The 66,578-nt window shown below is 45.9% G+C and overlaps 3 protein-coding genes across 5 annotated transcripts; 1 reads left to right on the top strand and 2 right to left on the bottom strand.

Annotated features, from left to right (window-relative positions):
- Positions 1–703: 703 nt before the first annotated feature.
- NSDHL (NAD(P) dependent steroid dehydrogenase-like) lies at positions 704–22,398 on the bottom strand. Of its 2 annotated transcripts, none has more exons than XM_033119955.1 (8): positions 22,257–22,398; positions 15,553–15,666; positions 13,530–13,688; positions 10,045–10,191; positions 6,179–6,307; positions 3,618–3,760; positions 2,258–2,360; positions 704–1,117 (listed from the first exon to the last, which is right to left on the bottom strand). In XM_033119955.1, the coding sequence occupies exons 2-8, from the start codon at positions 15,622–15,624 to the stop codon at positions 785–787; spliced, it is 1,086 nt and encodes a 361-aa protein (XP_032975846.1). In that variant the 5' UTR covers positions 15,625–15,666; positions 22,257–22,398; the 3' UTR covers positions 704–784. The 2 variants fall into 2 exon arrangements, with proteins under 2 accessions (XP_032975846.1, XP_032975856.1); XM_033119965.1 differs by having other exon boundaries at positions 15,553–15,663; positions 22,257–22,392.
- Positions 22,399–22,505: 107 nt separating this feature from the next.
- CETN2 (centrin 2) lies at positions 22,506–26,312 on the top strand. Of its 2 annotated transcripts, none has more exons than XM_033106717.1 (5): positions 22,506–22,645; positions 23,583–23,741; positions 24,065–24,193; positions 25,531–25,668; positions 26,124–26,312. In XM_033106717.1, the coding sequence occupies exons 1-5, from the start codon at positions 22,643–22,645 to the stop codon at positions 26,211–26,213; spliced, it is 519 nt and encodes a 172-aa protein (XP_032962608.1). In that variant the 5' UTR covers positions 22,506–22,642; the 3' UTR covers positions 26,214–26,312. The 2 variants fall into 2 exon arrangements, with proteins under 2 accessions (XP_032962608.1, XP_032962667.1); XM_033106776.1 differs by lacking the exon at positions 22,506–22,645 and adding an exon at positions 23,376–23,473.
- A 30,347-nt stretch (positions 26,313–56,659) lies between these two features.
- LOC117025485 (melanoma-associated antigen 10-like) lies at positions 56,660–57,625 on the bottom strand. Its single transcript, XM_033111396.1, has one exon. The coding sequence runs from the start codon at positions 57,623–57,625 to the stop codon at positions 56,660–56,662; it is 966 nt and encodes a 321-aa protein (XP_032967287.1).
- Between the last annotated feature and the right edge of the window lie 8,953 nt (positions 57,626–66,578).

The following is a 66,578-nucleotide window of genomic DNA, read 5'->3' on the forward strand; positions in this document are numbered from 1 at the left end:
CCCACCTTTCCGATGGCTCACTGTCAAGGTGCCAGATGTCCTATGTTAGGTGAGGAGCTAAAGAGCAGAAATCGCATGCCTCTGGCACAGACCGCCACTGTGCCACTGAGAACAATGGCTGTGTTGATAAAGAGAAATGTATCCAAGACAGAATGTTTTATGAAAACACAGTGTAGGCAGGTACTGCAGGGGGGTCTGAGGGAGAACTTGGAAGCATGTAAGGACGGAAAGAACCAGGGACTGGGGTGTGGGGGGCACTGTTGTTTAAGCTTTTTAAAAGTGTTTGCTCTAAACTGTCTAAAACTGTCTATTTGAAACGTACACTTGAAGTCTCACCATGTGTTTTTAACTCCTGTTTTTCTTCTAGGATTTTTTTAATACGTGGCTCCTTGAACAGTCTGTGGCTTCTACTCTAGTACTGGTTTGCATGGAAATAAATCTAATTCCCCATCGTCAACTAGCAAAGGGGTTGTTTCTCCCCTCGATTATGTACAAGGATGACACTGGGATGACAAGGAACCCAGGGGAGAGGGGGGATGGTAGAAAGAGAACACAAAACATGTGTTTGAAGCTGCCTGGTATAAGAAGTCCAAATCCGATCCTACAAAGAGAAATGTCTGCTGTTTTCTCCCCCCTTGCGGTCACAGAAGGGCTGCTTGTGCTCCCATCTAACTGGCCGTAAGGACCCAAGCTCAGAAGAAACTCACTTGAAGGAGGATAGTTTATTGGTCCACAGAGAGCTCTAGGTGGGGAGACACGGCGAGAGGGCCCAGTCTCCGGGGTCTCACTTGACTCTCCGCAGGTGGTGGAAGCTCTGCACCGTTCTTTCCACGGCATCGTCCATGGTGACCAATGGCTGGTAACCCATGAGCTTTTTGGCTTTCTCGCAGCTGTAGTAGTGAAACGTGCCAGCGAGCGCGACCCGCATCGGTGTGAACGTGGGGTGGAGCTGGATGACAGGAGTGATCACCATGACCAGGAAGGACAGCAGGAGGGCCAGGTAGTAGGCCACCCAGTAGGGGATGTGGTACTTGGGGGCCTCGTAATTGAGGCCTGTCAGGATGCGGGACAGGAACATCCAGAAAGGGATGGGTTCGTCGTTGGTGATGTGGAATGCCTGGAGAGAGAACGAGAAGTTAGAGACCGTTCCCCAGCTGGAGGGACGAGCAGGCCACGCTCGGAACTCGGAGCTTGGCCACGGCTGCTGGCTCAGCCCAGGACCAGTGTTTTGGGAAACCAGTGGTTACTCCCTGCCTGTGTGCCCCAACCCCTTTGCAGGGCACCTCAAATGTAAGGCAGATATTAAGCCCACGCAGATCGCAGCATTTCTAATCCACAAGTGTCAGCCACTGTAGAGACCATCTTTCGATTTGCAGCAATGGGCAGGTTTAGGGGTAGAGAGGGAGGGTAATGAAAGTTTTATCTATATGTCAGGGTTTTAAGTGAAGCTTAGATTGCACTCGGGAAGGTACATTTGTTAACTTAATTTAGTAATTGTGTTAATCGTGGTCAAACTCATCTTCAGATGCAATGAAGGGGTCATATTACATTTCTCAAATGTGCTGTGTTTGGTCTAAACCAAAAGCCATACCCACCCTAAATTATATGAGTGGGACCATGGCAGAGGTCCAGGAGGAAAACATGAGGCACAAATAGGGAGGGATTCCAAAGGCAGGAGTGAAAAACAAGGAAGACGGGGGCCCTTGGAGTGGGAGGAAAGGACGAGGGGCCCATACATTTTCTCCCGTCTCTGCCTGAGCGCTCACCTCCCCCACATGCCCACCCGGCCTACTGGCTGCCAAAGGCCAGGAGACTCAGATATATCTGCTCCTCCGGAGGGGTCAGAGGCGTGAGCACGGCAGGGCAATGGGGGAAAAAAGAGACTTCTGGAGAAAGGGTGAGTAGCAAGCACCCGCCCAACGTATGAAGGACCCTCCCTGGAGTAGCCAGGTCCATGGCGGGCAGCCAGGTCACATTCACAGAGAACCAGGTCCTGAATCTGTTCAGTCCCAGCTCATTCCTCCAGATGTGGGCTGCCCTGTGTGATGTGGCATTGCCATGACACCACACTCCCCACCAGAGGGACTCAACTTTGGTCCAATGGGATCCTAAAGCAGGTCCGCCAGGATCCAGGACTGCGGTGGCAATATGCCAGTGAATCCAATCCCAGGAAGAAGAAATGTGAAGACAGGCAAATGTGCAGGGGCAGGATGTGGCGAGCCAGCCGCTGCCCAGCCCGGAGAGGCAGGCGCCTTACCTTCCCACCCAAGGCCGTGTCTTGGGAGAGTTGCTCAGCAGCCAGAATGTGTCCGTGCACCACGTTCTCCACGAAGGTGAAGTCCACCAAGTTCTCCCCATTTCTGCAGGTATACAGGAGTGGTTGCATTGGGCTGGCAGCACTCAGCTGCATGCCCAGTGGAGCCCCTGCACGTGGACCCAGGGCTGCTCCCGAGTGTTAGTGTTAGCATTTGAAAGACTGCCACCCACACAACGACTGCTACCTGCTTTGGCAATGCCAGCCCCGGCACACCTGGACATCGTAACAGCCAAGGATGTACAGGGGGCCAGGGCTTCTGGGGTCCTCAGGGGCAACCAATGAATCTGAAAGCCCGGTGCCCTGCCTGCCCCATCCCAGCGTGGCCAACACTGGTGTTATTTGTTCTGAGCTCCAATTTGGCCAGCAGCTCTGAACTCCTTACAGGACATTCTGAGCTAAAGCCTTGCTCTGGCCTCACACGTTTCTGTATAATCCCTGAAAGCAGTAAGACAGGGCAGCCGAGTGGGAGGCAGGGAGGCAAGGCAGTAAGACACAGGGAGAAAAGGGAAGGAAGGAAGGAAAAGCAAATGTACTGGGGAGACAGCCACACTGTCGCCACCTGCAGAGGCCCTTCCACCTGCACTTTCCTCCAGGATGAATGCTAATGCCTCCACCTGCCTTCATAGATTCAAGGAAAGACGAGGGCCTGGCCCTTGACCATGGACCACTCTTCCCCTCTAAGCCTGCTTCCTCAATTTTCAAACAGGGGCACAAATATTTTCCCAGCATGCCCGAGAGGGTGTACTGGGTTGAGGAGTGTCCTCCCCAAATTCACGGCCCCCTGGCATTTGTGGATGTGACCTTAATTGGAAATAGGGTCTCTGCAGATGTAATCAAGATTAGATGAGGTCATGTTGGCGTGGAGTGGGCCCTACGTCCAATGGCTGCTGTCCTTACAAGACGAGGGACATGTTGGACACAGACACACAGAGAATAGGTCAGGTGAGGGTGAGGACGGAGGCAGGGACTGCAGTGATGCATCCACAAGCCAAGGGACACCAAGGGCTGCCGGCCACCATCATAAACTGGAAGAGAGGCCTGGAAGAGACTGGCCCTCAGTCTCCTGAAGGAACCAACCCTGTCTACAACTGGACGTTGGACTTCTGGCCTCCAGAAGTGGAAGAACTCATTTCTGTTGTTTTAAGCCCCCCCCCAGTGTGTGGTCATTTGCTGTGGCAGCCCTAGGAAATGAACACAGACAGCAGTAGAGAAGGCCACAGAAGAAGAGAGCTGAAAGTGTCTGATTCCTGTTACAGCGGGGTCAGAGGGTCACAGAGAAGAGCAACCTTGGCCGACTTACCCAATTATAAACTTCATCTTGCCTTTCCTGGCTGCTTCGATGAGGATGGGGACCAGCTGGGGGTCCCTTGGGCCGAAAATGCCATGGGGGCGGATGGCGATGGTTAAGAAATTCCTCTCAGGATCGTTGGCGATCAGAACTTCCTGTAGGAGAGCAGAAAGAGCGTGTCCATGGTGGCACACCAAGTAAGCAGCACCTCCCACAGGCGACACAGATGGCACCCACTGCCTTGGGCTGAAGACCTGCATCAGCAACTGGTATAATTCTGGCTACTTACCTGTCCCATCCACCCTCACCACCCAAATCGGAAAACACAGGAGAGAAAGCTGGGTCAAAAGCAGTAAGATCAAACAGAAAGCCTGGGTTTGGGTTCCAGACTAAAATGCACAAATGCAGCCAGGGGAAGACGAGCCTTGGCAGCAATTTATGGAAAAGATCTGAGGGTTCCAGTGAGCGACTTAGCTGTGAGCCCAGCCTCCCACGAGGCTGCCACCACCAAAGGGGCTCTTGCCTTAAGCTCCATGTGCCAACTGCACGTTTCCACTAGTCTTGGGCTGTTCTGGTCAGTTCTGAATACCACGTCACTGGAAGGGACTCTGGTGAACCCAAGAGGGCCAGGAAGAAGAGACTGAGAAGGTGAAGGGGCTGGGAGAAACAGGGCAGCCAACACAGGTGAAGTCCTCAGAGCAGTGCCTGGTACCTAGTAAGTGTTCAAGAAGTAGCAGCTGCTATTCGGTCATCCACCGTCAGGAAGAGAAAAAAGCTGTGCTCTGTGCGGCTCAGTGGACAAACCAGAACTTAAGGGCTTAAAGTACAGAGGAACAGGTTTTGCCTCAAAAGTAACAAAACTTCCTCCATGATTTGTTCCGTTAATGGTAAAAATGGGGAGCATGACAGGGCCTCGCTTGATGGGGCTGTGTGCTGATTCAACAAGATGGCCCACGCCAACTGCTGCAGTAAGTGTACGCTTCATGAGTAGAGATGTCATAGCACCTCACCTAGGATTTCTACTCTACGGTGGCAAAATGTTTGTGCATGTCTGGGTCCCAGCGAGTTTAAGTTCCTTCTTGACTGAGTGGATAACCTTTGGAGCTACCCAACAGTGGAGAAGCGGTCTAGCAACAGATTCCCACAGCTGCTCCTCTTCCTGCCAGGCCCCTGGTCCCGTATGGCACTGGGGGAAATGACTAAATAAGCCTTCAAATACCCTCCACCGAGGCTCATCTCTGTTACTAAAAAGAGGAGAGGTGAAGAGGTCTTAGATCAACACCACATTCCGTTTTTGATATCAGGAGGTCTGAAAGCCAACAGAGAGTTGTGTGCCAACAATGGCTGACAGGAGGCTCCAGGGGGAGGTTGCTGCAGGAGGCCTTGACAGGCTTTGCTTATTTTTAGTTGAGTACCCAAAGCCCATGCAAGTGGGACACCAAAGGTCTGAGCCACGGCTGGGAGGCCCAGGCACCTTGGAGAGGCTTCAGTGCTTTGTGGGTTGCGTCCAAGCAGGGGCAGAACTATGAGGCTCTCTGTGCTCCAAGGAGGAGGGTGGCAGAGACAGGACTCCAGCTTGCAAAAGGCCGGGCCTCCACCCCCTGGATTGGGGAGGATCTCGTGTCTCCCTGCAGACGAGTTCTTCTGGAACTTTCTGAGCTGGAGTAATAGCAAACAGGCAGCTGGCTCTCAGGCAGTGCTGGGAGGGGACTCATGCCGATTCGGTGCTAAGCTCTGGTATGAGACGCACTGGCTGTGAAAGAACCCTCAGTGGGAGAGGTAAGCCTACAGCTACCCAGCTAAGGCGAGCCATCTGTGGCCAGTGAGCACGCACAGCCTTGAGTGGCGGCTGTCCTCAGGGTCATGTCCTCCCTGGACATTAATCCCGGAGCTGGCTGCTGTCAGGGTCCCTGGAGCCCAGGAGTCGGAAGGCTTCATGCCCGTTACTCAACCCAGGCTTCTGCTAAAACCAGGTGCTCCCAAGCGAAGCTGGTTTACCAAGCGGAAAAGTACTTTTCCTTAAAATCAAGCAAGACCCTTCCTTTGTTTAATCAAAAAAGGGAGGGGGGCCATGAGTGCCACTAGGAAGGTGTTTCAAATGAAAACACACTCCTTGTGTGTTAAGGCCGAGTTCTGCCTGCACGCTTTGGATCCTCATAAATTCCCTGATTTCTGAGTTCTATAGCAACCGAGTAACCTTGCACGGTGCGAGTTCAAGGGCTCTGGGGCTAAACTGCCTTGATTCAGCCACCTACTAGCTGCATGGTCTCAGGATGGTTCTGAATCCGGACATCCACTGTCCTCATCCATAATCTGGTGACGATAATAGTACCCACTTTATGGGGTCATTGTGAAGTTTAAATGAGGCAGTTCCTGTAAAAGAGTCAGAGCAGTGTCTGGCTACATCAAGCTATTCTGTTATGATATTTAAAACAGAACCTCACCCACAAGTTTTCCTTCCCAAGTTAGGTACTTGGGCCTCAGGGAACTAACTTCATATGTTCACAAACATTTTTCTTAAGAATCTAAGCCCTTTAGATGTTCACTCACTCAACCAGTTCACAGGTACGTACTCTCTCCTGTAAGATCTTCGTCTCCGTGTAGTAATCAATGGGTTTCATGGCGTAAGGGAGGTCCTCGGTTCCATTCTTGATGTCAACGCCCTCAAAGACGACACTAGCGCTGCTGGTTAAAATGAGTTTCTGGCAGAGGAGAAAGGAAGATCGGGAAAAAAAAAAAACAAGTCGGGAATGAGCACTGTTTAAACACTCCAACAGTCATGTATGAAAGAATCAAATGGCACCTGTTCACGACGCTCACGTGCAAGGCACTGTGCAAATGATTTATGGCAATGCCTTCGCTTTTCAGGCCTTAAAATAATCCAAAGGTTACCATCTTTTCCAACAATGTGGATTCAAGACACATTATGGTCGAACAAACAAAACAGAAACAGACTCATAGATACAGAGATCAAACTGATGGTTGGCAGAGGGGAGGAGTATGGCGGGGGATCGGTGAACAAGGGGAAGGGATAAAGAAGCACAAATTGGTACTTACAAAACAGTCAGGGGGATGTAAAGTACAGCATAGGGAATATAGTCAGTAATGTTGCAACAACGACGTGTAGTGCCAGGTGGGTACCTGAGTAATTGCGGGCATCACTTCTTTGTGAATTATATAAGTGTCTAACCACTATGCTGTACACCTGAGACTAATATAAATAATATTGAATGTCAACTGTAACCGAAAAAAGAAAATGTAAAGACACATTATGGTATTGCATTCTAAAACACTGATTTCACATTTCTTTCCTCTCCTATCACCACTGAGGGATAGAACAGACTTCCATTATTCACGGTATCTAACTATGGGAGTGATTGTCCATGGGGGAAGGATAGCCCACAAACTTCGAGGGAGAGATCTATCTGAAAAAGGCCCCGGTGATTCTGACACCAGACTTGGCCTGTCAGCACACGCACACACACGCACGCACACGCATGCACACGCCCACTTGAGAAATACTATTCAAAAGGGAGATGCTCTCTTACAAGGGTCCCCAGCTCCCAGCCCTCTGGTTAAGAGCAGCTCATCCCACACCGAACATCATTACCTCAAATCATATCTTTATCACTTTTATTCAACACTGCCCTGGAGTATTAGCCAGCTCGGTAGGATAGGACAAACGAGGTATAGTGAATTGAAAAGAAACAAAACTCTCACCATTCACAGATATTGGAAATGTGTACACAGAAAACACTATGAATATCCAGAAAATATTAGAGTTCAGCAAAGCTGCTGAGTACAACATCAATACCCAAAAACTAACTGTGTTCCTATGTGTTACAACTTGAAAATATGATATAAAAGATATTTCAATCACCAGAAATGAGGTACATAGGAATAAATTTGACTAAAGATGTGCAAAACCATTATGAAGCAAAGTGTAAAACCCTACTGAAAGGCGTCAGAGAGCTAAACAGAGAGCTTTTGTGTTTATGGATAGGAAGACTCAATACTGGAAAGATGTCAGTTCTTTCCCGAATGACCTTTAAGTCTGATGCAATTACAATAACAATTCCAACAGGCTTTCTCAGTGAACTCGACGAGCTGATCCTAAAATGTATATGGACGAGCAAAGGGCTAAGGACAGCCAAGCGAATTCTAAAGAACATGGTTGGGGGTGACTTGTCCCATCGGACACTGAGATTCATTCTGAGGCTTGCTGAATTATGGCAGAGCGCAGTGCCCTGGGCACAGACAGAGGCCAACGGAGCGGAATAGAGAGATGGGCACGGACCCATGCTGGGCACCAACACGTGAGGTGTGCTAGATGGGCCGATGGCAGTGGGGACAGAATGGATCACACAAGAAATGGTGCTGAACAACAAAACACGCAGTTTCTACCTCAAACCGTAAACAAACATAAATTCCTGATGGATGAAAGCTTTAAATGTAGGAAGTAACACTTTAAACCTTTGACGAAAAAAGCCACCACATTACACAATCTTTCGATCTCAGTGCTGTGAAACGTTCCCTAAATACAACACAAAAAATCCTTTCCTACCCTGTTACCTACTATGCAATTCTGCCCCTTCAGTGAATACCGGAGCTACATCTATCAACATGGATAAATCTCAAGAACGTAACGTTGAGGGAAAAAAGAACAAGTTACAAGAAGATCTTCTCAATAAGGTATCTTTTAATAAAGTCTTATAACATGCAAACCAATACCGTATATTGATTGCACCTGGAGCAAATAAATGGTAAACCCAAATTCACAACAGTGGTTCCCCATGGGTGGGCAAGGACAGGAATGGCATCGAGGGTGGGTACGCACAGGCTTCACCTCTACCAGTAACAGTGTTTGGCAAATGCTGTGAAGAGTGCATGGCTGCTATATGACTCTCAAATCTTTTTTGGATGCCTGGGATATTCCGTTTAAAACCAGCAGCAGCAGCACGCTTCGCAGCGCTCCGTTAGACAAGCAGGGAGACTAAGGAGTCTGGCTTTGGCACTGGAGGGTCTAATTTGAATCCCACCTCTTTCACTTCCTAGCAAAGAGACAGCACTCAGCCCTCCAAAGCTGTTTCCTCCCGTTAAGTCACATTAGTAGCTCCTGGTTACCTAATGAGGAGCAAATGAGGTTGACACTTGCAGGGTGAAGTTTCTTGGCATTTTCCAAGTGTAAGGGGTCACTATGGGTATAACTGATTCCTCCCAAGGCGCGAGCTCAGAAGAGTTCCTGGTCTTGCCGGGCCGGCTGGTGGTGTAGGGGGCCGACGGCACCAGGATGCCTGGGAGAGAACCCCTACTCACTGCAGTCTTTTCTGTCGTTTACACAGCTTCTGAGGCATATGTCATCTCTGTGAGTGTGGGGAGCTTGGCCGACAGGGAGCTGTTCTGTCCATTGGGTGGTGCCCCTTAAAGGTGATCCAGAGAACCAGGATTGACAGCATTGCAACAAGCTACGACATGGTGGATATCCATATCCCCTTGGGTCTGTGTTATAACAGGTTTGTATTGGGTAAAAGTAAATAGATTTTCTTTGAAAAGAGAAGCAAATAGTATGGTAGTTCCTTAAAGGCTAAACATAGAATTACTGTATGGTCCAGGAATTCCACTTCTGGGTATTTACGCCAAAGAAATGAAAGCAGAGACAGGAGCAGTTATTTGCACAGCATGTTCACAACAGCATGATTCACAGTAGCCAAAAGGTGGAAACGATCCAAGTGTGCATTGACGGATTAATGGAGAAACAAAATGTGGTCCATCCATACAATGGAATGTTACTCAGCCTGAAAGAGGAAGGAAATCCTGACACGTGCCACAACATGGATGGACCTTGAGGACACGATGCTAAGTGAAGTAAGCCAGCCACAGAGGGACAAATACGGTGTGATTCCATTTATATGAAGTCCCTGGAGGAGTCAGATTCATAGAGACAGAGTAAAAGAGTAGGTGCCAGGGTGGAGGGAGGCAGAAGAGAGAGCTGTTGTTTGATGGGGACAGATTTCAGTTTGGGAAGATGAAAAAGTTCAGGAGACGGATGGAGGGGACGGCTGTACAGCAGTGTGAATGTCCTTAATGCCGCCAAACTGCATACTTAAAAATGGTTCAGATGGTAACTTTTATTTTACCTACACACACACACACACGTGCACGTACGTATGTATATTATAATCACAATAAAAGCTATAAGCAATACCTACATTTTGTAGCTCTTTAACCAAAGACATAAGCTTTAAGGTCCTCAGAAGGTCTATTCCGATGCAGTTCAAACATTACAACACCTATCGGCCCAGCCACTCCAGGGCTTGATTTCTAGGATCTTCCCAACACTTTCGGAAGCAAGCCTGGCTAGGCCCAGGAGGAGAGCAAGAACCCTGGCCCACACACGTTTAGAAATGCGCGACAGCCCTCACTCGGGCCTTTCCCTTACCTGAACCCCAGCCTCTTTGCAAGTCTTAATGACGTTCTTGGCGCCAATGTAGTTGACTCTGTAAAAGAGTTCCTTGTTGTTGCTGGACGGAGGGGGTGATGCACAGTGGAACACTGTGCTTACGCCTTTCAGCGCGGGGTACAGGTCCTGGGAAAGCAAACAAAGACACAACGAGTCACTCCCGCCTTACACCAGCCGACGGCCTCCTCACACTCCCCCTCTGCCATCTGCGGCGCACACGTGTCCTTCCTTCCCTTTTCCAATTCTACAGTGAACACGGAAATACATTCTCACTGTGAAAGATTCAAATAGTACAGAAGCACATGTGCCTGTAATCGCCCCCTCCTCATTAACGAGGCCCCAATAAAAACTAGTTGGGGGTATGAGAAGCCTGGGGGATCCAGCCAGTGGGGACATCTGTGCCACTGTGCCCCATGGGGTGGGGCACGATTCAGGGAACCTGTGGGTAAGACTCCTGGGGAAGATGAGCTCATAGACACAAATTATGAATCATATGAAAAAGTCCTAAACCATGAAAGACCGTGTAAACAGCCAATACACAGGAGTGTTCCTTTCTGTGAAACGAGACATAAAACAGCAACCTGAACGGGATTGAAAACAGGTGTATTTAATTTACTGCTAAGAGGAACCAGAGCTCCCCCAGAGCAATGGCTGATTGCAGATCTGGGGCAGGAAATAGACGAGATGAGCCAGGAACACCTTGTCATACCAGAAAGTAAGGAAGCTAGCCAAGGCTCCTGGGGTCCTGCTACAAGGACGTAAGAGCCAACTTACAGAGGCTCCCACTGGCCAAAGGGAGAATTTGATCACCAGTGAGAATAAGAATTCTTTCTGCAAACTGGTAACTAAAGGGAAAGAGTCACGCGTTTAATCTGCATAAGGTACAAAGATTTGAGGTAAGAAACAAAGAGAGGATGACAGCATGTTTCCATTTGGCAAAACGTTAATTAAGTAATGAGATCTAGGAATGATCATCAATAGATGCTAACATCACCAAAAGAAAGACACCCATGAATAACATGCCTAATAATCACTGATTATTAACATTTTGTGACAATTCTCTCTATGTAGATACACAGACATATGATTTTTTTTTTCTGAAACCATTAGAGAGTCAAGTCAACACATCATGCCACTTTGCCTCTGAACTCTTCACCGGGTAACTCCTAAGAACTAAGCCATCCTCCTAAATAAGCACAAAACAATCATAGGCAGAAATGGAACAGATCAGACACAGACACTCTTATCCAATCAGTCTATATCCACATTTCCCCAATGTCTCAGTAATGTCCTTTGTAGCTGTTTTGATATTTGGATCCAGGATCCAATCATGGATCATCTCTCTTCCATCTCTTTGATGGAATAATCTCCCCATCTTTTCTTTTTTGTCTTTTGTTGTAACACTGCCACTTTTCAAGTCAGTTATTTTAGAGTGTCCCTCAATTTGGATTCGTCTGTTTCCTTATAATTAGATACAGGCTTAACACTTTTGGCATGTTGATTTCGATCACTTGGTTAAGGTGATGGTTGCCAGATTCTGGCCATCAAAAAGGCCCCTTTCCCTCTCTGTAATTCAAAAGTAATTTTTGGGGTAACCATTTGAGACTGAATATCTTCCTCCCCAGCAACCTTCTACCAATTGATTTGAGCATACAGTGATGATCTCATTCTCTCTCCCTCCCTCCTTCCCTCTCTCTCTAGACACACACACACGTCTCTCTGGAGAACCCTGACTGATACATACAACAAGAAGAAAGGGGCCAGAGGGGTGAGGATTATGCAAGAGAACAAGTCAGCCGTGGAATCAAAGGCAGTGAGGACACGAATGGGATGAGGAAGTGGCAAACAGCCGAATGTCTGGTGGGGTCCAATCATTGGTCCAGTGGAGGTCAGACGGAGGTGGCGCTCAGTGTAGAGTGCCTGTGAGTGAGATCACAGAGAAGACACATTTACTGGTGATGACAAGGCCAGGGGCTCGGGAATGACGACAGGCGTGGAGGCCAGGATGGGTGGGTGAGAGGAGCCCAAGGAGATGCGAGGCGAGACTACTGGCAGGGTCATCTGTGTGAATACTCAACACACCGACAGTGAGAGGAGCCTGCCTTGGCCAGGAGCGGAAATCACTCCGGAGTGAGATGCGGTCACCTGGGAAAGGGAGTGGGGGCTGTGGATGAGTGCCACAAGAAAGGAGGCTGGGCTGGGGACAGTCTGCTGGTGTCATCTGCAAAGTTGGACAGAGCTGAGGGCAGAGTGACGGAAGCAGCAATGACCAACAAGAAAGACCTCTACCCCATCTCAGGCCCCGAGGTGTGCGTGGTGTGGGAAACAAGACAGCCCGGACGTGGACAGGGCTGCAGGAAAAGCCATGCCCTTAAAAATCAAATGAAACTGGTAAATGAGGCCAAACCCAAGAAGAGCCCAGTGACTAAGGGAAGCCACCCGCGATATATACAACACGCCAAGGACAGGCATCCCAAAGAGAAAGGAATTACAGACCCATGAGGAAAACACAGACAGCCCAAAGACAGACGGGCGAAGGTCGCTGAAGGCATTTCACACAGAAGCTTGGCCCCCCGAACAGGGAGGACAGGTGACTCTAAGCATCGCCAGACGGCAACACCAAGAAGTCTAACTGTACCAAGTGTTGGCAAGGACATGGAGCCATGGGGATCGAATCCCACGCTGCCAGTGGGAATGGAAAAAATCGACACAGCAGTTCTCTGGAGCCATTTGGCAACATCTAATAAAATTCAAAATATTGATACTCTTATGACACGGGTAAAGATTGAAGACATTATGTTCAGTGAAAGGAGCTAGTCAGAAAAGGACCGACGCTGTATGATTACACTTCTATGAAATGTTCAGAATAGGCACACCCACAGAGACAGGGGATGGGTACGTGCCAGGGACTGGGAGGGTAGGAGAAGAAATGGGGAGCAACTGCTAACGGGCCCGGGGTTTTCTTTCGAAGTGGTGGAAATGTTCTGGAATTAGATAGTGGTGACAGTTGCACAACTTTGTGGATGTACTAACAACCACTGAATTATGCACTTTTAAAACGTGAAGCTTATAGAATGTGAATTATGTCTCAATAAAAAAAAATAAGAGAAACCCAGCAAGTGCACTTTTGGGTATATGTTCTGGAGTAGCAGACGGCACTCTGCAGCCCATAGACAACTTCGTTTGTAAATAAAGTTTTATTAGCACACAGCCACACCCATTTGACCAGGCTGCTTTTGCACTGCCACGGCAGAGTGGAGTAGTAGTGACAGAAATGATAGTTATTCATTCTGAGTGGTAAGAATGTGGGCGTGTGTTAAATTCTTTTCTCTATCTTTAATTTTTTTCAAAATAAAAAGCAATGTTTTTTGAAACAACAATTTGGCTGGCCTCTGAGCAGGGGAAGTCCACTGGTTTCCCTTTGGTGGCCTGTGGGAAATCGGTAAGGCTGGGTGATCCGTTACCTGTTGGCTGCAGAGGTCGCCCAGAAAGAACTGCACCCGGGGATTGTTGAATCCCTGGCGTATATCGAATACATTGACGGTATAGCCTTTTGCCAGCAACTGCTCCACCATGTGCTGTCCCAGGAACCCAGAGCCTCCAATCACTGTGCACTTCTTGGCCTGTGGAGAGAGGGATGGCAGGGGGCACAGGTGTGGTGAGAGCTGGAACCTAAAAGGAGTCTGGACTCACATGTCATGAGCCACTGCGATGGCATGTCCATGTCTGTTTGTTTAACATTTCTTGAGCCAGCTGGAAGTTTTAGACAATTCTGGTGTTCTCTCACCAGTGGCAACCTTCTCTTCTGGGCTCAGTCAGGACGGAAGAGAGAGCAAATGAGACTGAGAAAGTCTGGCTACAGGGGATGACCTGATACCCGCTGCATGTTCAGTGAAAGGAAAAGGAGGCATCGCTGAAAGAAACTAAACCACCTATGATCAAAATTGGACAATCTAAAAAACAAGCAAACAAACCAGCAACAACAACAACAAAAAACCCCCAAAGTGACATCTTCTTGCTTCTGATAGCTGACCCCTGGGCATTTATAAGACAACACAAACAAACACCAAAAACAAAACACCACCCACGCAACTGACAGCGTGCACTTCAAACATCAGAAAGAAGAAAGCACAGCGTCCATACTTGCAGGAGAGTCAGGCCCTTTTTCTCCCGACTCTAGGGGGCTGGGCTGGGTGACTTTGGGCTCGTCGCCTAACCCCTGCGGCCTCAGCTTATCCAAGACTGTTGCAGTCTGATGGGATGTCCTGGCGGGACTGCAATGGGGATGGGTGCTTTCCCTTCTCCGAGCTCTGAGGAGGCTGACGAATCTGGGAGAGCTCTGGTCTTTACATCTTAGCTTCTGCACCACTTTCTTGACCAAATGCCAACTGTGGTCACTGGGGATAATGGAAAACCAGAGCGCCACGGGCAGGCACTTAAATATTCTCACTCCAGGGAGTCAATGCAAAATTGCGACTGCTGCGTGCTGAATAAGCTGGCTACAAGTGTCCCCAAGCGAGGACCTCCTCCCTGGGGTCTTTCTAAAACCACATCTGGACTTCCTTAAGATGACAAACCCCCCTTTTTCCTAAGCTCAAGTATAGTGAATCAAAAGTGGGGTGTGGAAGCTAAAGATCTTAAAAGAATTCTGTTCCCGATGAAAACCAAACAAACGAACAACTCCCCTACTTATTCCTTAAATGCCTACACAATTGAGATATGCAGGAGACTGAAGGGGTACCAAAGCCTTCTACAGGTCCACCCCTGCCACCCTGCTGTCCCACCTGGGATGACATTTTTACTGGAGTCCACTGGACATCTGGAGATGGCTCTGTGCCTTTAGCATCATTTCCCTTGGTATGATTACATTTCTGAAGTGTTAGCATTCATTAAAAGTGGATCGAAAAATCTCTAGGAGGCCTGACAATCCCTTAAAGTCCCTTTAAATATTCCAGACGCTAGACCTTAGGAGGCCTTGGTACTGCCCTTGTGGCCCCTGAGGAAGGCTTCTACCATTCCACCCAGAAGCCCAATCTAGCCTGTCTAGGCCATATGAAGGCAAACTGAGGCACCCAGCTGACAGCGGCAGTTACTGCCGGGTGTGTGAGGCCACCTGGAACATACACATGCGGGGGTCCCCATGACTGCAGCTGTGAGAGTGAGCCCAGGGGAGACCAGCCACGGACCTCCCAGCTGGGCCCAGCTGAACAAAGAAATGGGTGTTGTTTTAAACCACTGTGTTCTGACATTGTTACACAGCAATAAGTAGAGACATAAATTTTATATAAAAAAACAATACTCAACATTAATTGATTTAATAAATGTACCGAGTATAATAAAAGAACATCTTTAGCATCGTAGCTTTTCCCATGGCACTCACCGCATATAGTTTTAACCCACAGCTAACTATCAGTGGCTTCCTGGTATGTATGTGCTCAATTTGCCCCTTACCTGGTTTTGGCTAACCTTTTTTGTGTCGGTACTTACTTTTGGAATGTCTTCTGTCAAATGTGTCGCTGTGACCTGGCCTCTCATTGGCTTGCCAACTGCTTGTTCCATTTCAGCTCCAAATATGGTCCTGTAGCGATCGAGCCTTCTCTTCTTAAAGACATATTTAGAGATAGATATTCATGTTGTAAAAAGCAAAACATGCTTTAGCTGTTAGTGTTTGCTGTGAATGCCAACCCCCTGTCGAGTTTTCACAGAGCTGAACTTTAGCTGTGGCCCTTGGATGGAGCCCTCAGCTACCATTTGTGTGACGCAGGCTGCTGTCTTAGAAAAGGCCAAAATTGGGCCCATATCTCACCGTGTACTTGGACTGGAGGCACAATGGGAGGCCAGTTAAATAACCTCAGTCATTAGTTACAACAAAAAGAACATCTTGGCATCGTAGCTTTCCCCATGGCACTCGCGTGCTTCAGTTGCTCTCGCTTTCTCTTGTGTTGATCAGTAGACTGCGGCAGTGCAGTGGGAAAATGCACAGACCTAGGGAGCCCTGGGGTCCAGTCCTGGCCGGATGACAAACTGTGTAAATCCGCTCAAGTTATGTCTCTTTGCTGCAGCTCAGTTTTCCCACCAATAAAATGAACTAGGTGCTCAATACCAAGATACCAGGGCCTGGGATACTGGGAGGGACAGAGTGTAACAGAAGATGGAGCTCTCCTTCTTGGTGAAATTAAAGCCATCCTGACCACGCATGGAAGAGCCCGGAGTGTCTGGGGCCATCGTAAACCTCGGGAGACATTCGTGAAGCCCACCAACTGACAAAGCCCCACAATGACACCCAACAGGAGAACAGTTTATCATGGATCCCCTAACATCTGGAGACAGCGAAATCCTTGACAAGGCAAACAGTCAAACTGCTCACAAAACACTAGATTCACAGAACACTCTTCGGTGAGGAGGGGGCAGGCAGGCAGCCAGCACTGGGGTCTCCAACACTCTGACTAATCCCGTCCGATTCCACACCTTGAGTGACACACACACGGTCATGGTCATGTGTCCCTGTAGGAACTGATTTTGTGGGTGGCTAAAATGACCTTGAAACAGATGTTAGGATCCTCAGTCTCTGATGGGGCCATTTTGGGAAAATATATTTCTGAAATCATAACGAAAATTACGTGGAAAATAGATTTCAAACACTTCACTTTTTATAGGCCTTTCCAGAATGTATAAGTTAACCAGCCGTTCTATGCCTATCCTATCCCTCTTTTTATCCCATAATCCTCTTTGTGTGGGCTGGGGGCCCTGTTACCCGTGCACCGTAAACAGATGTGGCTGGGGAGCTTTGACTCATTTGTCTCAACGTGTATCAGCTGGGGAACCAGCGTTTGGGCCCTTGCACCAAGGCCTAGCAGCGTGTTAGTTCCATCTTATTCACCATGGTATCTCAGCATGAAATGTCTGTTGTTTTAAGCCCGCAGTGTGTAGTCATTTGTTGCAGCAGCCCCAGGAGATCAACACAAGTATTCTCCATAGTCCCGAAATCCAAATAGCACAGCTACCAATTCCATAGCCCACCCAAAGCCTGTGCTCCCTCCATCTCTAGGGGCGGATCTGGGAGGTGAAAGAAGAAATCCGTCCTGCCCCCATGGATCCATACCATTCAAACAAGGCTCATGCAATTCTCAGCAAACCAGCCTCTTGTGAAAACCCAAACAAAAGCACATCTCTGTTGTCTCAAATTATATACAAATTAAAGTTTGTAAATACTATGAGCCAGGTAAGGATTTTGGTGATACTTTAGCTGTTTCTAGGAGCTGGGGTACCCAGGACTAGCCTGAGGAATGAGTCAGATCCTACTTGCAACCCCCCCCACACCTAAATTCCCATGTAATATACACTCAGGTTAAAATAAACACCAAGAATAGCTCTGAATGAATAGATGGACTTTTCTCCAGAAAAGATGGACTTTACAGATGGCCAGTGAGCACATGAAAAGATGCTCACGATCACTAATCATTAGAGAAATGAAAATCAAAACCACAGTGAGATACCACCTCACACCCACTGGGGTGGCTATTATCAGAAACCAGAAAATAACAAGTGTTGATGAGGATGTGGAGAAACTGGAACCTTTGTATACTGCCGGTGGGAATGTGAAATGGTGCAGCCGCTATGGGAAACAGTGTGGAGGTTCCTCAAAAAATTAAAAATTGAACTACCATATGATCCAGCAATTCCACTTCTGGGAATATACCCAACAGCATTGAAACCAGTTTCGTGAAGACGTCTGAGGACTCCTAAGCTCACTGCAGATTGTTCACGATGGCTAAGATGGAAACAACCTCAATATCATGGACAGATGATTGGATGGAGAAAACGTAGTGTATACATGCAGTGGCATCCTATTCAGCCATAAACAAGAAGGAAATTCTACAGTATGTGACAACATGGGTGAACTTTGAGGACATTGTGCTAAGTGAAAAAAGCCAGTCACAGAAAGATATTTACTGTATGATTTTACTTATATGAAGTACTATATATATACATATATGTATCTGTAACTTATATATTAGGTTGGTGTAAAAGTAATTGTGATTTTTGCAATTATTTTTAACCTTTTAAACCGCAATTACTTTTGCACCTACCTAATATTAAAAGAGTTAAAGTCATAGAGTCAAAGAATGCTGGTTACCAGGGCTTGGGCAAAGGGGAAATGGGGAGTTACTAATCAATAGGTGGAAAGTTTCAGTTATGCAAGATGAATAAGCTCTAGAGGTCTGCCGCACAACATTGTACCTGCAGACAGAAGGACTGTCTTGTACACTGATACATTTGTTAAAAGGGTAGGTCTCATGTTCATTGTTCTCACCACAACAAAATGCAATACAATGCAATACAATAAAAAGTTCAAAAAAGGACAAATTCTGATGCACGCCACAACACGGATGAACCTTAAGGACATGACGCTATGGGACACGAGAACCTTGGGAAGATTATGCTAAGTGGACAAGCCAGACACAAAAGAACAAATACTGTACAATGAGTACTCAAATTCACAGACAGAAAGCAGCATGGTGGGTGCCAGTGGCGGGGGGAATCGGGGAGTGACTGCTTAGTAGCTATAGAGTTTCAGTTCTACAAGATGAAAAGAGTTCCGGAGATGGACAGTGGTGATGGTCGCACAACACTGTGAATCAACTTAATGCCACTGAACTATACACTTGAAAATGGCTAAAATGGCCAATTTTCAGTTCTGTCTATTTTACCACGCATACACTTAGAAGAACAGCTCTGGATGGAAAAATAAGACCCCAAAGAGCAATGTTCTAAGGACTGGGCTTGTTAAGGTTCACAAATCAGAAGCCTGAAGTCTTTCTCCTTTAAGACGGTAGGTCTTGGAATCCATTAAAAACCAGTAATGCATGCCCTCTTACACACACTGGGACAAAGTCTTAGGCGGAAAGGAATCTAGGAAAAGAGAACCACCTTCCACTGGTGAAATCCGAATGCCTCGCTCAACTTCTGGGCAAAAAGAGGAGGGCCGCTAACAGAATTCGATGAAGAGAGGAGCGAGTGAACCCAATCTCCTCCTTCCTGCTGGGAAAAGTTCCACATTACTGAGTCCCGGAGACAAAAGGAAGGGATAGTCTGTCCATTTCAAACCAGAGAGAGAAAGACGAGTGTTCCCTCCTTGTCTTTCACAGACCTGAGGTATGTGCAGGTTTCTGTCTATCATTTGTCTCTCTGCTTGTCTATTCGCTTGTATGACAAGTGACTTTGAATTTGTGGTGGCCACGGAGAAACCCATCAGCATGACTGTGAGCTTTAGCGTATACTGTTCCCTCCCCTCTCTGTGGTAAGACCTTTCTCATCCTTCAAGGCCTAGCTCCACTGTCACCTCCGTAAAACCTCCCCCCTCCAGGAAAGCTTAGCTACTTCCTTAGCACCTGTGTCTGCTCCCATTCTAGCACATCGCACAGGATTATACTTTTTTCCCCCCATATCTGTCTTGGCCCACTAGGCTGTGAGCGTCTGGAGTGCCAGCAAAGAATCGGGAATGGAATCTGGGTTGAACTGTGCTGCTGCGGCTGGTCTAAGAGGCTTCATCTGTAGAGCAGTAATCTCTCCTGCCGTCCTCAGAGCTGCTGTGGGGCCCAAACAAGCCCCACGGGTTAGAGCGGAGATGCAGCTTGTGAAAGAGCCTCAGGGTATCAGCTCGCTCATTCCTACATTCCATCATTCACAGGGCACCACAAGCCGGACACCGCCAAGCAGAACCTGCGTTAACACAGGGAGCTCGCCACCTAGCGTGGGAGACACACCTAGCAGAGCACTGTAGAAGTGCCCCTGAGCTCTGCTGAGGATAAACCCAGGTCAGGGAGCCTGTCCCAGAAGGCGATCCCTGAACTGAGCTCTCAAGGCCCCAGAGGAGTGAGTTAAGCGGAGAGGGTGGGTGCCCGGAAAACATTCCATGGCCCGGGGTGGGAAGGATGAGGTGACAGAGCACAGAGCCAGCATGTCTGGCAACTACGACAAGCTGTGTCATGGCAAGTGTGAAGCAAGATTGGGAGCAAAGTTGGGGAACACGCAGGGCTGTTTGTCAGGTTAAGGAGTTACCCAAGGAGGAGATGGGGAGCCCCTGGAAGTTGTAAGCAGCGTGAGTGAAGAGATCAGAAATATCCCTCTGGCTGCAGTGTGAAGGGATTTTAGCCATGGCTAAGCCTCCAGCCTCCAGGTAGGTGGAATGACAAGAACAAATCAGAGAAGAGAACTGATATTGCCTGAAAACCTGCTGTCAGGCCCTTGTACATATGACCATATTATACCATTAAGATCCAAAAAGTATCTAGTTAGGGAGACAGTAGTGGTCTCATTCAATAGAGTCTCAGAGAGGTCAACCAACTTGCCCAAAGTCACACAGCTCCTATAGGCCAAGGTAGAACTTGTGGTGGTTCCTTCTCCTCTGCCATGCTGCCACCTGCAGTCTGACTGGGAAGTAGGGTGTGGAGGGACACGATGTTAGAAGGACTAACGGGCAAAACAGGGCAGGCGGCTCGGATGCCAGGCTGAGTCTGGACTTTACTCTGTAGTCATGGGAAGCCACCGAAGGTTTAAAAGCATGGGGTGACCTGGCCAGAGCTGTTCACTGGGAAGATTAACCTGGCAAAGCAGGGAAGACTAGACAGGTGAGAAGCAGGAAACGGGGGGACTACTCACCAGTCTTTCAATTGAGATTTACTGAGCACCTAATATGTGCCCATCACTGTTGCTGGTCCTGGAGTGCTAGCAGTGAACAAAACAAAGATGTCTGCCCTTACTGAGCTTACCTTCTACTGGATGGACAATAAAGAACATAGCAAATAAGTAAAATATACCATAGGTTAGAAGGTGATAAGCACTATGGGGGAAAAAGCAGAGCAAGGTGGGTGGGGGCCTTGGGTGTGCTGGGGGCTGCAGTGCTAAATAGGCTGCTTAGGATGGCTCACTGAGCAAGGACCTGGTGCAGGGAAAGAGGTGGACCAAGCAGGCAGAAAAGGCACAGCCGGCGCAGAAGTTCTAAGATAGGAGTCTGCCTGTGCATTTGAGGCCCAGCAAGGAAGCCAATGTCCCGGGGCTGGAGGAGCCAGGGGAGACGTGGGGGCATGTCATACCAGGCCTTGCAGACCAAGGGGAGAACTTGAGCTTGAACTAGTTGGGAGTGGAGCAACAGAGGTGGAAAAGAAAATAAATGGCAGATAAGGGGGAGAACTGATAGAACTTGGAGGCTGGTTAATGGGGGAGGGAACAGAAAAAGAAAGGATCAAATATAACCAAAAGGTTTGGGACCTGGTTCGTGCTCGAAGGGGAAGAGGGCAAAGGGCAGAAGATCGGTGAACATTTTCATTTAAGGAATGCTAATAAACCTCAGGCCTTTCTTGGCCTGAGAAACTTATGCTGTGTCCCCTGCCTGCCTAAATACTGCCCCACTGCCCAGAGGGGAAGCAGGTAAATGCTGAGAGCCACAGAGCGCTCTTAGGCGGGGCGGACCTGGGCCTGCAGCTCCACTGCCGCAGCTCCATTTCAGCCCAAACCCTTGCACACGCCCCCTTGTAATTCTCCAAGCATGCCTCACACTTCCAAAACTCCTCTGCTACTTTGCTCATGAAGGTATCTCGGCCTGGAATGCCCTTCCTTTTCCGCCTTTGACTGGATGTCAGAGCATTTTGATGACCTCTCCCCCTCATGCTCACTCGTATCTCCTTCACTCCCTTCAAAGTCTATTCACCTTCCTGGGCTGCTTTTAGCTAGGGGAGAACTCAAATGATCCTCTCTTGGAACGTGGTCTGGGGGGCGGATGCTCTCAAAGGGACACCCTCAAAGAGCCACAGCTGGATTCAGCTTCTAAGTTTCAGCTGTCCGGACCTGTGCCACAATGCTTGCCATGTCCCTTTCCTTTTTCTGGGTCTCAGTCGCTCTGTGAGTAGCCGGCGCTCACCACCGCGGACACACTCCGCCGCCCATTGTTGCTACAGCCGACGTACACACACAACTCAGAGCAGTTCCCACCGACCCGCGCGGGCCGCCGCGCTCTCCATAGGTGACCTGTAAAGTTATGATCTTCTCTGACTCCTCTGAGTCCCTCTGACTCTAACTCAGTCTTAGGCCAGAGCAGAAAGCCCCGACCCGGATCGCCCCACCCAGCCCCTTGCCCTCCCGCCCAGTTGCCTACATAAGGCGGCCTCCAGGGGCTCGGAGGCGACACTTACCTGTCCCTAGATGTCCCACTGACCGGCCTCAGCGCGCCCGCAGCCAGCACCCGCCAAGCTCCCGCAGCTCGCCGCCCTTTTCTCCCCGCCCGCCTGAGCTGATGATCGCCCGACGGTCCTCCACTACCCCGACTGGCTCGGCTTGGCGTTGGCTCAGCCAATCAACTCTCGCGGCGCGATCCAGCCCAATGAGGCCAGGGCTCGGCTGCCTGAGCGCGCTCCCCGCCCTGATCCGGGCCTTTGTCGGTGTACTCCCACCCCCTCCAGCCCTGCGCCAATGGTGAGCGGCGGCAGCGAGCGGGTCAGTGCGCGCGGGTCGGTGGGAATTGCGCCCAGGCTGTGTGTACGTCTGTTGCCGTAACAACGGGCGGAGCAGTCTGTCGGCGATGGTGAGTGCCAGCTGCCCTGTCGCGCCCCTTGCCCAGAGGCCGAGCCCTTCTGACCCCGCCACCTCTCCTGCACCGTTCTCGGCTTTGGTGCGCCCCTGCTTCTATGATGTGTTTCCCGGAAGGGCTGGGAAGAGATGCCAGCCACCCTGCTGGGCCTGTGATTCGCCACTGCCTCCCCTGCACCCACAGCCGGCCCCCACCCGCCCTTCGGGCTCCCCTGGCCTTCCCTGCCCCCTCGGTTACCGGTTCCTGGGTGAAGAAGACTCAGGTTCCCCGCAGGGTCTGACCCCTCTCAGACCGTGGTCTCCTGGCCGCCTTGTGCGACCAAAGTTTCCGCACAATGCCGGGGGCGGGGGGGGGGGAGGTTTACGACGTTGGATTGTTAACTTGCATTTTAAATTTTAAGTATCGGGCCATTTGGGAGACGCATTGAGCTTTTTGGGGAAAGCACAGATGAGCCAAGTGGATTGAATTTTATTATTCGATATTGACAGAATATGCATCTTAATAACTTAGTAATATTTGGCTAAATCTAGAAGTAGTCACAAAGTCAGAATACTTAGAGGGAAGCGGAGTACCGCGAGTGGGCATTGTAAGGACATTTCTAGAATTAGGATCCCCAAATTCAGGGAGAGTTTATTATCTGTCCAGTTATTCATACTCCGCTCCTTGGCTAGCTAGCTCTCTTTACGGATGATTTCAATAAGGGATGTCCTTGTTTCTAGAAACAATATAAAGAAGAGGAAAGGGATAGAGCTACATGGAAAGATTCTTTGTTTTGCCCAGTAAACCCTACTATCTCTCCAGTTAAGCAAAGCTTCAGGATTGGTTGGTATAAACTATTTTTAAAACAGATATGGTTGTCTCTAACGATTTTATGCAAAATATGGACTGTGGTACATAATATGGTGCTTATGTGTTTGTAAAATGTCTAAAGGCCTCGAACTTTAAGAAGGCAAACATGGCATCAACTACCCAGCGAAAAAGGATGAGTCCTAAGCCAGAGCTTACTGAAGAGCAGACACAGGAAATCCGGGAAGCTTTTGATCTCTTCGATGCTGACGGAACTGGGACTATAGATATTAAGGAACTTAAGGCAAGCCCTGTGCAATCCTACTCGCTGCCTTGCCTTTCCTCTGCCTCTTTGGCTTTTTTCCCTGTCACTGCTCTACCCCTTCTGCCCTCTTCTCCCTGCAAAAAGTAACAAGGGGAGAATGTGCTGTGCTCTGTTTTCCTGTCTTTACTTACCCCAAGTGTTATTAAGTAAAATGAGTGCAAATATCAATTTGCTTAATGCTCCAGTGTTTCCCAATTATTTTCATGTGATTGTGTCAGGTGCTGGCTTAATGCTCTCAACATTCATTTTTGCTCCTGCTCGGTTTCGATGAGCATATTGAGATGATCCTCTTTTCATTGTAGGTGGCAATGAGGGCCCTGGGCTTCGAACCCAAGAAAGAGGAGATCAAGAAAATGATAAGTGAAATTGATAAGGAAGGGACAGGAAAAATGAACTTTAGTAAGTTTCTGACTGTGATGACTCAGAAAATGGTAAGTTAGCTAAGAAAATCAGCATATTTCCCACCCATAATGGACAAATTTGAATCTCGATATGAAAATGTCTTCATTGAAGGAAAGTTAATACAAACTAGAGAGTTCAGCTGATAAAAGATAGTATTTGTGACTGAGAATTAAGATGTTTTTGGTTCTGCTTGGCTTTCTTGAGGGCCACAAAATCACAGGAAAAGTAATTTTACCCTCTGTAAAGTAGTGAACGTATACTGCTGTCACATTTTTGCTATTGTCTTTCCCCAACTGAATTGTCAATGTGATAACCACAAGCAGTAAAACCTATACACGCCAACAGCATTACAGTGTCTCGCATTTTGATAAGACAAAGTTCCTATATTTTAAAGTTTGAAATTCTTTTCTTTCCCATTTGTTATTCTGGGCAGCCTTAGCTTGAGGATGTGTAACTTCAGCAACCATGCTTTTAGGCTGCGCTGGGGATTTGATCTTTCAGCACTTCCAAGGTTAAGTTTACCCATTCTCTAGTGTCTCCGGTGTCCCTCTTTTAAAGGGTCCAAAGGGTCAAGACAGACTATAAGATGTCACCCCAGCAGCCCACCTCACTGCCCTGTCATCCCACCCAGGAAGTATGTTTCCATTGGGCCATTGCTCTTTCTTTGGCCTCCTGGCTCTTCCTCAGTGTGGCTCACCTGTGCTCCACTGGTCTGTCGAGACAGATACTGAGTAGTAACTCCATCAGTGTCTCAGGTGTGTTTCACAGGGCACAGATCGGTTCCTACTCTAATAACTCTGTTGCTTTGAAATCATCTAATTATACCTATATTTTTCTTCATGGACTAACTTAAGAGATCAGAAAGCTTAACATTCTGTCACTACCTAGTAAAGCTGTCCCACATTCAAGGGTGTTCCCGAATTGCTCTTATTAGGGGTTCTCTCTATCTTTAGCTACCTTTCAGGAATATTGGGAGTTTGAGCTTTTAGCGATTTTCCTCTCTTCCTCTGTTGGAGGACTTGGGATCCCAGTAACGCTATATGATCTCATCACAAGTAAAACAGCCTTCTCTTTGCTTCTTGACCCCTCCACCAAGAGGATCCCTCTTCCATCAGCTTAAGGAGTATATTCTCCCCGATGTGAACTCCACCTTCTTCTGTATTTTAAAAACGAATCCAGTTTCTCTTTGGTTTGTACAGAAAGAATGATGTTTGATCTCCTGTGACCTAGGACCTCTGTCATAAAGACCACCACCATGACCACGTAATGATGTAGGGGCAAGGCAGAGAGGCTAGGCGCTGTGGGGCTACAGGACTAGTCACTGCGGTGTTTCCCTACTCATATGTTTTATGTTCTACTTGTTAAGTCTGAGAAAGATACCAAAGAAGAAATCCTGAAAGCTTTCAAGCTCTTCGATGATGATGAAACTGGGACGATATCCTTCAAAAATCTAAAACGTGTAGCCAAGGAGTTGGGCGAGAACCTCACTGACGAGGAGCTGCAGGTTTGTAGTGTGTCTGACTGGAATGCAGAATCCCTTCTCGGAGCCCTGGGTGACTTTTCTGAGTTATACTCTCTTGGATGTGAGTGCCACCTTGAAGGAGAACTAGTGTTTTCTTGTCTTTGTGCTGACCATTTAATTTCTCTTCTGATGGTGTGACACTCCTTATGGACCCTGCTCCCAGAGAAATGCACACATGGACAGTTTTACTTATAAGTTTAGGTTTTAGGAATCCCCCTAGTGAAGATGACCTTTGGGCTCCGTTCTAGGTGATATGCGTGACAAACTATGACTTGGACTTCAGATCACTTTCAGGAACCACGCTATTACCAAAAGCAGCACATTTGCATGGGATGGACTACAGTTGTCTATTCATGTAGCATGATAAGAGCCTGTTGCTTAGTCATGTTTTCGTTTCATTTTGAATTGATCTGACCTGAGTCCTTATTGTCACGCAGGAAATGATTGACGAAGCGGATCGAGATGGAGACGGAGAAGTCAATGAACAAGAGTTTCTGCGCATCATGAAAAAGACCAGCCTTTATTAAGATTGTTCTCTCCTTTTCTATTGCAAGCACACATAACTAGATTTCGTGCCTGCCATTGTGTGAAACCTGGTTTTCGAGAATAAAAATTGTTTTCTTTCCCCACCGACCTCCCTGTGTAACCTTAGTAACAACCTCAAATCTCTTTTCGATTTTGGAAAGTGTTCTTTGACAGTGAAGTTCTTTGTGAGGTGGCCTGCTGGTCGCTTTAATTCCCCAAAGCAGAGCGCGAGCACATTACAGTGGAGAAAAGGGTCTTAATACTTTTGCCCACCCGCCGTTCTGCCTTGTATCTGTTCACTCTTGTCACACATTCCCATGTTTATGCCACCACAGAAGGACTTCTGAGACAAGCACGTGTTTTACCTGTGTCACCAGGCAGCCAGCATCTTTTCAATGGTTCCGGTTTTAACTGACACCTGAGTGCCGCTTTCTCTTTTACAAAACTCCAGTGAACTCTCTCACTTGCATTTGGAAGTGTGTGTGTGTGTGTGTGTGTGTGTGTGTGTGTGCTATTTGTTTTGTCTTAAAAATAAAGCCTTTCTTATTTTGAGTTTTTGTTCTCCAAGGATGAGTTCTTTAAACTTGACTATGAGTAGCTCTTCTAAACCATTGTGTTGAAGGCAGTCTGGTAAGTCCCAAACTCCTTACTCCCAACTCCTTTTCAGCCTGTGGGCAGAAAAGGAAATAACCCTTTGCTATTGGCATGAATTGGTTCTTGCCTTGGGAACCCGTTGGTGTGTAAAACTAGTAGAATTTCATTTCACGTAAGCCTAAAGGATGCCCTAAAAATAGTTTTGGCAAAGTATAAGACCAAAAAAGAGTTATTGGTAATTTATGCTTGGACAGATCAAGGAAAGCAAGGTTATGATGACAGTAGGTTGAATTCAGCCAAACTCTGCTCAGTGTCCTTGCTGGATGGTGTCTCAGAATCTTGGTGTCAGGTTGGGCTGAGTGGTCAGTTCCTGTGGGGCTGGACCAGAACGATGGAGGGGATAGGAGGGATGGGGACGGAATGGTAGGAGAGGTCAGTGCAGGTGCACATGATGCAGAGGGTGGGAGAGTGAGCAAAGGGTGATGGGGAGAGAGGGAAGCTCACGTGGGGCTGGACCAAGAGATGTAGGGGAGATGGGAGGACAGAGAAGTAGAACACGTTAGTTCCTGTGGGGCTAGGTCAGGGAGATGTAGGGGGCGTGGTTGGGGAGGGAGGGAAAGGAAGGGTAGGTTAGCTCAGGATGGTCTACAGAGGTGGAGGGGAATGGGCAGGGAGAGGGAACGGGACAGCCCTGTGGTTGTGCCAGAGAGATGTCGGGGGAGTAGAGTGGGGTGGGGGGCAGGTAGCAGAGATCAGTTCAATTAGGGATGGACCAGCAAGATATTGGGGACTGAGGTGGGACTGAGAAGTAGAGGGACTAAGGTCAGTTCACGTGGGCAGGAAAGTGATTAGAAGGAGGGGGAGGAAAAGGGGGCAAAGGTTAGTTCATGTGCAGATGAACCAGAGCTGTAGGGGCTGGGGGGTGATGGGGAGCAGGACGGAGCAGGTGTTACTCCATGTTCAGCCCCAGCAGAGAGTGTAGGGGGATCAGGGATAATGGGGAGGGAAAGGGCACAGAGGTCAGTGCATATCGGGCTGGACCAGAGAGGAGTGGGGAGTGGGTGTGGGATCTGACACAGAGCACCGACATCAGTTTATGTAAGGATGAACCAGAGAGCTCCGTGGGAGTTGGGGGGGCGGGGAGAGAAAGGGGGAGGAGAGGTACTTGCATGTGGGACTTGGCCAGAGATATGAAGGTGGAATCCATGGGGATGGGAGCAGAGGTCAGTTCCTGCAGGTGGGGCAGAGAAAGACAGAGGTGTGAGAGGGGTGGAGAGAGGGGGGGCAGATTCCGTGTTGGGTTGGGTATTGGGAAAAAGAGGGAGCCGAAGTTAGTTGATGTAAGATGGACCAGAGAGAGTCATAGGGAGGTGGCAGGGATGTAGATGGAGAGGGAGTGGAAGTGCCTTTCTATAAAGCTGGTGCACAGAGTTGTAGGGGATGAAGGGGTGGAGATGGAGAGGGAGCTGGCATCTTCAGTTCCTATGAGGATGCGCAGAGATGCCGGGAGATGGAGGGAATGCAGCTTTAGGGGAGAGAAGGTGGGAGGGATGCGGAGGGAGAAGAAGGCAGTTGCTGTTGGGCCTGTGGTCCTCCCCAGTAACTCAGGGAAGTCCTTGAAAGAACTCTCTGGTGGATTAGTCTTTTCTTTGCTCCAAAGTGTTTCAACTACTAGGAACAGCTGGATTCATTGGTAGCGATAATCAGGCTTGAAATAAGTCAATTCTAAGGAAGCTGTTTAAAGAACGGAAGTAGCTCAATTCTTGTCCCCTTTTAGACATGGAAGAACTGCTGGACCAGACTATTGACTGGATATTGAAGGGCGGGAATGCACATTGACTGTCCTAGGGGGCGCTATTGAGGTCCTTTCACTGTCAATCAGATTTTAAATTCTTGTTTTTGTCAAATTTTCAAATGCTAGGACTTGGGGCAGCACACTCAAAGGGAATAATACACTCCAAACAACTCTTTACTAGTTAGTGATTACAAGTCACAGCTCCATAGAAAACAGCCACTGGTCATCCCACTACACACTTAGTCCGTCTTCTGTTTGACTAGAACTGCTTGCTCTCCAGTGGCACTCCCTCACCAAGTTCAAGTTCTCCCACAGTCCAGGAACTACCCCTTTTGGAGCCCCCCAGGGCCATTGTGATAAGTGTCTCACAGCAAGTGGCAACCTCTTCCACTCCATGTCTCATGACATGCTCAGCTCAACGTCCTATATTCTTGAAGTTGCTGGAATAGTGTGCATCTTCCATTGCAGCAAAAGCAATCAGTCTGTGTCTAAAAGCAATCAGTGTCTAAAATTCTCACAGGGATTCTGGGCCCATTTCAAAAAACATCACTACCAGAATTTGATGTGTCTGGAAAACAAGTTACGTCTTTTCTAGTTTTCCTCCCCACTGACCCTGTCTTCTCTCCTGAGCCTCCCCTTAACCACCTTTTTCTTTCTGGTTGCTAAGTTTAGAGGCTCATCCTTTCCATTTCCTTTCTCCTGTTTGCCCTGGACGTCTAGGGTGTCATCCAGCTTTCCCTACAGTAGTCACTCTGATCCACCCCTTCCTTTTTCATTTCTGAACCCACCATCTGAAATCAAATTTGGATATTTGTGATGTCCTCTTAGCTGCTTTCTCTGTCCTGTCTTTTCCCAAGGTGATCTGTGGTACAATTTCCTCATGGCACTATCTTGCCAAGGAAGGAGCCTGGCCTTCAGACTCACTCATACCTGGTTCAAATCCCAACTCTTCTACTCAGCAGCCGTGTTTTGGGGGACATGACTTAACTGTCTTGAGCCTCAGTTTTCTCATCTAGAAAACAGGGGTGCTGTGAGGTCAAAAGAGCTAACAAACGTCAGGTGCTTAGCTTAATGCCGCAAGACACTTTGTGGGCATGAAATGAGTGTGCTCCCGCCACAGCCTCATGTAGAGCCAATCCACCCCTCCTGGCCACCGATGATCACTGTCCATTAGCCTGTTTTTTGCCTTAACGTGGACTGTTCTGTCCTTAGTGCCTAAGTGTTATCCGTGGTATAGAGTTCATTTCTATACCTGTACTTATGCCTCTGCTATTGTTCCTAATGAAATATTACCCCTCTCTTTTTCCCAAATCTGCATTCTTCTCTTCTTATGAAACTCCCTCTCAGAGCTCTCTTCTTGTAGAAAAACTTTGGTTTGAGAGTAGACAGGGCTTGTAGGCTGCTTCCCAGCTGAAATTCTGAAACAGCAGCCTTGCAGATATGTCTCTTGCCACTAGGTGGAGTGCCAGGACAGAGAGCCTCCAAGACACCGAACTGGAGCTCCTTGGTGCCTTAAGATGGCTGTGGCTCCAACCAGCCTTGGAGTGTAAGGGAGAGACTATCACAGTGGAGAGATTCCTGAAGGGGCTGTGGAGTCCTCAGAAAACCCACCAAGTGTGGACACTGATGGAACTATAGTTTGTCTGGTTGGATGCTCCATTAGGTCTAATTAAAAGAGAATAAATGACATATTTGCATTTCTGAGTGTGTGCAGGGAAAGTTGTTTACCTGCTACATGGCCTTACTGAGACTCCCCAACTACACTGAACATTTCTCAAGGGAAGAGCGCAGATGTGCCTTTGATTTCTTCATAGCTGTGCTTCGTGCCTCGTAGAACGCTCTGTTTACAAAAGCAGGCTTACTCATTTGCCAACCTTGTTGATCTTCTAGCAAGGATTTATTAGCTCATTAGAAAAGTCTAGCATTCTGTGGCTCCTTTTCCTCTGACCATTATCTCTTGTTATGCTTTGAATTGTGTTCCCTTAAAAGATATGTGGGAGTCCTAATCCCCAGAACTTCAGAATGTGACTGTTTTTGAGGACAGGATCCTTACCAAGTTATAATGAGGTCATTAGAGTAGGTCTTGATCCAATATCACTGGTGTCCTTAGAAAAAGGGGCAATTCGGACACAGAGACATGCATTGAGGGAAGACAGCGTGAGGACGCAGGGAGAAGATGGCCATCTGCACGCCAAGGAGAGAGGCCTGGAACAGATTCTCCCTCATAGCCTCAGAAGGAACCTGTCCTGCTGACACCTTGATTTTGGATTTCCAGCCTCCAGAATAAGGAGACAATGCATTTCTATAGTTTAAGTCACCAGACGGGATACTCTCTTCCTGTAAAATTTCCTTTGTTCCCCCAAGTGTCCTGACCAGAAGTGCACATGGTGATGTTGAGAAAACAAAGCCCGGCCTTGGAATCTCCGCTGTGGAACTCCTCCCTCGGTGGACACTGGATGTGGCCTGTCCTGAGACATCCATGAGCACATGGGGGTGTGTGGTATCACCACCTGAAAGCTTGTACCTGGATGTGAGGCCTTCTCCTCGGGAGATGGTGTGTCCTGCAGGGTGTCATGCAGGGTGTCTGGTCCCGCTCCCCACATAAGAACGCAGGACATGGTGAGGCCAAAAAGGAACACCCATGGAGCCATAGGTAGGGGAGTCATACCACTATATTCTCACTGGTGGCTCGGTTGGAGACACAGGAAGCAGGAGCCACATGATCTGCAACCAGCTGTCTACTTCTCTCCACCAACCAACCTCACTTGCTAACTGCCATCCACTCTGCTAACTGCAATTCGTGCTGGCTAGCTCAGCCACCATCTTCTTGCTAGCCCCCATCCGCTGCTAGCGTAGCCACGGCAGTTATACTAGTGGCCAATGGCTCACTGGTTACAGCTGACGGCCAACTAGCCACAGCTGATGGCCATCCAATCACTGTTGATGGCCATTTACTACCTGAGCCAGCACCTTTCCACGTGAGGCCGAGAGCCTGGAAACTGCACTCCTGGCTCTGTCCCCACATGATGTGTGTGTGTGTGGAAATATTTATGCAATCCCTCATACAAAGAGATACAACAGATATGCTGATGACTACAAACTGAGTCAGAAAAGCATGGGAATGATGAGTGAGTAGAGGTAGGTGACAGAGACTCGAATGGTGGAGGGGCCTTTGTTGTTTCTAACGGCACTACACAGTTGGAAAGAAATACTTTAAGGATGCACCTGGCTGTCTGAAAGAACTGACACCAGCCTTATGAGGGGCATGAGTAGCTGTGAAATGTCTCTGGAGCTGGAGTAGTGAAGTTCCTTTACATAACCTCTGGCAAATTACCTCATTGGTTTCATCTGTCAAAGGGGGCTTATTAATAGAACTCACGTCAAGAGTAGCTGTGAGGTTTAAATAAGCGAATATACCATGTTTCCCTGAAAATAAGACCTAGCCAGACAAGCAGCTCTAGTGTGTCTTTTGGAGCAAAAATTAATATAAGACCTGGTTTTATTTTACTATAATATAAGACCCGGTCTTATAGTAAAATAAGACCGGGTCTTATATTAATTTTTGCTCCAAAAGACACGTTAGAGCTGATTGTCTGGCTAGGTCTCATTTTCAGGGAAACAGGGTATCTGAAGAGCTTAGATCAGAACCTGGCGCATGGTAGGCATTCAATAAATATTTGTTGAATGAATAAATTCAGAATTTGGCTGCAATCCTCAACTATAAAGTTCAGGGGTTCCATCAGTTATCCCAGTGGTACAATTCAGGGGTATACCAGTAGAATGGAGATTCCTCACCTGGGTCACTTGCATTTCTGGGGTCCATAAATTACCCTGAGGTGGTTCTTAAATCTCCTGAAACAACACGCACAATTTGTACGTATAGGCAGGCAGGCAATTTTCATCAGATTTGTTCAAAGAGTCCATGAGCCAAAACAGATTCAGACCCACTGCCCTGGAATTGGACATTGCCATTTGGAACGTGGAGAGAATGATGCAAACACATAGCTTTGTATCATCCAGTGTGTGTGTGTGTGTGGGGGGGGGGAACTGCTTTTGACACCTTCTGTCCTCATAGGCACTCGCTGAGGTCTTCCTGTTCGCCTGGTCCTGCCTGCCATGCCCGAGGGCCTGAAACTGCCACTTACCCATTGCTTGGGGCCTGGGGAGCGCTATGAAGCTGTCACTGTCCCTGGCCAGGCCTCCTGCAATCATTCCCTCCTTGGAGCTTCCAGGATCCAGCAATATCATCATTGGCCTGGATTTCCTGCCATCTCTCCTCCCTCCCCTCCAGCCTTTTTAGCTTGAAAATCAATCCTCGGGAAGGAAAATGCCACTGAAGAAGATTTATTGCCTTCTAAGAAGTTGCTCTTTTCCCTCCTTATACCCACTGAAAGGCCTTTTACTTCCTTGTCTTTAGCAGGTTTTTTTTGAAAGCCTCAAGCCATTTTCAGCTTTAGCCTCCCCGAAAGTACTCTTTGGGATCTACGACACTGCTTTTTCTTAAATCCATCATTAGATCTGTTTTCTCCTCCTATATTTTTCACTGTTTATTCATTCATTCATTCATTCATTCAGCAAACACTTAATGAGCACCTGTTCTGACCCAAGCCCTGAAATGAAGAAATACAGTCCCTGGCCTCATGGGATTTACATTCTCGTGAAGGAGACAGAGAGAGAAAAACATCTGAAGAAAATAAAGCAGGATAAGGATATAGAAAAAGATGGAGGGGGTACTACTTTAGACAGAGTAGTCAGGAAAGGCCTCTCTGTGGAGATGGCAATCAAGCAAAGACCCAGAGCTGTGTGGGGGTCTGGGGAAAGAGTACCCAGGCAGAGGGAACAGCAAGTGCAAAGGCCCTGAGGCAGCAATGGGCTTGCCATGAGTGATGAACAATAAGGCAGCCCATGTGACTGGGGCCAAATGAACAAAGTGAAAAATGGCAGGTTGCAGAAGGAGGCAGGGGTAAAGTAAGGCTTCATATTCATAAACCCCATAAATAAGGGTTGTGCTCTGTGGGTGATGGGATATCATCACTGGGATCTGAGCAGGAAAGTAACATGCCTTGTACTGGAGTTCTCGTGCTGGCAGCTGTGTTGAGAATGTTAAGAATTCCCTGTGGGAGCAAGGGTAGAAGCATATATCTTTTCACATATGAGCTCTTTTAGAGATCTCTCTGCATAGCCACATGGCAGACTTTTTTTTTTTTTTTTTTTACATCGCATTTGGATTATTTGAGATTGGGAAATGTCTGGAGAAATTTTGATCTGAAATTGAAAGTGATAGAGGAAGATTTCCCCTTTTTAGAATCCCCATTTTTCAGCAGCCATCTTCCCTTCTAGAGTCTTGAGCAGTGGGACTACAAATTGTGTTGTGTGCTATTTTGCTTTCTGCCTCTTTCCTCCCCGAGTCTTCCTTCTCAGGTCCTCTAGTCTAAGTTCATGGCCGAGGGCTGGCAGGCTCAAGACCCAGATAAGAGTCCATGTTATAGTTCGAGTCTATTATTATTATGAACTTTAAAATGTCATGATTATTTTTCCCCAAGTTCTGGTCCTTTCCTCATCCACAGCCACTTCTCTCTTGCTGGCCAGGTATAATAGATCATTTGTAGTGCAGGGGATCCTGCCGACTACGCCAAGTGTCATGCAGGGGTGTCAGGCAGGGTCTCCAGTCCCGCTCCCCACACAAGAACGCAGGATATGGTGAGGCCAAAAAGGAACACCCACGGAGCCATAGGTAGGGGAGTCAGACCACTATACTGTCACTGGCAGCTGGGTTGGAGACACAGGAACCAGGAGCAACACAATTCTCAACCCTCACTGTGCCGCTTGCAGACTCAGCCACCATCTTCTTGCTAGCTCCCCCCTTTTTTGCTAGCCTAGCCACGGCAGTTATATTCGTGGCCAATGGCTCCCTGGTTACAGCTGACGGCCAACTAGCCACAGCTGATGGCCATTTGATCGCAGTCGATGGCCATTTACTACCTGAGCCAGCACCTTTCTCTGTGAGGCCGAGAGCCTGGAAACTGCTTTTTGGGGCTCTGTCCCCACATCATTCTAGGAACAGTAGCCTGTAATTCCCAGTCCCAGGATTCTCCAAACTCTTTATGGTTGAGAAAGGACTTGATCCTTGCCTTATCAGTGTTGGGTGGGGGTTATTATGAGCCCACTTTACAGATGAAGCAGCTGAGCCTCAGGGCGGGTAAGCACGGAAGCTGAGGCTCACGCACAGAGCTTCTGACTCCATGAAGTTCATGCTCTTAGTGCTACTCTCTAAGTAGGCAATGTACTCCTTGTGTCAATGAGCTTAAATATTTTCAAGTGAAAATTAGATGGTTTATCCTATTCTCGTTCCCTCTGGCTTGGCTTATGATTTCTATTACTAATTTATTTATTTTTAACTTTTTAAAATTTATTTTAAGTGCGTTTTGCCAGGACCCATCAGCTCCAAGTCAAGTTGTTGTTTCCATCTAATTGTGGAGGGTGCAGCTCACTGGCCCATGTGGGGATCGAACTGGCAACCTTGTTAAGAGCACCACGCTCGAACCAACTGAGCTAACCGGCCGCCCCTCTATAACTAATTTCTTCCTTAGAATTTTGTTTGCCTACAACACCCATCAGGGCAATTACTTAAGGGCATCACGGCTTCCCGCTATGGGTTTAGGCCCCCAAAGAGGCTCACGTGACCAGTGTGATGGTTGATTTTATGTGTCAACTGGGCTATAGGGTGTCCACTATTATCCTGGGTGTTTCTGTGAGGGGGTGTTTGGGATGAGACTAACATTTAAATCTGTAAACTGAGAAAAGCAAATTGCCCTCCTTCAAACTGGGACCTGGCTTTTTTCTGCCTTTGAACTTGAACTGAAACGTGGGCTCTTTCTGGGTTTTGAGCCTGCCAAGCCTTCAGACTGGAATTACACCGTCCACTCGCCTGGGTCCCCGGCTTGCTGACTCACCCTGAAGATCATGAAACTTGTCAGGCTCCACAATCCTGTGAGCCAATTCCTTGTCATAAATCAATCTCCCCCCACCCTTTTCATCTCCTATTCGTTCTGTTTCTCTGGAGAAGCCCAACTAATAAGGCCAGCAGAGGGCGCTCTCCCATCAAACACGGCCTGTTTCTTGTTTGGAACTGCTGGACAGCTGTTTTCTTCAAAAGAGAGAAAATCTTTTTAATTCCTTTTTTCCAGACAAAGGAAGGTAATTTCAGAGAGAAAAAGGAACATCGCTGTTGGTATATAGGATAGAAGGAGTTCATACTGTGTTGGTATATGTGATAGGAGAACAGGCTTGTGACATCCTAGGAAATGCATTCTGCATGAGATGGACACCAAAGCTCTGCTGCTCGTGACAAAATTACCCAACCCAGCTAACTCTTCCTGGAAATCGCAGACGGCATTATAACCAATGGGATAAACTAAGGGCAAGGTATCAGAGATGGAACTTCTCTAACAGAAAGAAGGATGGAAACTGACATTACTGGCCTAATGTATGCATATACATTCTGTGTGGTTTTGCATTCGTACCTATGTGAGAATGTAAATGCACAAAACAAGGTCTGAAAGGATGGACACCAAACTTTTAACAGTGGCTTTCTCTGGAGAGAGGAAGGCTCTTGGAAGGAGCTACAGTGACATGGATTTCCTCTTTTTATTCTGTTCTGGGTTTGAATTTCTTAAAACGAGAGTCTATTCATGTATGCTCTTATATTTTTAAGAATTATTAAATAACACTCCACACATAGTAGGATGGCTGTAATTAAAAAACAACAACGGCAGAAAATAACAAGGGTTGGCAAGGACGTGGAGACACTGGAACCCTGTTACATTCCTGGTGGGAATGTAAAATGATGCAGCCACTTTGGGAAACAATTTGACAGTGTCTCAGAAGAATAACTGTTAAACTACCATATGACCCAACAATTCCACCCTTAGGTATATCACCAAAGAATTGAAAGTAGGGACTTGAAAAGATATTTGTATACCCATGTTCATAGCAATATTATTCAGAGTAGGTGGAAACTCAAGTGTCTGATGTGGTATACGTACATGAAACGTATACCACATGAAACGTATAATGAAACATTCTTCAGCTATGAAAAGGAATTAAATTTTAATATATGCTCTAACATGAATGGACTCTGAAAACATTATGCTTAGTGAAAAAAGCCAGACACAGAAGGACAAGTATTGTATGATTCCACTTGTATGACGTACCTAGAATAGGCAAATACATAGAGACAGAGAGTGGAAGTTACCAGGGGCTGGGGGGAGGGGCGAAGGTAAGCGGTTATTTACTAACAGGTGCAGAGCTTTTGCTGGGGATGATGACAAAGTGTTGAGTGTAGATAGTGGTGATGTTTATGTAACACTGTAAATATATTTAATATATAAACACTATGTATGTTTTACCACAATAAAAAACCCAGAAAAATTCTTCAGAGAAAGGGTGTTGTACTATTAGATCCAGTTGTGCCCTTTTACAAAGAGGAAAATTGTGGCTTCTAAGGACTATAGAGGGGCAGCTTCGGTTTTATGGATGGTGTGTTTGTGTGAAGCAGCAAGTGCTGAGGAAGTTTCAGCTGGAATATAATAAGGAAATGTGAGGATGTGCTGTCATCCAGCTCATGCTACGCTTTGTGAGAGTGAGAACTGGATCTATCTTTGCTCGTCATTGCAATCCTAGAGCCTAGCACAGTGTCTGGCGCACAGTGGGCATTCAATAAATATTTATTGAAATGCAATAATGAATTTCTGTGACTTGCTAATAATCTACTTAAAAAAATTCTCTAGCTTATCATTTTTGATCACCATTGTCAATTATTTAATGCACGATATGTATAGGCTTGGAGTCCATATATTTGGTTGTCATTAGCATAGAGATAGTGTGTCATTAGTTGGGGCGGGCTAACTGCTGTATCAAACAATCTCTGTATCTCAGTGAGCTGACTCAATAAAGGATTATTTTCCAATCACGTTATAGTTCAAAGTCATTGGGAGGGGGTGGGTTGGAGTAGGGGTTGGGCTCTGCTCCACACAGACTATTAGAGACCCAGTTTCCTTCTGCCTGGTACCTCCAGAGGCCCCTAAGCCCTCCAAGATCTCCACTGGCTTCTTTACACCTGGCTGGCAGAGGAGTGAGGAGAGAGATATTGGAGGACCACGAGCGAGGTTTGAGTGGCCAGACCTGCAAGTGTCGTTGTCTCTTTTTCCTACATTGCACTGGTCAGAGCTCAGTCACATGACTACACTGAATCACAAGAGATTCTGGAACATGTGGTCTAGCTGCAAGTAAAGGAGGAAAAGGAAACGGTGTTTGATGAACATGTAGCATCGTCTATGTCTCTGATATAGAGAGCACTCCTAGGACAACTGTGTAGTGGGTGTGCTAAGAGAAGGCCACCCAGGACCGAAGTCCCAGGCGCTTCAGTGTGGAAGAAATGGGAACAAGAGAAGACTTAAAGCAAAAAGAGTGTGAAAATAAGGAAAGTGACTGCAGGAGACCCAGGGGAATGGAATGTCACGAAGGAAGGGGAAAGTGTGTCAAGAGACAGACCTTAGCAAGAGAAATTTCTGTGGAAATCAGATTGTGGTGGCTTGGGGGTGAAATGTGGGTGAGGAAGTAGAGGAATATATGTAGAATATATGAGAAATTTGACTGTAAAAGGATAAGAAGAGAAGGATAGTAGGTAGTGGTCTGCTGAAGTGATATGGGGAGAAGTGGTTTTTGTTTTTCTTTTTTCTTTAATGGGAGAGACTTGAGAATGTTTGAATGTTTAAAAGAGAAAGAAGCACAGTAAATAAAAATGGCATGGTATAGGGCCAGGAGCAAATAAACAAGTATTGGAACAGAAGAAATGGTCTTAAAACAGACTTAAGTGCATATAGCAGTATTGTTTATTTCTGGGATGGTGTGGAATGAGGGACGGTTTCTGATGCATGTACGTGTGTGGTCATCTGCGTTTATACTTTTCTTTTTTTCAGAAAGGATTTAAGGTAGCTCAAAAAGCTCCATTCTGGTGACAAAACAAATGTTCAAAGAGGAAGAAAATGACATGTTGGAATAATGAAGTGAAATATACATTTAGGTTTCATAACTCAAAACATCTCTTGGATTCTGACTGTTTTAAACATCAGTGCTCAGCTGGTTGTAGAGACCTGGATCAATTTGTGCTGGGATCTATTAGACAAAAATTCCATTTATGTAACTTGCTCCGCAATGTCACTTTTCAGGCAGAGATTCACATTTGTTCTAGATGTTGCTATGAGAATCAAGCCATCTCTGAGCTTTGTCCCATGTATTGTGCAGCAGCCTTTGACCACAACAATAAAGCCTGACATGACCATCAGGCAGGCACTGAGTGTTCTGATCTCAGAAACAGCTTCTAAGTCGGACAAGACGCTCAGTTTCATTTCTCTATAATCGTATCTTGTTTCTGACCCCAACTTGTACCCTGTGAACCATCCTATGCTGTATTTACTCTGAACTTTTTCTCCTAAGCTGTCTGATACCCCTAAGCCTTTGCACATCCTTATATCTACAATGTCTCTTTATTGCTCATCTCCCCGCTGGAAGACTCACTCTTATCCTATGATACCCAGCTTACCCGTCACATGCTCTTGGGGAATCCTTTGAGTCTAGCCCTGGCTAGATCTGTCCACCTCCCTGTGTGCCCCAGCCAGTCCTGCTGAGTTACCAAGGTCATCTTCTCCACTGACCTTGTGCCTCAACTCTCCATCCTTAGACTCAATACCTGGCCAGAGTTAGCACACTGCTCATGGAAACCTTCTAGCAGAGAGGTGGGCGTTTCTATTTAAAACCACCGCAACCGTTTTGACCTGGATGATCATATGGGAGTGTAGATTTGTGAAATTTCTCATCAAGCTTTATACTTACGATCTGTGGAATTTATGGTGTGTGCGTTAAACCTTGAAAAAGCTCTGTTAGCTTTATTTTTAAAAAAAGGTAAAAAGAAGCAAACTCCCTTGAACTACCTGCAGTTGCTTTTGCTTTCCAGGGGCGTGACATGGTTTTCTCCAGCTAGATAGATTTGCTTAGGGAGATACTTGGCTGCCTCAGGGATGAAAGTAGGGAGTCAAAGAGAAACAACGCTGAATTGCTCCCCTGCATGAAAGCAGCAAAATCTGGGATTTCCCGGTGTAGCCACTTTAACCCGAAAATAAGGTGTCCCCCTAGTGCTGAGGGTTTAGAGACCCCATGCAGCTGCCACTTTGCTTTGTGACACTTTTCGAAATCCTTTCATATCCATTCTTTCGTTTGGTCGTTAAGTCAGTAAATGTCAATATGGCCTCAGAGGATCCAGCCGGAGCAATGATCTCAGCCTGGGGCATAGGTGCCAACCACCAGGAAACTTTGAGAAACTAGAATACCGGACAGAAATGTGCTGGTCATGGGCCTGGGGGCAGGAGAGCTGTGCCAGAAATCCCTGAGTCCACAGGACAGCAGAGGTACAGATATGCCCAGGAAAGGGCTCTGGTTGTTCTGAGTTGAGTGAGCTGGGGTGCAACACACCCAGGCTGGCTGAGTAGGAAACACAGGCTTGGGGGTCAAATTAACCTAAGTCTGTGTCCTGGCATGGCTTTGTGGTAGCTTGTGTGTCCCTAAGCGTGATACTTAACCCCTCAGAGTGTCAGGTACCTCCTCTGTGAGACAGCCATAGTCTATCCCACAGAAGTGGGAACAGTGAAAGTTATTGTATTAGTCTTCTGGGGCTGCCATTACAAAGTACCACAGACTGGAGGAGCTTAAACAATAGAAATGGATTGTCTCCCAGTTCTATAGGCTAGGAAATCTGAGATCAAGGTGTCAACAGGGCTGGTTTCTCCTGAGGCCTCTCTCCTTGGCTTGCAAATGGCTGTCTTCTCCCTGTGTCCTCACGTGGTCTTACTTCTGTCTGTGTCCATATGTCCAGTCTTTTCTTCTTATAAGGACACCAGTCATACTGGGTTAGGCCCTACCCTAAGGACCCCATTTAATTTTAATTACCCCTTTAAATACCCTAGTTCCAAATACAGTCACATCCTGAGGTACTGGAGTTGGGACTTCAACATATGAATTTTTGCGGGAGGTGGGACACAATTCACCCCGGAACAGATATCATCCCAGGTTCGGGCATCAGGAAGTCTCACTAAATATGAGTATAATATTGCATGGGGCTTTTCCTGTTGCCATAGAATTAGTACCTAGGGGACAAAGGGATGAGAAACATCCATTTTCTAAAGGATCGAGGGCAGTAGGAAGCACACATCCTCTTCAGGGTTTTCTAAGACATGAACAGAACCAGGGCTGCTACCACCTGCCATGGACTCACCGCTGCCTCCGCCCATGCCAATTATGTCTCCTTAATGCTGGCACTCTCCTCTACTAGACCTGGAGTTCTCTGAAGCCTTCCTTTCTCCAGTTCTTTGTTCAACCCTTACAACAAACGAGGGGGCCATAACTGTGGCCATACCTATCTTCCTGCCATGGGGATCCCAGGAATGCCTTCCCATGTTGAAGGCCTGTTCGGGTCAAGGTCCTCCAGCTGCTGGTGGCTGAAAGCAGCTAAGGGCAAATACAGTGGCCCCTCAGGTGGGCTTTCTGACATGTGAACTTGGGCTAATTATACCTGCTCCCTATGGGTCAGTTCTCTCCTTTCCAAAATGGGAGTTATAACTAGGACTGGCTGCATAATTTGCAGAGCCCAATGCAAAATGAAAATCCAGCGCTTCGTGTGCAAAAATTGAATTTCAAGATGGTGATAATAGGGCATTATTATGTCAAGCATGGAGAGCCCGTCTAAGCATGGGGTCCTGTGGGACTGCCTGGGGTGCACAGCCGTGAGGCTGGCCTTAGCTCTAACCTTGAGCCTTCTCTGGAAACCAAGCAGGTGTGTGTTACATGATAATCTTGTACAAACAGCCAAGTGCTGGACTTGGAGATTGAAGAGCTTCCCGAAAACCAGTGTCTTCCACTTCCTGGCATCTGTTGGGCTCATTTGTACTTTTCTAATTAGTTCGCTTACTCCGCAGCACTCCTTCCTTATCCCCCTTTCAACTTGTCTATGGGCCAGGGTGCCCCGAAAAGATCAGAGTCCAAAGGGGACCATCCATCCCAGGGGCTCAGCCCCACAACTGTGCTCATGCCTCTGTCCAAGGGCTAGAGCAGTCTTGCTCATGCAGCAGCCTAGGAAATCCCAGCGTTCCCTAGCAACAAGGCTGAACCAGAGCCGTTGCTAGGGAAACCCTGGGATTTCCATAGCTACCAGAGCGCAGTGAGCATCCGCTCCTACAGCTGAATATATCTGGTGTTAGCAGAAGAGGGGAAAGAGGAGCTGATGCTCTGCTGCCAAGGGGGCAGGGCTGCATCCTCTGAGTCTCATTACCTGCATAAAGAGGGGCAAACAGGTCACCGGGGCAGGACCACTCCTCAAGGCTAATGAGTGGTTGGTCACTCCTCCGAGACCTTCAACAAATGGCTGCTCAACTTGGAGTTGCATAGTCTGCTGGTGCCTCTGGCACACAAATCACAATACTATGTTGTCTCTACACATCTGTATGCCCCCCCCACTCCCAGCAGCTGGGATCTTACTGAGGCTGTGTCCCCAGAAACCAACATAGGGCAGGGCTTCTTAACCTTTTCCTTGATCGTCTGGGAAAGCCTGTGGGGCCCTTCTCGGAATAATGTTTTTCAATGCGTGAAACAAAATAGGTAGGATTACAAAGGAAAGCTTTTTAATTGAAATATAGTTATCAAAATCTTTTAAAATCACAATTGTGATATTGTAAAATATACGTGCTTCTTCATTGATGCATTAAATAATAAGATATAGTGGCATATCTAATAATTACTGTAATTTGTAAGTAGTGACAAGTGTAAAGGATACGTGGAGAGAGCTGCTGCTACAGTAACATGTTATGAAAATATCAGGGATTTCTCTTGGTGAAAAAGTTACAGTTACTACCAATCTTCCTGCGGTTGGTTCCATAATGCTAAATTTCCATAATGCTAAATTTCAGGTAGAGGTTAGGGAACATAAAGAATATTCTTCCCCCATCCAGTTCCACAGACCCTCTAAATTCTACATAGGTTGTGAGCTCTGAGTTTGGGAATTGCATACTATATAAATGAATGAATGGCAAATGAATGAATGAAAAAATGATGAAAGAGTAAAAGCTGAGTAACTTACGCAGGTTCCTTGAGCAAGTGAGTGGCTCAGGGAGAGAAAAAACCTTGTTCACAGTCATCCAGTCACTTTTAGGCACCCTGTTCCTTGTTACTTCTTCCTTTAAGAGCTGAGGAATTTCAACAAATGGTCTTGGAACAACTGGGTATCTTTATGCAAAAGAATGAAGTTGGACCCTCATCATATACCATATACAAAAATTAACTCAAAATGGATCAAAGAGCTAAATATAAGGACTAGAACTATAACACTCTTAGAAGAAAACGGGATAAACTTCATGACTCTGGATATGGCAACAATTTCTTGGATATGATACCAAAAGCACAGGCAACAAAACAACAAATAGATACATTGGACTACATCAAAGTTAAAAACTTCTGTGCATCAAAGGAAACAACCAACAGAATGAAAGGCAATCTATGGAATGGGAGAAAATATTTGCAAATCATATGTCTAAAAAGGGGTTAATATCCAGAATATATAAATACCTTTTACAATTGAACGACAAGGAAACAAACAACCTGTTTAAAAAATGGGCAAAGGGCATGAATAGACATTCCTGTAAAGAAGATATAGAAACAGCCAGTAAACACATGAAAAGATGCTGGACATCACTAATTATTAGGGAAATACAAATCAACACCCCGATGAGATACCACCTCACACCCATCAGGATACTACTATCAAAAAATAACAATAATAACAGGAAACAGAAAGTAACAAGTGTTGGCAAGAACTATCATATTGATTCAGGAAATTCCACTTCTGGGTATATATTCAAGAGAATTGAATGTAGGCTCTTGAACAGATATCTGTTCACCCATGTTCATAGCAGCGTTATTCACAATAACCAAAAAGTGGAAACAACCCAAATGTCCATCAAAGCGAATGGATAAACAATGGGTAGTGTGATCATATTATGGAAAATTATTCAGCCTTAAAAAGGAAAGAAATTCTGACACATGCTACAACATGGATGAACCTTAAGGACATTATGCTAAACAGAAGAAGCCAAACACAGGACAAATACTGTGTGATTCCACTTGTATGAGGGCCCTAGAAGAGTCAGATTCATAGGGAAAGAAAGAATGGTGTTTGGCAGGGGGTGGGGGCGGGGGGTGGGGAGTTAATGGGGACAGTTTCAGTTTTGCAAGATGAAAAGAGTTCTGGAGATAAGTGGTGGTGATGATTACACAACAATGTGAATGCACTTAGTATCACTGAACTGTCACTTAAAAATGGTTCAGATAGCAAAGTTTATGTTATGTATATTTTACCGCAATTTAAAAAATCTGAGGGAAAGGAGGCGGAAGACTCCCGGCTTGAAAACGTCTTGTCGGGGGGGAAAAGGTGCCCATGAATCCTGGTGGGGGTCTAGCAGGGAATCAACAACTTCCCTGCATGGTCCTGGCACCTGAGAATGAGTGAGCTAGTATTTTGGACAAATGACCTTCGTAATCCAACTGCCTCATGGGATATTGGAAAAGGATGCTTACGACAGGGAATCCTGCTACAAGAAACTCGTTGGAGGGCCCTGAGGCATCTGCCAACAGCTCTCAGTTCTTAGGCCTTCCAGCTTTCTCACTTCCCAGCTTCTCATGTCCTGCAGGCTGGGCTGAGACCCATACAGTCTTAGTGCCTTCTTAGCTAAGCATCTGGGGAAGCGAAGCTAGAGAAGGCATTACCCTACAATCCCATGATTGGGTCCTCAGAGGGGTAGAGGCCTGGTAAGACTGAGCCCTTGCACAGGGTGGCACTCACAGGCCACAGAAGCTCAAAGGCAGGAAGGCATGTGCATAGGGGCCCCCAGCATGGCAGGTAAGAGCTTCATTTGATGGGTGGTGGAGCCCTGGGCCTCAGATTACAATCAAGTGGGGAGACTGGTAGGAGGTAAGGCTGGGTAGGGGGCCAACATATTCATTGTACAGGACCATGTGGGCCATGGAAAGGGATTTGGACTTTATTCTGAGGAAAGCAGGGAGCCACTGGAAGGTTTAAGCAGGAGATAAATGCAATCCAATTGATTTTTTAGTTAAGATCTGATAACTGTGTAGACAGCCAAAAAATACAGGCTGCAGGTGAGGGGCTCTTGCACAGTTCTCCCCACAAGTGGTCATTCCTGGCACCTGCTGAGGCACAGTGGTCACAGGCTGGGGCCTGCTGTCCCCTTCCCATGTTGGCTTGGACTCCTGGATGTGGAAGTCGGGGCTTTGATCCAGAAATCAGTTGCAAACTAGTCTGGTTAGTGAGGGCACGGGGCCCCCAGTGGGCTCGAGGAAGCAGGGGCAGCTGGGAGGGCGGGGGGCTGGGGGGGAAGCAGTCGGCGTTGGCAGGGGCTCCTCCTTGGGATGCCCTCCCCAGGCAGGCTGTTCTAGGGCAGTGGGGGCGGTCAGGCTCTCTGCAGAGGTGAACAGGCTCTAAAAGTGGAGGGGCAGCAGGGGCAGATACAAATGTTGCCATTTCTCTCTGCTAAGCAGAGAGAGGCGCCCTCTTCCCAGGACCTTTGCTTTATGTGTCTTCTCAGGCTCCACTATCAGAAACCCTGCTTCCTACCTCCAGCACTGCGGGCACAGATCGCCGTGCAAATAATGCATTTCTAGGGACACCATCTGCCATCATCATTGTCACATTCTGCAGAGTTACCCAATGAGGGAAGGACCGCAAACTAGCCACAGTATTTAGGAACAGACAGTGGAGATGAGGTTACAGTCATTCATTTCACTAAAATGTGTTGAACATCTGCTATGTGACAGGCACAGTGTTAAGGAAAACAGAAGATAAAGAACAATAACAACCAGGAAGGAGCCAGGTTTCAAAGAAAGGAAGAAGTCTAGGGCCAAACCTGTGTCTCTTCTGTCCCCTCAATTTCTAAAAGAGGCTCTGGTAGCCCTACCAATGGGTCCATATGACCCAGTCTACCCTCCTTCTCAGAGCCACGGGCCCCGGCAGGCTGAGCCCAGAACAGTGGGGAGAGGACTGTTCTACTGCCTCCTGCAGGCGGGAGTGGTGTGAGCTTTGCCCAGGGAGAACCCACTGCTCTTTGCCTTCTTTCTGTTTCCATTTATTGTAATTATTAGTATATTTGCATTGATTTCTACCATCTTATTTTGTGCTTTCTGTTTCTATGCTTCTTTTTTCTCCTTTCCTTTCCTGTTACCTATTAAATCAGTCAAGTTTTTTGTTTTTTTGTTTTTAATTTAGTTCCTTCTTTCCCCCTCTACTGGTTTGGAAGTTATACATTATATATATTACATATACATTATATATTATACATACATTATATATATTCATACATAATATAGTTTTATATATGTATATATATAATGTATATATATGTATGTATATATATGTGTGTGTATGTATGTATGTATGTGTATATATACATATATATATATATATATATATATATATATATATATATATATATAGTGGTTTATCCTTGGGTAGTCAAACATGCACAATTGACTAAACAACATCTAAAATTCATCACCATTTCTACACTCCTCTCAAACTGCACAAAGATTTCATAACTTTCAAATTATTGCTGCCTTTTCCCATCTCATATGCTATTGTTGTCCAGTTATTTTGCCTTGTTTCTGTTCTTCTCAGATTAAGCATTTTCTTCATCATGATCGTTATTGTCATAGCCATTGTTGTTTTTGTTGTTTTATATATATGAATATAAAATAAATTACAAATGTATTTAATTTGCACAAGTATGTTTTAAGTAAATTTGTAAATATAATTTATAACATATTATAACCATAATTTATATAAATATGAATTTATAAATACCGGGGGTGCCAAAAAATGTCTACACATTTTAAGAGATGTTAACATTTTAGTCAAAGTTGCTCAAGCAGTAGTTCGCCATCATCAGAAGTATCTGGACGCTGATGGTAACCACTTTGAGCACCTCTTGTCATTGCAGAAGTCACACGTGACTTGTATTCATCATTTGTGATTGGTATATATTAATACCGTTTTTTTCTTTCTGAAAATGTGTATACATTTTTTTGGCACCCTCTGTATATAAGCACCTTTGATGAACCCATCATCACTGCTGGGCAGGGAATGGCAGGTGGTGGCAGTAGTGAGGAGATGCCCTCACTAGGCTTCCCTGGACACAAAAGTGCACAGTGGGGACAGGAATGGCAAAGGAAGAACATACCTTGTGTTCCAGGCTGAGTGTAGGTGAGAGACTTGCTTGCAAGCCCCTGTGCACCACACTCTGGAAATCCCAGAGATCCCTGAGTGAAGCTTTGATGTTACTGACAGTTTTGTACTACCAGCTGGAGGCCAATTAAGGGGTATGGACTCAATGTAACAGATCTCTGTGATCCAATTCTATATGTCCTGAAATATGTACCAAAATCTGTATGTCAAAACCAAGAAACTGTATAGCACAAATCTACCACATCACAAAACAAAAAGAAGGCCCAGAAATGGGCGGTGGCCTGATCAGAATCACATAGGAAAATCAGGACTATCACTCAGTTTTGTTGCCTTCCACCTCTGTGCTCTTTTCACTACAACATGCCATTCTCCTCCAGTCATTTGGAGCCTTCAGTCCTGCTCTGCCTCCAATGTTCTAGAACATTGAAATCACCAACCACTGAACAGCTCAAACCAGAAATCTCAGAGTCATCCATGACACATCCCTCTCCTTCAGTCCCCACACTTCATCTATCTCCAGGTCTTAGAAATTCCTCAAATCAATTCACTTCTCTCCGCCTCCACTCAGTTAAAAATATTAATTGATGGCCAGCTATTCTGAAGCACCATTCTAGATATCAGGACACAGAAAATGAATAAGACAAAGTCCCTGCCCTCAAGGGTCTTATACTCTAGTGTGTGTGTGTGTGTGTGTGTGTGTGAGAGAGAGAGAGAGAGAGAGAGAGAGAGAGAGGGAGGGAGGGAGGGAGAGAGAAAATGAATAACTAACAAGTAAATAAATACATGACTGGAAACACTGAATTGTGCATTTTAAACGGATGAATTGTAAGGTATGCAAATTTTATCTCAATAAAGCTGTTTTAAAATGTCTATGGACTATTTGTGCTTCTTTTTATGTGAAACTCCTGTTTATTTTGCCCATTTTTATAATAAGTTGTCTTTTTCCTGTTAGTTTATAGAAGTTCCTTAGATATTCTGGATACCAATCCTTTGTTAAATATATCTGTTTTAAATATATTTTTTATAAATGTGAAATATACATACAGAAAACTGCATATATGAGGTCTGACAATTAAGTTTGTGAACTTGTTGCAATGATGTTGCTAACCTTTTTTGATATCAGAGGGATTATTCATTATGAATTTGTACCAACTGGACAAACAGTTAACCAAGTTTACTATTTGGAAGTGCTGAAAGGGCTGCGTGAAAAAGTTAGACGACCTGAACGTTTCACGAACAATTCATGGCTCTTGCGTCATGACAGTGCACCAGCTGACACGGCACTGTCTGTGAGGGAGTTTTTAGCCAGTAAACAAATAACTGTATTGGAACACCCTCCCTCCTCACCTGATCTGGCCCTCAATGACTTCTTTCTTTACCCAAAGATAAAGGAAATATTGAAAGGAATACATTTTGATGACATTCAAGACATCAAGGGTAATACGATGACAGCTCTGACAGCCATTCCAGAAAAAGAGTTCCAAAATTGCTTTGAAGGGTGGACTAGGCACAGGCATCAGTGCATAGCTTCCCAAGGGGAGTACTTCAAAGGTGACCATAGTGATATTCAGCAATGAGGTATGTAGCACTTTTTCTAGGATGAATTCATGAACTTCATTGTCTGACCTCATACACAGTTTAGCAGTGATTATGTGGTTAATACCCATATAACCACCACACAAGTCTACATATAGAATATCACCAGCAATGCAGAAGTCCCCCATTTGAATCAAAAAGGCCTATGCCTCTCAGCGAATGAGAGCTGGCAAGGGCAAAATGAGAAACCATCATGGTATCCAGCACAGGAGAGCTTGCATCATCTGTAATGAGGACAATGGCATCATCAGAGCCTTTGGAAACATCCCTGGAACTACTCTGTGAAACAAGCAAACTGAACATTTTACAACTTGCTCCTGGTGGCCATGCGGGCCATGTCTGCGTTTGGACTGAAAGTACTTTCCACAAGTTAGATGATTTGTATGGCACTTGGCATAAAGCTGCCTCCCTCAAAAGTAACTAAAAGCTTCCTATGCACAAGATGCTCCATACAGACATGAGCAGAGTCTTGAAAAGCCCAGAGATCCAAAGGGCCGCCCGAGCACCATGCAAGAAGATTCATTGCAGAGTCCTGAAGAAGAATCCACTGAAAAACCTGAGAATCATATTGAAGCTAAACAAATATGCAAAGACCATGCGCCAGAACACCATTCTTCATCAGGCCAAGAACCATAAGCACCGGGTGGATAAAGCAGCAGCAGCGCTAGAAGACAAATCTGATGAGAAGGGGGTTCCAGACAAATAGAAGCGGTAGGAAAGACAGGAAAGAAGGCTATTAGTATTATGAAACAGAAGAAGCCTTTGGTGGGACAAAAGGCTGCAGCTACCAAGAAACCAGCAGCTGAGAAGAAGCCCACAGAAAAGAAACCCACCACAGAAGAAAAGTAGCCTGAGGCATAAACTGAAATTTGTTTATTCCAGGAAGGTCAAATCACTTTGGACAGCTAATTTTGAATAAAAACCTGATCAAAGAGGCAGTGAGAAACATGAAAAAAAGAAAGACTTCAGTTAATAAACTTGTTCCTCAGAATATCCTGGTCTTGTTTCAAATCTGGGGATTGTGTTCATCTCCATAGGTGTAGTATCCAGGCTTGGGTTTTAACAGTGTAGGGGGAAGGAGGGAGATAGTCCCATATGGATGTCATCCTGGACGTTTGCACGTAGGAAACTAAAGCCAAGACTAATGATATCACAGTGTGGGGTGGAGGGGGGAGTTGTTCATTTACTTGAAATTTTGTCTAGTGCAACAAGTGAAAAAAAGACCTCCCAAATGAAAAAGAAGAGTAAGATTGTTTTAATTCAAAGACCACAGGACAGTTTGTGCAGAAAATTCTATTAATCTAAAAAAAATACTTCTAGAACTAATCATTGAGTTCAGCAAGGTTGCAGAATACAATATCAATATAAAAAATCAATCATATTTTTATATGACAGAAATAAATATTTGGAAATTGAAATAAACAACAGTACAATTTAAAATAGCCTCAGAAAATATGAAATGTTTAGAGATAAATGTAAAAAAAATATGTAGACGACCTGTACACTGAACACTAAAAAACATTGCAGAGATAAATTAATTGAGACCTAAATATACAGAAATATATATCTTATTCAAGGGTTGGAACACTCAGTATTCTTAAGATGTCAATTATTTCCAAATTCATTGATAGGTTTGATGCAATCCCAACCAAAATCCAGAAAACTTTTACATAGATGGCTGTTTGATCCCGGCATTCATGTGAAAGTGGATAGGACCTATGTAGCTAAAAAAAACACAAAAAAGAAAACAAAGATGGAGGGGTTACATTACTTGATTTTAAGACTCATTAAAAAGTGGAAATAATCAGTACAATGTGATATTAGCATAATGATAGAAATATATCAATGGGACAGAATAGAGAGTGCAGAAATAGACTCAAACATATACCCACATACAGACAACTGATTTTTGATAAAGATACAAAGAAAGATTAGAGAAGAAGGGAGAAGTTGTCTTTTCAACAATTGGGTGTGGAACAATTGAATATCCATATGCAAAAAACAAATTTCAATCCATATCTCAAATTATATAAAAGAGTAACTCAAAATGGATAATAGACCTATATGTAAAACTAAATGTATAAATCTAGAAAAAAAACATAAAAGAACATATTTATTGCCTTTGGTTAGTCAACAATTTCTTGGGATAAAATATTCTAAAATAAGATATCTGATAAATTTCTTGTATCCAGAATACATAAAGAATGCTCAATACTCAATCAGAGGGAATAAAGCAATCCAACAAAAAATGAGCAGAAAATTTAGACACCTCTCCAGAAGACATATAGATGGCAGATATTTACATGAATAGCAGCTCAACATTGTTAGTCATTAGGAAAATGCAAATCAGAACCACAATGAGATACCAGTACAGAACTATTGGGATGTCTAAAATAGTAAAGACTACCCATAGCAAGTGTTGGTGAGGATGTGGAACCCTGAACTCTCATTATACACCTGGTAAGAATGTAAAATGATACAACCATTTTTGAAAACAGTTTAGCGGTTTCTTAAAACGTTAAACATACATCTACCATGCGATATAGGTATCCCACACCTAAGTAATTATATAAAACTTTTAAAATGCAAAACAATCTATTGTGACAGAAAGCAAAATAGTGGTTACTTGAGAATGTGGGTGCAGGGAAGGGTGGACGGGAAAAATTACACTGGCTATGAGAAAACTTTGGGGATGATAAATACGACTACATTCACTATCTTTATTGTGGTGATGGTTTTCTGGATATATACATGTGTCAAAACTGATCAAATTTACATATGGAGTTTTTTTGTATGCCAAATATATCCCCAATAAAACTTTTTTTTTTAAAATTGTATTCTCTGCAGAAAAAAAACAACTTTTGAAAAAATAAAGATAAAAGATTTGGTGAGAATGTTTAATCACTGGAATTACTGAGAAATGTGGATATTGTATTGAGTAAAACTGCTTTTTAAAAATTGACTTTATTTTTTAGAGAAGTTTTAGGTTCACAGTAAAATTAAGTGGGAAGTATTGAGAGTTCTGACGTATGCACAAGTTCCCCCACCATTCACATCCCATCGCATAGTACATTTGTTACAATTATTTAACAACCTTCCAAAACAGAAAGCAGCAGGCCCAGAGGGGTTTACTGGTGAATTCCACCAAACATTTAAGGAAGAAATTATACTAATTCTTTACAATCTCTTTCATATGATAGAATCAAAAGGGATACTTCCTAACTTATTCTACGAGGTCAGCATTACCTTAATACCAATACCAATAGACAAAGACATTACAAGAAAAGAAAACAAAGACCAATATCTCTCATGAACATAGATGTGAAAATTCTCAACAAAACATTGACAAATCAAATCCAACAATGTACGAAAAGAATTATACATGATGACCAAGTGGGACTTATCCCAGGTATACAAGGCTGGTTCAACATTCAGAAATCAATTAATATAATCCATCACACCAACAGACTAAAGAAAAATCACACAATTATATCAATAGATACAGAAAAGGCATTTGACAAAATCCAATACCCATTCATGATAAAAAAAAAAAAAAACAAAAACCAAAAAAACCTTTTAATAAAGTAGAACGAGAGGGGAATCTCCACAACTTGACCAAAATTCTACCCAAACCTACCATTAGCATCATACTAAATTGTGAAAAATCTCAAAATTTTCCCACTAAGATCAGGAACAGGCAATAATGTCCCTTCTCACCACTGCTTTTCAACATTGTACTGGAACTCCCAGCTAATGCAATAAGACAAGAAAAGGAAGTAAAAGATATACAGAATGGGAAGGAAGACATAAAACTCTTTGTTCACAGATGAATGATCATCTATGTTGAAAATATGAAAGATTCAACAACAATCCTGGAATTTATAAGCAATTTTAGCAAGGTTGCAAAACTCATTCACTTTCCTATAAACCAGCAATGAACATGAAGTTAGAAATGAAAAACAATACCATTTACATCAGCACCACCAAAAATGAAATAGGTAGAAATCTATAAAAAAAACCCCACAAAATTCTGACAAATGAAATCAAAGAACTAAAATAGAGAGGTGTTCCATGTTCATGGATAGGAAGACTCAATATTGACAAGATGTAAGTTCTTCCCAACTTGATCTAAGGTCAGACAATTAAGTTTGCGAACTTTCCACCATGGAAGCGTCAATGCAATTCCAATCAAAATCCCAGAAAGTCATTATGTGAATATGACAAAAACTTATTCTAAAGTTTATATTGAGAGAAAAAAGATCCAGAATAGTCAACACCATATTGAAGGAGAAGCACAAAGCTGGAGACCTGACACTACCTGATTTCAAAATATATAGAGTGACAGCAATTAAGACAGTATGATATTGATGAAAGAATAAACAGATAGATAAATGGAACAGAATAGAGAGCCCAGAAATAGACCTACATAAATATAATCAATTGATCTTTGACAAAGGAGCAAAGGCAATACAATGAAGAAAAGACAATCTCTTCAACAAATGGTGATGGGAAAAATGGACACACACATGCAAAAATAGATCTAGACACAGACCTTACACCCTTCACCACAATTAACTCAAAGTGGATCATAGATATAAATGTAAATAACAAGAGCATAAAACTCCTAGAAGATAACATAAAAGAAAATCTAGATGACTTTGGATTTGGAGATGACTCTTTAGATACCACATCAAAGGCACCATCCATGACAGAAATCTTTGATAAGCTCTACTTTATTAAAATGAGATATTTCTGCCCTACAAAAGACACTATCAAGAGAACAAAAAGACAAGCCACAGACTGGGAGAAAAATCTTTGCAAAGACACATTTAATAAAGGACTGTTATGCAAAATATACAAAGAACTCTTAAAACTCAACAAAAAGAAAATGAACAAACTGATTAAAAAATGGATGAGAGAGCTGAACAAATACCTCCTTTTTGCTTCCCCTTCCTTTCTGACCACCCACCTCCCTTCAAAAGCAGCCTCTTCGATTATTTGCTTCATGGATTTAAAAAATTATTTTCCTTCCTACCCTTCCTTCCTTCTTCTTTCACTTTTGTGCCTTCCTCCCTTCTTCCCTTCCTTTCTTTCCTGTTTTATAAAACAAGGCTACGATTTACTCAGGGAGTGATTTCAACTGGTTCTTTATAGTCTACTGTAATTAAGACCAGACTTTCCCTTCAATCCTCATCATTCCTCAAAGTGTCAGATTCATCGTCTGGGGCTTGCTTGAAGAGCGCCCTGGGCAGTGAGGATTGTAAAGCTGGAAGGGGATGGGAGAAGGTTGTCACACAAGAATGGGGGTGGGAGAGGGTTGGGGCAGTCACCATTCCACATGGGTCTGAGGCTATGCACCTTCTAGCTGGGTGCCTTGGTTTCTTCATCTTTTCCTTTCCTCCTATCCTCAGTGCTGTTGTGTGTCTTTATATTCAAAGTGGAATATATGCATTTAAATCATTCTGTCTGGTGCTTGGACCGAAAATCGCTTTTTCCTCTGCTCCTTACTAGTCTATCTTGTATGTGCAGCCTGTGTTTCTGATTATTTAGAGGTGACTCATGTCTAGCTGTCGGAATAAGGGAGAGAAGAGGCCTTCAGGAGAAAGTGATGTGGGTAGGGGATGTGGAAAAACTCAGCCATTAATGCCTGAAGTCTTTCCACAGTGTAGATAGTACTAAGGAGGCAAATGGGGTCTTAGGTAAGGATACGTGCTCTGCAGGATGCTATTGCCTCAACAGTAGTGTTTTCCACAACTTGGGGGGCAGTGTCCTCTTCAGGGAACCAGGTCTATGCTGACTGTCCAGTTCTGACTTTCCTGTTATCTCTGTTTGTCAGAGATCTTCAGTTTCCCTTTCATAGCACCCTCAGACCACTTCTAAGTCAAATTTCTGTATTTGAAATAAAATCACAATCAGCTCCAGTAACTTCCTCTTACTCATCAAAGGGATTATTCTCCTTTCCTTCCTTCCCCAGTTTGCCCTACCCTGGTGATCCCCTGAGACAAGGCCCCACCCAAATTTTGGGCACACCTAAGCCACTTCCAGTGGCTTTTCTGTACAAACAGCCTATCTTAGCTCATGCTGCAGACTTTCCTAAAATCGCTCAATGGTTCACAAAATCCAAACAAGTAGCATCTGGCTTCATGTATCCCATACCGCTGGCTAAGCAGCCCTAAGCCCAACGGCAGCAATAGCTTGCCTCAGTTTGTGACTTGGCCTCTTGAGGCACCTCCAAGTCCAGAGAGGGCACTAGTAATCTGAAAATTGCTTTGAGACTCATGCAAGGTGGCCCTGGGCAGGGCACAGGCTGCAGTTGAACTTGGCCTGTCACTTACTAGTCACGTGACCTTGAGAAAATTACCAGGCCTGTGAGCGTCAGGTTCTTCATCTGTGAAGTAAGTGGGTCTGATGAGGCCTGTCCTGTAGGACTGCAGGAGAGTATGGAGTGTTTGTAAAGCGACTCGCACAGGACCTGGTGTACATTGCAGCGTTGGTGAGTGGCAGTGATGTCTAGTATTATATCACTCCCACGCCCTACTGCTCTCTACTGTGGAAAATTTGGTTTTTGTTTGGTTCTTTCTCAAACCTCAGAGATTACGCAATGCTCATTTATACAGAATATTAAATTACCCAAAAATACTGCTTCACAAATAAAACTCAGGACAATTTCCCTCCTAGAGGACCTATTATTTAATTTGAATGTAGAGGAGTCTTTCCCAGCAGGATACAACTCAAAGCTCCTAGAATTTGAGTCAAAGACCAACCTTTTCCCTCTCTCCCTGCTGCTCTTACATCCAAAGCATCATTTTCCTTCATGCACCCTCACCAACATCTAGCCCTTGCTTAGAGTTGTACAAATTACACACAAAATAATGTAATTAAAATATCCTCTTTAATGCATTGTGGCTGGTGTTCCACGGCCAGGGGAAAGACTGTCAGTCTAGAGGCTTCCGGGCATCACTTCAAAGGAGCATGACTGTATTTCTGCAGAAATCCGTGCAGGTGATGGGTGTGAAACATCTAGTTTGTACCCTGTATTCACCTGCACTGGAACAAGCGTGTGGGACCCCTTCCCCATCTGCCCCAGGTGGGGATTGCTCTCTGGTTCATCCACTATCCCTCAAATGACTGCTAAGTGAAGTTTTCCTTTCCAGGTTTTCCTCTCGCGTATAAGACACACCATCTGCCCACTCTGGCCGCTGCCACCACCAGCTTCTTCACAATCATCTCTCACACAGGGAACCTTGTTTCCCAAAGTCCCAAACAGCCCTGGCTCGGGCCTTTTACACTGGAGTGCTCTCCCCTGGAGCCCCACCGCCTCTCCCCTTCTTTCACTTGTTCTCTAGGACTGAGGGGACCCCCTCACCACCTTCCTCATAGGACTGGGGCTCCCACACTATCATTCTATGTGTGGGTGTGTCCTGCTGATCCTAGTGTTCCCTGTAACACAGGGCCTTCCAGAGGACAGAGGCTCAGTGCACGTCTGTGAGATGAGTGAACCACTGAACAGGGGTCTTCTTTATTCTGATGAAATCTCTCCGACTCTCTTGAATGAACCAAGCAATTCCAGGTATATGTATATAATGTTTCATAGAATGACACACAAGAAGGGGTAAGAAGCAAGAGTTAACAAACTTTTAGTTTTATTTCTCTATTTCATGACCTATTCGATTGTACTGCTAAGTTCTTTCACATTTCCAAGGAAATCCTGCTCCAATGACATGGGACCTAGTTTGGGATCACAAACTGGGATGGAAGGGGTCCCAATTTGTGTTACACAATAGCACAACTCTTACTTTCAAACTGCTTAGCACAGTGCACGTATGGTCAAAATTATTCACAAACTTAGATGCTGAACCTTATTAAAACTTGTATTAAAAAAAGAACAACATTTGAGAAATCCCTAAAGGAAAATAGATCAATTTCTATGTCATCACAGGAGCCAAAAACGTTACACGCATGTTCCCCAACTTGCCCTGGCCCTCACTACCTAGAACACTGAGGACTCTCTACTCAAACACAGAGTGAACAATAGGCCTCACTTCGTGCCCAGCAGGAGAAGCTACTGGACGTGGGCCTGAAATGTGCCTGGATGCAAGTGTGGCTCAGGCCCTCTCTTCCTCAGAGTTCTCGGCCTCTTCGGACAGGGATGGGTATGAACTGGCATCAGTGGTACTGTGCCTGTGCAAAAACTCAAGGACTTTTACCTTGGTGGTTTCAGCGTGGGCCCTGGGACCCCACAGGAACTCATAACGAGCAGGATCACTGTTGGCCACCTGCCGATACTCCACATACTGTTCCTGCACCCACACCTTGGTGATCAGCTCCCTGGGCTCCCCATAGATGGAATTCTCCACCCCATCATGCAGCCCCATGTCATTCAGCGCCTTCCACACTCTCTCCTCAGGGGCACATTCTCCCTCCACAGCAATAACACACAGGAACATGACCAGCAGGCCGGTCTTGGGCATGCAGCACCGATCACTCCCCATCCCATCATAGGTGAGGCCCAGGGTGGGGACCATGACATAGGAGTAGTCGCTGGGGTCCACTTCCTTCACATCAATGCCAAAGAGCAGCTGCAGGCACAGCGACGCTTGTCTGAGGAGCTCGGGGAAGCGGTCCTCATGCTCTCGGATGATGCTCAGCATTTCTTCCTGTGTGGTCGGCTCCTGTGCACGGTACTTCAGGAGCAGGTAAGCCAAGAGCCTGTTCGTGGTGAAACGCTGGGTGCTTCTCGGGGAGTAACTGGCCCCTTTCGGGACCTCCGAGGCGCTCGGCTCCTCCTCATCTTGGCTGCTGGAGCCCTCATCCTCTGACTGGCTCCATGGAATGGCTTCCATGGCAGAAGCGGAGCGATAGGCCCCCCGAGAGCTATGGGGAAGACTCCCAGCAGCCATCGGGCTGTGAGGGAACAGGACAGAGGGGGAGGGAGAGATAAAATAGGAGGGAGAGGGGGATTCCTCCTCCTCAGCCCCGAACGGCTGCTCCTCCAACAGGTCCTGCTTCTCTCTTGGGTCCTGATGGTCTTCCCCAAGGTTGCCAAGCTCATTCATCTGATTCACAGGCATGACGACTCCTGTCAGGAGGCAACAAGAGTGTGGGCAGGAGGTGGGCGATAGGGACCCACACCTGGGGGGGAGGGAGTGTGAGTGGCCTCAGCTGAGAAACACACCCTCAGCGGCTCTGACCAAGGTGACTTACAGGTCTCTTTACAGTTGCTCTCAGGCCTCACAGTGTCTCCTCTCCTGGGCAGCCTGTCCACTAAGACAGCATCTCAGGGTTCAGGTGGCACAGCCCGAGGTTTGGGGGCTGACAGTGGGGTGTCATGGGGTCAGAAACTGTTGGGTCTCTTCTGTTCTGGGTTGGATGGTCCCCTCTCTGTTTACTCAGAGTCCTCACCTTTTCCCTGTCAGGGCCTGTTCCCCCACTCTGCTGGCCTGAGGCAAAACTCTCAGAACAAGACTATACACCTCTGTGACTAAACAGAAGGAAGTGAGGGGGACCCCACATCTGGCCACACTTGCCCAGGGCCTCCCAGGGGTACTAGGATGGGGAAACTGCTGGGTTCCTGCCGGGACCCCTACCAGAGGTCCAGACCCTCAGACCAAGGCCCTCCGGTAGCTGAGCCAACCAATCTGGAAATGAGGAGGGGCTCAGCCAGACCCTGGGCTGACAGTAGGCGCAGGCCAGATTTCTGTGTGGCCCCCTCTTTATTCCGGGGATGAGGGTACACTTACTCATCCCTCAGGGTCCTCACCTTGGCAGGACCTGGTTCTCTTCTCTCTGTTGAACAGATGTGCTTCCTCAGATGACCGGATGTCGTCCTTTCAAACCAAGGTCCTCACCTCCCTGAGAGCATGAAGAGAAAAGTGAGGAGGCACCATATTGCAACCCATACCAACCTCTGCCAGTGTCACAAGCCTGGCAGCGAGGACCGGGCCATCTACCCTGAGTTGGTTCCACAGTCCTCCTGGAGGTCATTCATCTTTAGTCCTGCCAGGACGTACCCTTCCTCCTCACACCTGTCCTGGGATAGCTGACCTCTCCCCCTTAGACCAAGACCTCACCTCACTGAGGACTCCCCACCGTCCCGCCCATGGTAGAACTAAGCATGCCACTTAGGGCGACCATTGTTTCTTTCAGAGCTGAAAACAGGTGACAGCCAGACTCTGCGTTGTCCTTCCTTTTCTGAGATGGGGGTGGGGGGTACATTCTAGCTTCATGAATGGTCCTCACCTTGACACCTGGCAGATCCTGGGACTTTTCCCTCGATTGACCTCATGTTTCCCCTCAGACCAAGGTCCTTGCATCCCCAAGAACCCCCTTCCCCAACCACATGGCAGTCGTGGGAGCATGCCACATCAGTCATCCCTGACCAGATCCTCCCAGGCCTGAGAACAGGGCAAACTGGACTCTAAGGTCCCTTATCTTTTGGGGTGGGGGCACCTTCATGCCCTACATCCTCACAAGGGTCCTTGTCTTGAGACCTGGCAAATCCTGGGACTCCTTTCTCTGCTGACCAGGTCTCTGCTGACCTGGAGTTGCCCTTCAGAAGAAGAAGAACCTAAGAGCCCAAGGCAGAGATGAAGGTGTACCACCTGTGGCTACCCCTGCCTGGGGACTTCAGGGATGATAGGTGCAGGGCCAATTTCAGTAGGGGCTCCTCTGTCTGCAGTGGGAGTCCCCTCAGTCACCTCAAGGTATTCGTATTTATTCCTGGGAGGTCCTGGAACTATCCCTTCTATTGACCTGAGGACACATCCTTGCAAGACAAGGCCACCATCTTGCTGAAACCCTCCAAGAGGACATGGGGAGGCTACTTCTCCTGATATCCTTCCTGGCTTCCCAGGACAAACCACAGGGGCAGATTTCTGCTGGGGTCCCCTGTGTCTGGGGTGGGGGTCCACTAAGTCCTCCCTCAGGGTCCTGGGACCTAACCAGCTGCTGGCTTGTTGCCACACTCTTTAGTTCAAGGCCTTTACCTCCCGAAGACCCCCCAAGGCAGAAGTCAGGAATCATGTCATCTTGTTATTCTGCTCTGGGTCCTCCGGAGACCGAGTGCAGAGGCATAGGCTCCATCTCTGATTTGGGGTCTGTGGTCCTCAGCTCTCCCTCACGGTCCTCACGTTAATTCTGGCAGGTCCTGTGCCCTCCCTCTGCCAACCTGATGCTCTGCTCTTACATCAAGCCCCCAGAGTATCTCAGACCCAGATGCGGAAGTCAGGACACACTGCGTGTGGTCATCCCGTCCTCTGGGCCTCCCAGGAGTGACTGTTCTGGGGTCCAGAGTTCCTTTGTCCTTCCTCGGAGTCCTCACGTTGAGCCCTGGTAGGTCCTGGGAACCTCCCTGTCTTGACTTAAGGCCAGGCACCTAAGACCAAGGCCCTCACTACCCTGAGACTCTCAGGTGAAGTCTGGGGACATCACATCAGGCCACCAAGCCTAGGTATTCCCAGGACTGTCAGCAAGGGATGAGATAGATTCCGTGGGTACCTCAGCCCTCCCTCTAGTCCCCATCTTTATTTCAGGTGAAGTCTGGGCCCCGCCCCCTGCCAACCAGAGGTTGCTCCCCTAAGGCCTTGTCCTTGGTTCCCGACTTCTCTGAAGATGTGAGTGTGGGTGGTGGTGGTGGGCGGGTGAGTTGTGGGGGGTAGTACTCAGCCACCCAACCCAGTCCCTGTGAGTCTGAGTGTTACCAGCAGGGCAAGCCTGGATCGTGTGGAGGCCCTCAGTCCTCCCTCAGGGTCATAGTTTGACTCTCTGCCTGATGGGACGCCTTCCCTCGGCCGCCCTGAAGCTGGCCTCCCAGACGTGATCTTCTCCACTCTCAGACTTCAGCGGCGGAAGTCAGTGGACGTCACATCCGGACATTATTGCGTCATATCCGGACAGCATTTCTTGGGTCCGCCAGGACTGACAGGAGGAACAGAGATGGGTTCCGTGGGAACCCAAAGTGTTCACTCTGATCTCCATCTTGACTGGCAGGACCTGGGTCCCTGCCCTCTGGCGACCTGAGTCTGCCCTCAGATGAAGGCTGTGATTCCCTGAGTTCCCTGAGGAGGTGGAGGCGGGGTGGGGTGGGGAGTGGTTGTGGTGGGGGCTGTTCAGACCAACTGCTCTGCCCGGGGTCCCTCAGAGCTGACAGTAGCGCCAGGTAGTGGATTCTGCAAAGCCCTCTGAGGCGGGGAGACCCCTCAGTCCTCACTCCGAGGATCCTCACAATCCATGCAGAAAATGCAGTCCCAGGACAGAAGCAAGAGGGGGAGCTGCAGCTCCTATGACCGTGGGGGAGGGTCAGAGAAGGCCCCCTTTCAATGGCGTCCCTTCACCAGTCTGAAGGAGACTTTAGAAAGAATGTGTTCTAAAGGTTTAGTTTTCCCTGAAGACGCTGAGCAGGGGCAAGGATTTGGGGAGGTCCTGCGGCTTTGCAGTTCTTTACATTTGCCTTGTCCAGTGCAGGGATTTTCACTTTTTCATCCTCATTCATAGTAAGGAATACATTTTACATCTCTACCTAGTGTATTTTTAGAATATACATTTTTTCATAAAAGAATACCTACCCTGTGGTTCACTCATTATTCTCTATGTATTCCATTCTTTATATTAGATTAAAATAATAATTTTTATGACGGACGCGTCCTCACCCACTAAGACTGTTTCAGATGGCTATAGCACAGACTCCAGACTCCTACAATATACCTGATCAGTACTCCTCAAAAATGTCAAAGTCATCAAAAATAAGGAATGCTTGTGAAATTGTCACAGCCAAGCATATCCGAAGGAGGCATGATGAATAAATGTAATGTGGGATCCTACATGGGCTCCTGAAACAAACAAACAAAAAAGACATTAGATAAAAACTAAGCAAATCTGAATAAAGTGTGGGGTCTTTTGTTAGTAACATTGCAACAATATTAGTTCATTAGTTGTGACAAATGTACCACAATATAGCATGCTATGAACAGAGGAAACTGAGTGTGGAGTATATGTACTATTTTTTTGTACTATCTGCATTTTTTTGTAAATCTAAAACTATTCTATAATAACAAAGTTTATTAAAAATTAAAAAGAAAATTTAGTCAACTAGATAAAGGATATGCACAAAAAACACAGCAAAAATCATACTTATATGAGGAAAAGTTGAGAACTTTTCAATTGAAATTGGGAACTAGACAAAGATACCTGCTATCACCAATTCTATTCAAAATTTTGATAGAAATACTAGCCAGTGCAGTTGTGGGAAGCAGAAAAATAAAAAAGATTGAGATCAGAAAACAAGAAACAAAGCTGCCATGATTGATAGATGATTAGACTGCGTGTGATGAAAATTCAAAAGAGCTAAAGTTAAACAATTCAATCAATAAAAGTGTATGTAAAAGCTGCTGGATTTAACATCAATGTACAAAAAGTAAACTTTGTTTCGACAGCAACAAATAATACGAAAATGAGAGTAAACAAAATGTAATCTGTAACCTATCATACCAAAATATCAAGTACCAAGAACAATTTTAGCCAAAGAACATTTAAGAACTTTATGGAAAAAAATGTAAAAATGCCATTAGATAAATTAATGAAGCTCTACATAAATGTAAAATATAATATGATCATAGATGTGAATATTCAATATCATAAACATGTTAGTTCTCTCTAAAATTAATGTATAGATCGACTGCAATCCCAATAGAAAGCCCAAAAGACTTTGTGGGTGAATGTCTGTATTTATGCATATTTGTGTATGAAACATGACACAATGACTCTAAAATTTAAATTGACATAAAGTAGGCCAAGACACTCTTGAGATATTAGAAGATAAGACGAGTTACAATACTAGATAAGTAAGGATTGTTAAAATATTATAGTAATTAAGTTTGTGGTATGGATATAAGGGCTGACAAATAGACCAATGGAACTAAATAGAGCCCTGAAACTTATATATGAACCCTCGATTTATGAAAAAAAGGTGCAATCTCAGAGCAGGGGGGAAAGGACAGTCTTTTAAGTGAATGGCGGTGAAACTACTGGAAACCCATATAGAAAACACAATGCAACTGGAGCCCTGTTGCCAACTGCAGAGGGATTAAAGACCTACTTTTTACATTGTTATGATACAAATGTTCAACCATATGTATAAGTATACAAAATAGTAAAATGAACTTTTATATGTTCTATCATCTAGACAGCCAGCTATCTGGGTCAAGTAGGGCATGGATAATGCTGGAGGAGAAAGGACTGGAAGAGGCTGGGGACGTTGATCAGATCAGTAACAAAAGGATGGAGACGATATGAACTGTGGAGGAGAATAAGAAATAGTAGCTCCTTCTGCGCCCTTGTCTCCAACATTGATGGCCTTGCCACCTTCATGGGCCTTTGCTTTCAAAGAGCAGGGCCTGGTACTTAGCAATGGCTTGGGAGAAAGCCATCTGGGCTAATGATCTGTTCATTTTGTCTCCCACTGCACTAGTCTTTCTGCTGACCTCTGAAGCTATGAAGACTATATCTTGACAGACCCATAGATGTATGACTTGACAGCATGATTCCAGGAACTCATGACAAGGGACTGTTTTGCTCCAGTGAAGGTGTCCTGCAGATCCTGCTGTCTTGCAGGAAACCCTTTCAGTAGACCCCCACTACTGAGGCTTGGGTTACTTAATGGAGCGATGAAGGGGGTCTCTCTCCTTCCTCGTCTTTCTCTGTCTGACTTATTTCACTTAGCATAATACCCTCTAAGTCCATCCATGTTGTCGCAAATGGTAAGATTTCATTCTTTTTTATGACCAAGTAATATTCCATTGTATATATGTCCACATCTTCTTTATCCAATCATCTCTTGATAGGCTTTTAGGTTGCTTCCATATCTTGGCTATTTTATTTTATTTTTTTAAGTATTATTATTATTTTTTTTAATTTATTGGGGTGACAATTGTTAGTAAAATTACATAGATTTCAGGTGTACAATTTCTTGGCTATTTTAAATAGCGCTGCACAAACAAGCAAAACAGAAACAAAGTCATAGAGTCATAGATACAGAGAACAAATGGAGGGTTGCCAGATGGGAGGGGGTTTGGGGTGAAAATGGTAAAGGGATTAAGAAGTACAAATTTGTAGTTACAAAATAATCATGGGGATGTAAAGTACAGCATAGGGAATGTAGTCAATCATATTGTAAGAACTATGTATAGCGCCAGAGGGGTACTAGACTAATCGGGGGATCACTTTGTAAATTATATTAATGTCTAAGCATAAGCTGTACATCTGACACTAATATAAAATAATATTGAATGTCAACCGTTACTGAAAAAAAAAAAACGAATGGCAGACACTCTCATTGATGAATGGCAGGATTTTAGAATTTTGATGTATGTTGCTGACTCATGTGTCAAAGTTAAAAGTGAGCAGACTACAACAGGAGAGAGTGCATGAGTGCCTCTGAGTGGGAAGAGCAGCAAGCAACGTCCCTGCAAAATCAAGGGAAACTCCCAGTGGTTGTTGCTAGTACTACTTATTGGTGTGTGGTTCACCTCCCCTGGGTACGTAGCAAACTTGACGTCCTTGCTCCTTATAGTTGGGTTGGGCTATAAATTCTAGCTAATGAGTTGTGTGAGTGACAGGTGTCCTTTCCAACTGCAGTGTTTAATCACTGGTGTGGGACAGCTCCTCACTTTTCCTTCCCCCTGCTACAAAGATTGGAGAAGCACATGTCGATGAAGCCTCTGTGAGCTTGTCCCTGAGTGGCTTCATTGGGCAGAAGCTTCCCTGATGACCTGCATTGGACACACAGTGTGAGAAGGAAATAAATGTGTTTTGGGGTTAAGTCACTAGGGTTTGGGGATTGTCACCGCAGCAGCACACAGCTAACCTCTCCTGACAGATTATCCTGTAACAAACTGGGCATTACATGGTTAGCCATTGTCTGGTGGTGTGGTGGGGCAGACTCCTTTTTACTCACTGGAGAGGAAGGGAGGGATCTTCCCTTAGCAAAGCATCCACATATTCCTCTATGGAGAGAGGGTCAGGATGGGGACTGTCCTGGAGCCCTGGCCTACACCAAACCCCACAGTAAGAAGAGGGTCTTTGGTTAGGTGCAAAATTGTATGTGAAGGAGGTAGGCCTACATTAGCAATAAAAGGATGTGTTTGTGTCTTAGCCATGGAGGTGTGCCACTCAAATCTCCAGCAAGAGAACCTACTGTAGGGGGCAGTGTTGCTTGCCAGCTGTAGCTGCCTTTGAGATGAGGACACACTTCCCCTGGGCTACTCCCATCCAATGATACAGCGTGGCAGGGGTAATAATGCTGGCCTCCTCCAGCCTGAGCAGGACAGGAAGGCTCAAGTAATTCCAGGAGCAGATAGCTCAGACCTCCATAGTACCCACTGTAGTTGCACCAGTGCCCCTTCCCCAGCTTGCACCTATGACCATATGGGGTTTCTTTAGGCTCTGGCTGGTTGAAGCATGGGCTGGTGCAACATGTGGGTACAAGCTGAAAACGGAGGGCACTTGGGGGTGGTCTTGAAAGAATGTGGGGAGAGAAAATCTTCCTAATGGGCAGAGCTTTGAGGGCTGCACCAGGCCTGGGGTAAGAATGGGCTGGCTAGGTGGTCGGGGACTGGGAAAAATGAGGACTGGAAGAGGTGCCCAAATGAACAGGGTCTTACCCAAGGGCACACAGAATATTCTAGACAGAAGTGGGGGCTGGAGTCCACTCTCTCCAATACATTTTTAACCTCTGTTCCCCCATGTGATATTAAAGGGAGGCTATGTAAGAAGCTGATTTGTTCCTGAAATTGAGAAATGTAGAGTTGAGGATGCAGAATTGTATTCCGTTGCAGCAAATCTTAGCCTGGCCATTGGATGAGTTCATGTTCAAATTCTGGCACTTGCTCACTGTGCAGTCTCTGAGCTGCTTCCAGACCACTGGACAGAAACTTGTTTGAGTCTCATGACGAATCGGTCCTTATCCCCTATTACTTGTAAACACATCAATATAAACATACGCTTAAGTTACTGAAATGTAAAACAAACCTGCTTTAGTCCCGTACACCTTGAGATTCTGATCAGGAGAGCTTGGGAGAGACCTGGGCTGAGTAAGCAGCACCGTGACAATACCAAGGGGCCCCTGAGAGGCCCTGACAGGGCTCGCCAACGTAGGAGGCTGGGAAGAGGCCTTGCTGAAAGTTAGGAAAGCTGTAAAGGGGGAGGGAGACCACCCCCACCCCTTCTTCCACCCTATACCTTAGCTCTTTCTCTGCGTTGATGGATTTCAAGTTGTTTTTCAAGTGTGTCAGAAACCCACAAAAACCAACAAGTTGATATTTGGACTATTTTATGCAATGAATAATAATAACTTGAGCTGCTTTGTATATAAATGACACTATTGTTACGTATAAAAGTTTACTATTGTTACTTGTTCTTGAAAAACACAAAAATATAGAATAATGTACATCTGCTTTCCTAAACTTCCTTTCTGGAGGTTTCCATCCGCAGTCAGTGGATGGAAATATTCATTCGGATATATCCGACCGTCGCAGCAAAAGGGCTAGGGTTGTTGGGTAGCAACAGTGGGTAGCAAGTGACAGTCAGACTGTTCAAGGCCCACGAGCTCCACCGGGGGTTGTGGGTCACCTTCAGAGTTGCTGACTTGTTGGCAAGAAGTTAGCCAGCAGAAAATAATAACTCAGTAGCTAGTAGTGGGCTGCAGATGTACTGTGAAAACTCCCCCTCCCGAGTGCATTTCCTCCTTCTGCATAAACTTGTGACACCAGCCTCCCCGCCCCCCCCCCCCCCCCGACCGCGCCCCCGCCTCATAGGCAAAGCAGCCCCTGCAGGGTGTGAATGCACAGGTCTCTCCCAGCCTGCTTTGGGCACAAAAGGGGCCACAGAGGAGCCATGAGGTTAGGATTCCTGTTGCAACTGCAGTTTTCAGCCAAGTGCTTGGAGGCGGGTGCTCTGACCAATGTGGGCTGCAGCAAGGACCCTGGGACGTTTTAATGTGACTGCAAACTTTTGAAAAGCCGAGCATGATGC

Source organism: Rhinolophus ferrumequinum, chromosome X, assembly GCF_004115265.2.
Source record: "Rhinolophus ferrumequinum isolate MPI-CBG mRhiFer1 chromosome X, mRhiFer1_v1.p, whole genome shotgun sequence".
Taxonomy (NCBI): Eukaryota; Metazoa; Chordata; class Mammalia; order Chiroptera; family Rhinolophidae; genus Rhinolophus; species Rhinolophus ferrumequinum.

What these genes read in the sequence shown, in the direction of transcription:
- NSDHL (XM_033119955.1), bottom strand. Translation starts at nt 15,624, where the DNA reads ATGGAACAAGCAGTTGGCAAGCCAATGAGAGGCCAGGTCACAGCGACA. An exon ending in TGACAGAAGACATTCCAAAA is followed by an intron (nt 13,689 to 15,552) that starts GTAAGTACCGAC and finishes CTCTCTCCACAG; the next exon opens with GCCAAGAAGTGCACAGTGAT. An exon ending in GCGACCTCTGCAGCCAACAG is followed by an intron (nt 10,192 to 13,529) that starts GTAACGGATCAC and finishes TTGCTTTCCCAG; the next exon opens with GACCTGTACCCCGCGCTGAA.
- CETN2 (XM_033106717.1), top strand. An exon ending in TAGATATTAAGGAACTTAAG is followed by an intron (nt 23,742 to 24,064) that starts GCAAGCCCTGTG and finishes TTTTCATTGTAG; the next exon opens with GTGGCAATGAGGGCCCTGGG. An exon ending in TCACTGACGAGGAGCTGCAG is followed by an intron (nt 25,669 to 26,123) that starts GTTTGTAGTGTG and finishes ATTGTCACGCAG; the next exon opens with GAAATGATTGACGAAGCGGA.
- LOC117025485 (XM_033111396.1), bottom strand. Translation starts at nt 57,625, where the DNA reads ATGCCTGTGAATCAGATGAATGAGCTTGGCAACCTTGGGGAAGACCAT.